Consider the following 72089-nt stretch of genomic DNA (forward strand, 5'->3'; position numbering starts at 1 on the left):
TGACCCTGACAAGTATTAATAAAAATTGGGTAAATCTCTCCCTGCCTGTGAGTAAGCTGTCCCTATATCACACACTGCAGGAACAGATCATATGCAGCACTAAGAGGATTTTTTTTTTTGCAGCAGCAGTTCTATGATTTACACAGCTGATAGCACAGTGGACACTGTCTTCAGCCCTTATAAGGACTATTTTGGATTCTGCAGCAGGAACACTATCTCATAGAATGAACAGCACTGCCCCTATACCTGTTTCTATGATTTACACAGTCCCTAACAGCTAATGCTAAATAGCTTCAGCCCTCAGAAGGACTAGTATTAGTTGGCTGGAAAAATGCTGTACCACACACAGTACAGACTCACTACACCGACAGCTCAGGAATGAATTCGTGCACACAAAATGGCGGCTGCCTTATATAGCCCCTATGACGCTGTGCGGCCAAGCCAATCACAGTAACACCACAACAAAAATGGCTGCGGCGTTACTGTGAGGGCAGGCAACGTCAGATGTGTTCATTAGCTTGAAAATGGCGCCAGGAAGTCCAGAAATGAAAATTAAAGTACCGAAGCGAATACCATATTAGCCGTCGAATAGCGAATACCTCGGATACCCTATTATCCGTCGGATACCGAATAGTGGCGAATATATTCGCTCATCCCTAAAGCTTACCTATAATCTCACCTCTTCTTTTCACATGCAGCTTACCAAACTCCTGTAAGAAGCTTTCCAAGATGGTGCTATTGACAAAGATGCTAAGGAAGGTCTATGTTACGGGTGGACTGGCAGATTAGGATGAAGGTAGCAAATATCCCAATCACCAGTCGGGGTCCACCGTGCAGTGATGGTAAACTGCTGCTGGTAAATCGAAGGTCAGACGGAAATACAGAGCTGGATGGCTCAGTAAAGAAATAACGCCTGACCCGAGTTAAAAGTCACTCGGATCAGGATAACTGTGAATGTTGTTAATCTTACAGGGCCCCCACACCGAAACCAGGACCTCTCCTGTTCACACCACAGGGAGTCCTGGGGTTAACTGTCCAGAAACACTAAAACGGTAGGTCAGAAGCGGGGTAGCTGACCCTACTGAGGTGCAGAGTTCCGGGTTGTGTGCCTCTAGACACCACCAGCTTACTGGGGTTGGCCACACAACAGTTGGTGGCCTGACCTCTAACGCCTAACTCTGCCTACTGCTTCAGATGTAATGGCGCTAACTGCAATGTGGCTCTCAAGCTCTGCTGTGGCTACAGAGCTATGAATGTGTGAAGACTACGCACCGTGGTGCACTCTCCAGGCTCTTTTAACAACTACTGTCCGCCCCCAAACCCAGTGCAAACCACAATGGCGCCTCCAGGGGCCAATAGCTGAGTGCCACATCATCAGTGATGTCACCAGCGGCCTATTCGGAAACACCACATCATTGATGACACAAGTGCAGCACCGCCTCAAACACCCTATCAGTCATCATCTGATGACCAATGATGGGGTGCCAGGTTACAGGGGCGGGCCTTCACGAGCCAGTCTGGAGTGGCCACATCATAAGGACACCTGAAGCAGACTGGCCTATCAGGTCCTGCCACCTCACGGACATGCCAGGTGAAGTCTTCATTGGACTTAGCCCCAGATGATGCACTACAGTCATATGAAAAAGTTTGGGCACCCCTATTAATGTTAACCTTTTTTCTTTATAACAATTTGGGTTTTTGCAACAGCTATTTCAGTTTCATATATCTAGTAACTGATGGACTGAGTAATATTTCTGGATTGAAATGAGGTTTATTGTACTAACAGAAAATATGCAATCTGCATTTAAACAAAATTTGACCGGTGCAAAAGTATGAGCACCCTTATCAATTTCTTGATTTGAACACTCCTAACTACTTTTTACTGACTTACTAAAGCACTAAATTGGTTTTGTAACCTCATTGAGCTTTGAACTTCATAGGCAGGTGTATCCAATCATGAGAATGGGTATTTAAGGTGGCCACTTGCAAGTTGTTCTCCTATTTGAATCTCCTATGAAGAGTGGCATCATGGGCTCCTCAAAACAACTCTCAAATGATCTGAAAACAAAGATTATTCAACATAGTTGTTCAGGGGAAGGATACATAAATTTGTCTCAGAGATTTAAACTGTCAGTTTCCACTGTGAGGAACATAGTAAGGAAATGGAAGAACACAGGTACAGTTCCTGAGCATGCTTAGTAGCCAGAACAACACACTTAGCCTCAGAAATAAGACTAAGTGACTAAGTATGTGAGCATGCTCAATAGCATAAACTGAGGATTTAGCCTCAGGAATGGAGCTATCAAACTGAGCATGCTCAGTAGGCGAAACACTGGACTTAGGCTCAGGCTGGGAAAATCGGCACACGCATGCGCACTAACCGCCTCTCCATACTAAAGGGTGCTTTACACACTGCGACATCGCTAGCGATGTAACACGCTAGATCGCACATACGACTTGCCGAGATCGCACCTGTGACCGGCGCGTCAAATAATGACCTATGTGCAATCTCGGCAAATCTTATCTGCGATCTGGCGTGTCACATCGCTAACGAGATCGCTAGCGATGTCACAGCGTGTAAAGCACCCTTTAGATGCAGAGGAATAAGCAGCCAGCTGGACGACCTGAGGCATGGCCAAAAACGGCATCCGGCGCCTGGGCATAAAAGGAAGCACAGCAAGCTGCTTGCTGCGATGGCGCTGCTGATTTGTAACAGATCTAGTTCCTAAATTTCCTTGGACAGCCTGTTTGTATTTGTTACCTAAGATACATAAGGATACACTGTCTCCCCCGGATGCCTTATAGTTTCCAGCAATGGAAGCGACTGCAAGACAATAAGTAGATATTTTGATTTTCATCTGAAACCTATTGTTGAAAGCTTACCTTCATTTCTTAAGGACATAAATAATTTTCTTAAAAAGATTGAAAACATCCAGATGGATAAAGATATGTGGCTGATTACCTGCGACATTGAGTCTTTTTATACGTCGATTCGCCATCTAGACGGTATGAAAGCAATTGAAACCTTCCTCAACATGCCCACTGTTGACTCAGGGGAAATACAATTTATTCTTTGTCTCATTGATTTTTGCCCTTACACATAATTCAAGGGCATCCTCTATCTACAGCTCCATGGCACTGCATTTGGAGAAACTTTTGCGCCTTCCTATGCAAATTTGTTCCTGGGACTGTGGGAGAGGGACATCTTTTTCTCATCTAAGTTTATAGTGTTCACTGAGAAAGTTCTATTTTGGACTCGCTATATTGATGATATTCTTATGATTTGGCAGGGTCCTGAAGAAGATTTGAAATTGTTTCTTCATGAACTCAATCAAAATTCTCTTAACATCAAGGTAACCAGCCAATATGACCAATATGTTATTGACTTTCTGGATGTGCGTGTCTCCAGAGACCAAGCTGGATTTTTTTTTTAAACACAAACTTTATTCCAGTTTTCATAATCATTACAACAGGTTAAACAATATTACATGAAATGGTTCAACTTTCCAATACGCCCACATTCAGCTGGATCTCTCCTTTCTTTAATCCCAATCTAATCCCCCCCACCAATTTAACAATTACACCGCATTTCAGATTCGAGAGAACACATAACTCCTCTACCTTTTGTCCCCATATATTCGCCACCTTTCTCTGAGACAATCATCCCACCCTACCACTGTGGCTCTGCTGTATATTCAATCGCAGCATACCCAATGTACCCTGAATATCTTCCAGTAAATACCATTCCGTGTTGATGAAGGGGGATACTATTTTTCTTATTTCTGCAACCCCACATTGGTTTACTATGAATTTCCTCCATTTGTTAAAAAATTTGCTCGTCAGCTCATCTTTATTCCTTTCTGCTTCCAGTTGCTCAATTCTGAGCAGCGCTTTAATTTGCCCCAGCACATCTTCCTCCGTAGGTACACTACCCTCAAGCCATTTGCACAGTAGGGCCTTTTTACCGATCATAGCTATGCTGTGGAACAATCTTGGTATTGTAGTCCCCTGATTATCTCCTTCTCCCCTTCCATCAGTTGTATAATGGAAAATCCATATCAATGGATCCATTTTCATGTCTACTCCCCAGGTGCGCCTTATAAGTGCCCGCATCCTTTCCCAGAATTTTTGGCTTTCCAGGCACTGCCAGATCCCGTGAAATAGATCCATTCTTAACCTTTTACATTTAGGGCAATGATCCAGATTGTTCACCTTCTGACTGTTTGGGATGTTAAAGCCATATATTGCTCTATGTATTAACCTAAATTGCGTGTCCCTCCATCCCTCATTGACCACTTCTTTCCTCATTTTCGTCCATCCCTTCAGTATCTTATCCCCTGCTTCTGTGTCCTCCAGTTGCCGTGCCCATGCCCCCCAGACTTGATCATGGTGTAATGGGACTAAAACTGCTCTCAGGTCTTTGTATAGTGAGGATATAGTGATCTCCAGCCTATCTTTCATGATGAGCTGATCTATTTCATTCATCTCCTGTTCCTTACTAACATCCCTCAGTAACCCCATTATTCCCTTCTCCACCTGCTTGTATTGTATGATTTGGAATGGAGATAACCTGTACCTTGTCACTATTTCTTGATAGAACAACCATCTATGCTCCGTTTCATGTAACAGGTCCTTCACCCCTTCAATCCCTTTATTCCTCCATTCTGAAAATAATTTATTGTCTCTCCCCGCTGGGAATTCCGGGAATTTCCAGATATTCAGGTACTTGGAAATGCGCCAAGATAAGTTAAATTTTTTCCTCACTGCTTTCCATGCCATTACCGTGTCTCTACATACCAACGAATTTTTAATAATCCTTGGAATGAAGGCGAGTGATGTATGTAGTACTGCCCCCAGATCCTATGGTTTGCAAAATTCACTTTCCAATTTTATATCTGAATAATTATTCGTCTTCCGTAGCCAGTCTATAACATGTCTCATCAAACATGCGAGATTGTAACCTCGAATATTTGGCAGCTTGATTCCCCCCTTTTTCACTGGTAACATTAATTTTTCTGCCCTAATCCTTGGTCTTTTTCCCCTCCATAGGAAGGTCGAGAACGCTTTGTTCAATCTATTTACGTCTATATGTTTCATTAATATGGGGATAGTCTGCATCGGGTACAGAAGTTTTGAGAAACTCATCATTTTTAGGAGGTGGTTTCTACCTAACAAAGATAGGGGTAACCCCTCCCACATCTTTAGTTCCCGCTCTATTTTCTTTATTAGTGGTTTATAATTTAATTCATAGATCGAGGCGGGCTGCCTCCCCAACTGTATTCCCAGATATTTAAGGTGTGATTTTGCTATTGGTATCCCACCTATATTGTCTCCTATCCCCAGAGGTTTCAAAGATGACATATGTCGCTCACTCAGAAACAATATTTCGCACTTTGCTTTATTTAATTTAAACCCTGCCATAGTCCCAAACCTTTCTATCTGGCTTAATGCCTTCAGTAAATCTTTCTGGGGTTTATTCATAAATAGTAGGACATCATCTGCAAATAGTGCTGAGTATATTCTCTCCTTTCCGATGTTGATGCCATCAAAACATTCTCCTCCATTAAACAGTCTAGATAGTGGCTCGATGGCCAAATTGAACAAAAGGGGGGACAACGGGCATCCCTGTCTGGTCCCTTTAGTCAGTGGGAAGGGCCGTGATAAAAACCCAGGTGTCGCTACCCTGGCTTGAGGGTTTGCATACAACACCCTTATAAATGATCTGAATGTTCCCTCAAAGCCCATGCTGTCCATTACCGTTTCCAGCCATGACCACTGCACATTATCAAACGCTTTTTCAGCATCCAACGTGATCATGGCTGGCAACTCCCCTTCCTGTAGATCTCTATGTCTGATGGTGTCCATTACTAACATGGCTTTCCTTACGTTTGTCACCGCTGCTCTCCCTTTTACAAAACCTGATTGGGCCGGAGAGATCAATCTTGGTAATATCTCAGCCAATCTGTTGGCCATCAGTTTGGCCACTAATTTGAGATCTTGATTAATTAGTGAGATTGGCCTGTAGTTTGTTGGGTCATCCAAATTTCTATCTCCCTTGGGTAGAAGTTTTATGTACGCAGTATTGAGATGTCTAGACATTTCTGTCCCACTGTTACGGTTGCTGCGAGCACTGGAGACTAAGTCCAGATTTCTTGCTACTGCACATGTGCGAGCGCCGGAGACTAAGTCCTATCTTGGAGCCATTGCACATGTGCGGGTGACATCATCGCTGACACGAGGTCACATGTCTCTGACACCTTCTATGCCGATTGGTCGCTGGTCATGTGCTTGTGATGCCTTGCTCGGTGATAGGCCAGCATGACGTCACTCCTGTCGTTCTGGCAGCGGATTGGCTCTGGTGTCCTCCATCTTGGATGAGGCACAGAGTCTATATAAGACCCTGACACACGCTGCATGGCGCTCAGTCCTCTTGGTTCATGCATAAGAGTAGACGCTCTGTGCGCGTTCCTCTAGGCATTCCTCTGTCTATGCTAGGTGAGCGCTACCGGCAGGGTAGCGTTCTTATACCTTACAGCTTCGGCTGCTGTCTGTATCCTTACCTCTTAGGGGATCGGACATAGGCAGGTGCCTGAGGCACATGGTCTGGCTGGGCCTTGTGGTTCGACTCGTAGGTGGACGTTGCCGCTAGGGTAACGTTCCTTATACTGCGTCTGGCAGTTGTTCGTATCCTCGCACACTAGGGGAGCGAACAGAGGTAGGAGCTTTGTGCGGCTTACGCTGCTGTTCGTCTCTTTTGCACCACTAGAAGAGCGGACCTAGGCAGGTGCCATATCTAGTGGTTCATGTCCTCGCACACTAGTGGAGCGAACGCAGGTAGGAGCTTTGTGCGGCTTACGCTGCTGTTCGTCTCTTTTGCACCACTAGAAGAGCGGACCTAGGTAGGTGCCATTTCGCACACATTGCCTTTGTCTCTGTGATTATTAACAGAGATCATTCCACACACCCTCCAAGTAAGGGAGGAATTGCTTTACTTACTTATTATATCCTTCTGTGAGTTAACAGAGGTATTGCACTCTGCCATAGTCTGCAGCAGAGTCTTTGCACGGTGGACCCTGACTGTCTGATACTCCTTTAGGTTATCAGACAGCCCCCCGTAACACCCTCCCAGTATTTTATTAAACATATGCGTCAGTGTCGGTGATATTTGTTCTTTCAGTGCTTTATAAAATTCCCCATTAAACCCGTCAGGCCCCGTTGCTTTATTTATGCTCAGTTCTCCTATTGCTGTTTGCACTTCCTCTACTGTGATGTCTGTGTTCAGTCTATTCAGTTCGTCTGTGGTGAGTTGTGTGAGTTTTAGATTCTTTAACCATTCTTTCCCTCCTCCTCCTAGTTCCTCCCCCTTGCTGTACAGTTTAGCATAATAGTCCCCCAGAATCTGATTAATCTCTTGTGGGTTTGTGGATTTACTCCCGTCTGGTCTTGTCATATTAGCTATCAATGTCATTTGCCTTCTTCCCTTTGCTAAATTAGCCAATAGTTTCCCTGCCTTGTTCCCAAAATTATGTAGATCAACCTCCTGCTGTGACCGGACTAACTCTTCTCTTTTCCCGCCCATATGTCAAATTCTTGTTTCGCTTCCTTCCAATCTTCTTTTGCTCTTTGGGTTTTGTCTTCCATGTATCTCGTGTATTTTTCTCTGAGTGTGTTACTCGCGTCTTGGTATTGCTTTTGCGTCTGTCTCTTGATTTTGGCTACATGCCCCATCAGTTTCCCCCTTAGCACAACTTTCGCAGTTTCCCAGAATAACATCACCTCTTCTTTGTGTTCATTATTTGTACTACAGTATTCTTCCCACCATTCCTTAAGAGTTTTAACAAAATCCTTATCCTTGAGTAGAAATGACGGAAATCTCCATATATAATCTGTCCCCCTTTGAATTGTGTCATTTATGTCCAGGGTCACCGGGCTATGGTCCGATATCACCATGTTCTCTATGTTCACCTCCTTAACCCTGTGTCAAAGATTTTGGTCGACCAGTATGTAGTCAATCCTTGACCATGTTTCATGAGGGTGTGAGTAGTGTGTAAACTCACGGTCGTATGGATGTTGTATTCTCCAACTATCTTGTAAACTTGTGTCCTCCAGGAGTTTAGCCATCAAACCCTTTACCATTTTATTCTGCCTATCTTGGTCCTTACTATATCTTCTATCCTCCTCCTTTGAGACTACAGCATTGAAATCCCCTCCTACTATCTTATTTGGTTCCACATCCTTCCCCAGTTTACTTGTGATTAGTTTAAAGAAAGAGTTATGTTCATTGTTAGGTGCATATATATTGTGTATGCTAAGCTCTCCCTGCGGGCTAGTTAGTTTGATGTGTATGTATCTCCCGTCTTCATCACTATCCTGGGCCATTATTTTATGATTAAAATGTTTGTTTAATAAAATCAGTACCCCTGCTTTCCTTCCCATGGAACCTGACCCGACTACCGTTCCCACCCATAATTTTTGCATCCGGAAAAAGTCCTCTTGTTGTAGGTGAGTTTCCTGCAGTAATGCGATGTCTACTTTCAGTCTTTTAAGGTGTCGCAATATCATCATACGTTTTTGTGGGGATTTTAAGCCTTTTACGTTCCAGGATACAATTTTAACCATTGTCCCAACTCCTCATGATTTCTACGTCGCTATGTGTTCTCTCATGTGTGTGTCTCTGCGTCTCATCTAGATTTTTCCCTTGCCTGTAACGGTGTTTTACCTGCGCCCAACTAATCATCCTATTCCATTTAACAACTTTAAACTGTTTAACTTGCCCCCCAACTTCAGTCATTTTCCAAAACACTTCCATTTTTTCTGTGATGCTCCCTTCTCCACAACCTTTACCCGGCCAATTGCATCATCATCATGTATTACCTCCTGGGCTCCCGACCGACCCATCAACTTATCGCCCTCTTAACAAATTACATACCAATTTTTCCCTTTACTTTTCCTTTTTCCTCCTCCTTCCCCTTTCCTCCCCCTCTCAACATTCAATCTCTCCACTCTCATTGACATGTCGTTCGCCGGAGAGAGGAGTATACATCAGTCCATCTAAAGAGAGAGCAGAAAAGGGAGGGGAGAAAACAGGGCCTCAACCTTCAGACACATGTGCCATCCATTGCCTCAACGAGTGAGAAGGAACAAGGCAGGCCTATGCAGAGAAATGACAGAAAGAGAAAGAAAGAAAAGGAAGTAAAAGGGAAGAGAGGGAGAGAAGGGGGGAGAAAGAGGGAGACTGAAAGAGAGAAAGAAAAAAAAGAGAAGAAAAAAGAAAAAAAAAAAAAAAAGGGGGGGTGGGTAAGGTGAGGGGCCGAGATAGGAGGGCAGGCGTCAGCCGGGAGTTCGTCTCCAGTTTAGGGCAATAATATTAGCCCATCCTCAGGACCCACTCCCCCCCCCTCAAAATGTCAATCTCCTCTGTAGACGGGGTCGTGTCTTCCAATCTTCCAGTCTTTCAAGTGTCCCCCTTCCTTTGCTGTCCGGACTTGTGGGTCGGTGCTCTTTGTGCTTTGGGGCTCTCAGAGTGTCCTCCTCTCCGCTCCTTCCCGTCATCAAACCATACACTCTGTCCCATCGCTCGCTCCCCCCCTCTCCCTCTCCATGCGCCTTGTTCTGCTTTTCTGTTGTACTTCCCAGGTGTTCCTTCCCTCCAGGGTCCCTCAGCCATTTCTCCGCCTCCCCCGGCTCCTTAGTGATGAACAGGGATCCATCTTGTTGCGTCACTCTCAGCACTGCCGGGTATAGCAGTTGGAATTTTATGTTTTTGCGGTACATCTCAGTGCAGACTTTGCTAAAGGCTTTCCGCTTGCGGGTAACTTCCACTGAGTAATCTCCAAAGACAAGCACTTTATGTCCATGTAAGAACAGTGGTGTTCTCCGTCCCCTAAATGCACGCAGGAGTTCCTCCTTGTCTTTGTATTCCAAGTACTTTACTATTACTTGGCGTGGTCTGGCTGATCCAGGGTCCCCTGCACCGCTTTCTTTTCCCGCTCCTTTCCGTTGGTCTGACTGGTCTCTCACCGGGCCCACCCTGTGTGCTCTTTCTACTCTGCATCTGTGTGTCAGGCCCAGCACCTTGGGAAGCTCAGATTCGCATATGCTGTCCAGCTGCTTCATATTAATAGATTCTGACAAACCTACAAGTCTTAGATTACTCCTTCTAGAGCGGTTTTCTAAGTCCTCCAGTTTGTACTTCATAATTTGGGACCCTGCTGTCACCTCCTGTAACTGCACTTTCAGCCTTGCCATCTCATCCTCTGCATCAGAGGTTCATTGTTCACAGGCAGACAGCCTGGTTCCCTGCTGGTTAATCTGCTCTTGTATGGGAGAGAGCGCTGCCCGGACCATATCTTCCAGAGCTGGTTTGATCCTGTCTGCCAGGTAAACTGCCACTTCCCCTGCAAGGCGTGTATAGTCTATCTGCAGGTTCACCACTTGGTGCGGCCCCTGTGCTGCTAGATTGTCGCTTTGAGTGTCCCCCACCTCCTCCATTGCAAAGCGCTCACCTTCTTTCAGGCTTCCATGCCCCTTGTCAGCCGCCATTTTGGGATCCCGCTCTGTGTTCTCCCCCTCCACCGCTCCGTGCCCTGTCTGCCTGCCGCTGCTTCTGAGGAGGTACCGCTCCATGTACCGGCGCCTCCTGCTTTCCAGCACTTGTTTTCCGCTGCCTTCCGTGTCTGTGGGGCCTTTGAAGTCGGTCTGAGGCCGGGCGTGGTGTGGAGCTCTGACTTCTGCGTCCTCACATCACAGCGCCGGAACCGGAAGCCAAGCTGGATTTTTACAAACTGAGGTTCACAGAAAACTTACCTCTGTGAACTCTTTTCTTCATACTTACTTGTCACATCCACAACCCCTTATTGGTGGCATTCCCACAGGACAATTCATGAGAATCCAGTGCATCTGCTCATCTGATGATACTTTTTACAGGCTAGCTGAAGAATTAAAAGACCGTTCTAAGGACTGAGGCTATTCCAAAGGGAGTATTAATAAGGGATTCCGGAAAGCAATGACTACAAAGACAGACGCATTACTGTATTCACGACGCCAGAAGACCATTTAAAATGTATTGCTACATATAACATTAAATGGCATGAAGTTAAAGCAATGTTGGAGAAATTTTGGACTATTCTTCAAGCTGATTCGGTCTTGTCCAAATGTACCAAACTCAGACCTGTGATCACATACAGAAGATCCCCCAACTTGAAGGATCTTTTTGTCCACATTTGCTATGATGGACCTGATAGAGAAAAAGGTTTTGGATCAAGGGGACAAAAATTGGGCTTTTGCCATGTAGGGATTGCATCGCCTGTTCCAAAATGAATAAATCCTCCAATTTTCTAGTGATGGCGCCTGTAATTTTTTAATCACCCAGCACATGACGTGCAATACTACTCAAGTTGTGTGTTATGCATCTTGGCCATGTAAGCTGATTTATGTGGGCTTGATCTTGAGACAGCTAAAGCATACCTCCCAACCGTTCCGGATACAGCGGGACTATCACGATTTGCTTTGTTTGTCCCGTTGCCAAGGGCGGGACGGCCGTATCCCGGGCTCCGCCCACCCACTCTCTCCCCGCCTCCCTGCTTTTCCCTCCTACCATCCTAACACGTGACGTGAGTATAACAGAGCGGAGCGCGCTACCGGAAACTAGTCTCTGTCTGCTCTGTGCTGCTGCTAAGGTATGTAAACTGAATTTCCCCAGCGCTGATTCCCCTACACCCTCCCCCCCCCACCGGCCGGAGCGTGAGATCCTCTGTTTCTCTGACTCCCTGTGTCCTTATCTATCGTGTGTCCTTATCTATTGTGTGTCCTTATCTATCGTGTGTGCCTGCCCTGCAGCATTGAGAATAAACAGTGTTTGCTTCTCAATGCTGCAGGCACACCACGGTAGATCAGGACATTGGGGAGAGGACAGTGAGTGTGTACTTACCACTGACTTGTGTCCTCTCCTGCAGGTGCACAGCACTGGCCGGTAATATGCAAAGATAGAAGCATTGTAAATGCTTCTATCAGCTACCGACCACTGATCCCCTGCCTGGCAGAGCTGCTGTCACACATCAGTGCATGATCCCCTGCCTGGCAGAGCTGCTGTCACACATCAGTGCATGATCTTCTGCCTGGCAGAGCTGCTGTCACACATCAGTGCATGATCCCCTGCTTGGCAGAGCTGCTGTCACACATCAGTGCATGATCCCCTGCTTGGCAGAGCTGCTGTCACACATCAGTGCATGATCTCCTGCCTGGCAGAGCTGCTGTCACACATCAGTGCATGATCTCCTGCCTGGCAGAGCTGCTGTCACACATCAGTGCATGATCCCCTGCTTGGCAGAGCTGCTGTCACACATCAGTGCATGATCCCCTGCTTGGCAGAGCTGCTGTCACACATCAGTGCATGATCCCCTGCTTGGCAGAGCTGCTGTCACACATCAGTGCATGATCCCCTGCTTGGCAGAGCTGCTGTCACACATCAGTGCATGATCTCCTGCCTGGCAGAGCTGCTGTCACACATCAGTGCATGATCTCCTGCCTGGCAAAGCTGCTGTCACACATCAGTGCATGATCCCCTGCTTGGCAGAGCTGCTGTCACACATCAGTGCATGATCTCCTGCCTGGCAGAGCTGCTGTCACACATCAGTGCATGAAAACCCTGCCTGGCAGAGCTGCTGTCACACATCAGTGCATGATCTCCTGCCTGGCAAAGCTGCTGTCACACATCAGTGCATGATCCCCTGCTTGGCAGAGCTGCTGTCACTCCTGCCTGGCAGAGTTGCTGTCACACATCAGTGCATGATCTCCTGCCTGGCAGAGCTGCTGTCACACATCAGTGCATGATCCCCTGCCTGGCAGAGCTGCTGTCACACATCAGTGCATGATCTCCTGCCTGGCAGAGCTGCTGTTTTTTCCCAATCAGACACAATCTGCTTTGTGCATAATGCAACGAATCCGTCTCAGATTGTGAAAAAACTGATGCGACGGATCCGTTTTTTTTTTTTATGCTGAGAGAGACCCCACACGCACACACGCAGGCACTACCTCGCACGCATCATCACCACACACACAGGCACTACCCAGCACGCATCATCACCGCACACGCAGGCACTACCTCGCGCGCATCATCACGGCACACGCCAGCACTACCCAGCACGCATCATCACCACACACGCCAGCACTACCCAGCACGCATCATCACCGCACACGCCGGCACTACCCAGAACGCATCATCACCGCACACGCAGGCACTACCCAGCACGCATCATCACCGCACACGCAGGCACTACCCAGCACACATCATCACCGCACACGCAGGCACTACCCAGCACGCATCATCACCGCACACGCAGGCACTACCCAGCATGCATCATCACCGCACACGCAAGCATTACCCAGCACGCATCATCACCGCACATGCAGGCACTACCCAGCACGCATCATCACTGCACACCCCTGCACTACCGCACGCATTATTACCGCACACACCGGCACTACCCTGCACGCATCATCACCGCACACAACCCGACATTACCTCAGTGACGTCACCGCTGACAGCGCGACTCTCTTCAGTTGCTGTGTGGAGCTGATAGAGAGAGGCGGCATTCTACTGCCTTTGCTGTCAGCTTCATGTAGCAGAGCTGAAATCGTCGTGGGACCTCTGTGGATTACGTCGGACCTGGAGGGGTATTTGGGGATTTTAATAAAATGGTGAAAGAGGGTGTTTTTTTGCCTTTTATTCCAAATAAAGGATTTTTTTGGGTGTATGTGTTTATTTACTTTTACTTACAGGTTAATCAATGGGGGTGTCTCATAGACGCCTGCCATGATTAACCCCTTATTACCCCGATTGCCACCGCACCAGGGCAATTCGGGATGAGCCGGGTAGAGTCCCGGGACTTTCGCATCTAATGGATGTGGCAATTCCGGGCGGCTGCTGGCTGATATTTTTAGGCTGGGGGGCTCCCCATGACGTGGAAGTCCCCATCCTGAGAATACCAGCCTTCAGCCGTGTGGCTTTATCTTGGCTTGTATCAAAATTGGGGGGGACCGCACGTCGTTTTTTTATTTAATTATTTATTTTACTGCACAATATAGATGTTTCAGTTGCTGTGGCTTTGGAGACTATGTCCAGATTTCTTGCTACTGCACATGTGCAAGCGCTGGAGACTAAGTCCTATCTTGGAGCCATTGCACATGTGCGGGTGACATCATCGCTGACATGCGGTCACATGTCTCTGACACCTTCTAAGCTGATTGGCCACTGGTCATGTGCTTGTGACACGTGGTCACATGTCTCTGACACCGTCTTTGCCGATTGGTCGCTGGTCATGTGCTTGTGACGCTTTGCTCGGTGATAGGCCAGCGTGACGTCATTGCTGTCATTCTGGCAGCGGATTGGCTCTGGTGTCCTCCATCTTGGATGAGGCACAGAGTCTATATAAGACCCTGACGCACGCCGCCCAGCGCTCAGTCCTCTTGGTTCATGCATGAGGGTAGACGCCCTGTGCACGTCCCTCTAGGCATCTCTCTGTCTATGTTAGGTGAGCGCTACCGGCAGGGTAGCGTTCTTATACCTTACAGCTTTGGCTGCAGTCCGTATCCTTACCTCTTAGTGGAGCGGACATAGGCAGGTGCCTGAGGCACATGTTCCAGCTGGGCCTTGTGATTCTACTCGTAGGTGGACGTTGCCGCTAGGGTAACGTTCCTTATACTGCGTCTGGCAGTTGTTCATAACCTCGCACACTAGGGGAGCGAACAGAGGTAGGAGCTTTGTGCGGCTTATGCTGCTGTCCATCTCTTTTGCACCACTAGAAGAGCGGACCTAGGCAGGTGCCATATCTAGTGGTTCGTGTCCTCGCACACTAGTGGAGCGAACGCAGGTAGGAGCTTTGTGCACACACCCTCCAAGTAAGGGAGGAATTGCTTTATTTTCTAATTATATTCCTCTGTGAGTTTAACAGAGGTATTGCACTCTGCACTTGTGCTATTATTTTTTACAGTGGCACACTTATATACCCCTTATCCTCTGCCATAGTCTGCAGCAGAGTCTTTGCACGGTGGACCCTGACTGTCTGACATTCCTTTAGGTTTATTATCAGACAGCCCCCAGTAACATTAGGACTGAGCCAAGGGTCTGGCAGTTATGGCAGAATATCAGCAGTTACACTGTTACATACAAGTACTTGAGTCGCGGCTCAAGAGTATAGAGGATAAACCTCAGACCATGGTGACATCTGCACATGATCCTCGACTTGCTCTGCCAAACAGATATTCTGGCGATGCCAGATCATGTCGTGGTTTCATTAGTCAGTGTCAGATACACCTAGAGGTCAACTCTTCTCGCTTCTCTACGGAGAGGTCCAGAGTAGGCTTTATCATCTCCTTACTTCAGGACAAAGCCTTAGAATGGGCGACTCCCTTATGGGAGCGCTCTGATGTGGTTACTCTGAGACATCAAGACTTTCTTGATGCTCTTAAAGCGGTATTCATGGGTCCGCAGGTTACCCATGATGCGGCTCTGAGACTCTTAGATCTATCTCAGGGTTCGTTATCCACTAGTTCTTATGCCATTGCTTTTAGAACTCTGGTGGCAGAACTAGATTGGCCAGAGAAGGTGTTGATTCCTATCTTCTGGAGAGGGTTGGCAGGCTATGTAAAGGATGCCCTTGCTACTCGTGAGGTCCCTGCTTCTCTGGAGGACTTGATCACAGTAGCAACGAGGATCGACGTACGCCATAGGGAACGCAGACTCGAGGTCTCTTCCTCACGCCCTAAGCATTGGGCTATTGCAGTTGTTGAGGATCCACTACCATCTTCCTCAGCATCTGAAACATCTCCCATTCCTATGGAGTTAGGTCATACGTCCTCCAGACTACGCAAGTCTGGTCCTCCTATATGTTACGTATGTCGTCAGGCTGGGCACTATGCCAACAAGTGTTCTAGTCGTCAGGGAAACTCCCAGGCCTAGTAACCATTAGAGGGGGGTTACTAGAGACGTCTTCTGCACCCTCTAAGTGTAGTATCCCAGGTCAGCTCTCATTCTCTGAGAATACATGGCCTATTATGGCTTTTGTGGATTCCGGAGCTGACGGGACTTTTGTGTCCTCAGGATTTGTAAAAAGACACAATATTCCCTCTATCATGTTAGAGGCGCCTATTCCTGTCCGTGTTGTTAATGGGACTATGTTGTCTGACTCCATTACATTGAGGACAGTTCCCTTGCGCCTTTCCCTGCCTCAGGGTCACATAGAGGAGATTTCTTTTCTTGTTTTGCCTGAGGGTATGGACGACGTCCTTCTGGGTCTCCCATGGCTTCGGACTCATGCTCCTCACATTGACTGGGAGTCCGACAGCATTATTAGTTGGGGTTCGAAATGTCACTCCCGATGTCTTCCCTTACCACCTAAGGTCGTTGCGGTTGCATCAACTGATCTCTCTCCCATACCTACACCCTATTTGGATTTCGCTGACGTGTTCTCCAAACAGGGTGCTGAGGTTCTTCCACCCCATAGGCCGTATGACTGTGCCATAGACCTTATCCCAGGTTCGGTTCCACCTAAGGGCAGGGTTTACCCCCTGTCGATACCTGAGTCGGAGGCCACGTCGACCTATATAAGAGAGAGTTTAGAGAAGGGGTTAATTCGTAAGCCTGTCTCTCCCGCGGGAGCTGGGTTTTTCTTTGTTCAGAAGAAAGAGGGTGATTTGCATCCCTGCATAGATTACAGGGGTCTCAACGCAATCACTATAAAGAACAAATACCCATTACCTTTAATTTCGGAGCTCTTTGACAGACTGAGGGGAGCTCAGGTTTTTACGAAGTTGGATCTGCGGGGTGCGTATAACTTGGTACGAATTCGAGAGGGTGACGAATGGAAGACCGCTTTTAACACCCGAGACGGTCACTATGAATACCTCGTCATGCCTTTTGGTTTATGTAATGCACCCGCAGTATTTCAGGACTTCGTAAACGATGTGTTCAGGGATTTACTGTTATCCTCCGTCGTGGTGTATCTGGACGACATCCTGATTTTTTCTCCTGATCTGGAGACTCATCGTCAGGATGTCGTTCGTGTCCTTTCCCGTTTAAGGGAGCACTCTTTGTTTGCTAAACTCGAAAAATGTGTATTCGAGCAGTCATCCTTGCCTTTTTTGGGCTACATTATCTCACAAGAGGGTCTGGCTATGGATCCTGCGAAGCTCTCTGCTGTCCTGGAATGGTCCGAACCTCATTCCTTGAAGGCGGTGCAACGCTTCTTAGGATTCATAAATTATTACAGGCAGTTCATACCCCATTTCTCTACTTTGGTGGCCCCTTTGGTGGCCTTGACTAAGAAAGGTGCTAATCCAAAAGTCTGGTCTACTGAGACATCCCAGGCTTTTGAGGCAGTAAAAAGACACTTTTCAACTGCTCCAGTTCTTCAAAGACCCGATGAAAGTAAGCCCTTCCTCTTGGAGGTTGATGCCTCTTCAGTGGGTGCTGGTGCGGTCTTGTATCAAAAGAACGGTGCAGGTAGAAAAAGGCCGTGCTTCTTCTTTGCTAAAACCTTTTCACCGGCAGAGAGAAACTATACCATTGGGGATAGGGAACTGCTCGCCCTGAGATTAGCCTTGGAGGAGTGGCGTCACTTGCTGGAAGGAGCGAAACATCCTTTCCAGGTCTATACAGACCATAAGAATCTGACGTACTTACAAACCGCTCAGCGTCTGAATCCTCGCCAAGCCCGCTGGTCCTTGTTTTTCTCCCGCTTTCACTTCTCCATCAACTATCTGTCTGGGAATAAGAATAACAAGGCAGACGCCCTGTCTCGCTCTATGGTTTCTACCCAGGAAGAGATTGACGAACCTCGTCTTATCCTTCCCTCCAGGGTTTTTGAAACGCTCTCCCCTGTGACGTTAGACCAAATCCCACCGGGCAAGACCTTTGTGCCGCCTGATCGACAGAATGATATACTGTCGTGGGCCCACACCTCAAAGGTGGGTGGGCATTTTGGTATTAGGCGGACACGAGAGTTACTGGAGAGGTGGTATTGGTGGCCACACTTAGCCAGCCACATCAAGAGATATGTCGGTTCCTGCTACTCGTGTTCTCGCAACCGTCCATTACGGCAGAGACCGGCTGGGCTCTTGCATCCTTTACCAGTGCCAGATAGACCATGGGAGGTGGTAGGCATGGACTTTGTGGGTGATCTTCCGTGTTCACAGGGACATAGATTTGTGTGGGTCATTACGGACCATTTCTCCCGGATGGTTCATCTCGTACCGTTATCGAGAATCCCGTCTTCCAGGGTACTAGCTAAACTATTCCTCAAGCATGTCTTTAGGCTTCACGGGATGCCAGATCGTATCATTTGTGATAGAGGCCCGCAATTTGCTTCCCGTTTCTGGCGAGATCTTTGTAGCCTTCTGCAAATTGAGTTGAATCTCTCTTCGGCATACCATCCGGAGACCAATGGTTTGGTTGAGCGTACCAATCAATCCATGATTATATAGCTTCGACACTTTGTTGCTGAGAACCATGATAACTGGTCCTCCCTCCTACCCTGGGCAGAATTTGCCCTTAACAATTCGCTGGCTGAGGCCACTGGGCAGACACCATTCGTACTCAATAATGGGCAACACCCTAGGGTACCGGTACCGTTTCCCGCTGCTGCACCTCCTCCTCTTGTGGCCGACTGGGCAACTAATGCCAGAGAGGTTTGGGATCGGACTCAAGAGTCGATCCAAGCAGCTAAGGACCGTATGAAGACGGTGTCCGATCGGTTTCGTCGCCCGGCTCCTGTCTTTTCTCCAGGGGATTTTGTGTGGCTCTCTGCAAAACACGTGAAACTTAGAGTGAGCTCTGTCAAATTTGCTCCTCGCTTCCTGGGTCCTCATGAGGTTCTTCGACAGGTAAATCCTGTAGTCTACCAATTGAAGTTACCCGTCCAGCTTAGGATCCATGACAAATTCCATGTTTCACTGCTAAAGCCGGCTATTTTACCTCACGCTCGTTAAGTGCACTCTCCTGCCTCTGATTCCTCTCGCTCTAGCTATGAGGTACGAGCCATAGTTGGTTCTAAGATGGTTAGAGGGCGCAGGTTCTTCTTGATAGATTGGGAGGGCTATGGCCCGGAACAACGCTCTTGGGAGCCTGAGGAGGCTGTCCATGCTCCCGACTTAGTTGCCGATTACCTGCGTCGCCGGGAGGGGGGCCCTTGAGGGGGAGGTACTGTTACAGTTGCTGTGGCTTTGGAGACTATGTCCAGATTTCTTGCTACTGCACATGTGCAAGCGCTGGAGACTAAGTCCTATCTTGGAGCCATTGCACATGTGCGGGTGACATCATCGCTGACACGAGGTCACATGTCTCTGACACCTTCTAAGCTGATTGGCCACTGGTCATGTGCTTGTGACACGTGGTCACATGTCTCTGACACCGTCTATGCCGATTGGTCGCTGGTCATGTGCTTGTGACGCTTTGCTCGGTGATAGGCCAGCGTGACGTCATTGCTGTCATTCTGGCAGCGGATTGGCTCTGGTGTCCTCCATCTTGGATGAGGCACAGAGTCTATATAAGACCCTGACGCACGCCGCCCGGCGCTCAGTCCTCTTGGTTCATGCATGAGGGTAGACGCCCTGTGCACGTCCCTCTAGGCATCTCTCTGTCTATGTTAGGTGAGCGCTACCGGCAGGGTAGCGTTCTTATACCTTACAGCTTTGGCTGCAGTCCGTATCCTTACCTCTTAGTGGAGCGGATATAGGCAGGTGCCTGAGGCACATGGTCCGGCTGGGCCTTGTGATTCTACTCGTAGGTGAACGTTGCCGCTAGGGTAACGTTCCTTATACTGCGTCTGGCAGTTGTTTATATCCTCACACACTAGGGGAGCGAGCAGAGGTAGGAGCTTTGTGCGGCTTATGCTGCTTTCCGTCTCTTTTGCACCACTAGAAGAATGGACCTTGGCAGGTGCCATATCTAGTGGTTCGTGTCCTCGCACACTAGTGGAGCGAACGCAGGTAGGAGCTTTGTGCGGCTTACGCTGCTGTCCGTCTCTTTTGCACCACTAGAAGAGCGGACCTAGGCAGGTGCCATATCTAGTGGTTCGTGTCCTCGCACACTAGTGGAGCGAACGCAGGTAGGAGCTTTGTGCGGCTTACGCTGCTGTCCGTCTCCTGGCACCACTAGAGGAACGGACCTAGGTAGGTGCCATTTCCCACTCACTGCTTTTGTCTCTGTGATCTTTAACAGAGGCCATTCCACACACCCTCCAAGTAAGGGAGGAATTGCTTTATTTTCTAATTACAGTTAGGTAAAGAAATATTTGGACAGTGACACAATTTTCGCGAGTTGGGCTCTGCATGCCACCACATTGGATTTGAAATGAAATCTCTACAACAGAATTCAAGTGCAGATTGTAACGTTTAATTTGAAGGTTTGAACAAAAATATCTGATAGAAATTGTAGGAATTGTACACATTTCCTTACAAACACTCCACATTTTAGGAGGTCAAAAGTAATTGGACAAATAAACCAAACCCAAATAAAATATTTTTATTTTCAATATTTTGTTGCGAATCCTTTGGAAGCAATCACTGCCTTAAGTCTGGAACCCATGGACATCACCAAACGCTGGGTTTCCTCCTTCTTAATGCTTTGCCAGGCCTTTACAACCGCAGCCTTCAGGTCTTGCTTGTTTGTAGGTCTTTCCGTCTTAAGTCTGGATTTGAGCAAGTGAAATGCATGCTCAATTGGATTAAGATCTGGTGATTGACTTGGCCATTGCAGAATGTTCCACTTTTTTGCACTCATGAACTCCTGGGTAGCTTTAGCTGTATGCTTGGGGTCATTGTCCATCTGTACTATGAAGCGCCGTCCGTTCAACTTTGCGGCATTTGGCTGAATCTGGGCTGAAAGTATATCCCGGTACACTTCAGAATTCATCCGGCTACTCTTGTCTGCTGTTATGTCATCAATAAACACAAGTGACCCAGTGCCATTGAAAGCCATGCATGCCCATGCCATCACGTTGCCTCCACCATGTTTTACAGAGGATGTGGTGTGCCTTGGATCATGTGCCGTTCCCTTTCTTCTCCAAACTTTTTTCTTCCCATCAATCTGGTACAGGTTGATCTTTGTCTCATCTGTCCATAGAATACTTTTCCAGAACTGAGCTGGCTTCATGAGGTGTTTTTCAGCAAATTTAACTCTGGCCTGTCTATTTTTGGAATTGATGAATGGTTTGCATCTAGATGTGAACCCTTTGTATTTACTTTCATGGAGTCTTCTCTTTACTGTTGACTTAGAGACAGATACACCTACTTCACTGAGAGTGTTCTGGACTTCAGTTGATGTTGTGAACGGGTTCTTCTTCACCAAAGAAAGTATGCGGCGATCATCCACCACTGTTGTCATCCGTGGACGCCCAGGCCTTTTTGAGTTCCCAAGCTCACCAGTCAATTACTTTTTTCTCAGAATGTACCCGACTGTTGATTTTGCTACTCCAAGCATGTCTGCTATCTCTCTGATTGGATTTTTTCTTTTTTTTCAGCCTCAGGATGTTCTGCTTCACCTCAATTGAGAGTTCCTTAGACCGCATGTTGTCTGGTCACAGCAACAGCTTCCAAATGCAAAACCACACACCTGTAATCAACCCCAGACCTTTTAACTACTTCATTGATTACAGGTTAACGAGGGAGACGCCTTCAGAGTTAATTGCAGCCCTTAGAGTCCCTTGTCCAATTACTTTTGGTCCCTTGAAAAAGAGGAGGCTATGCATTACAGAGCTATGATTCCTAAACCCTTTCTCCGATTTGGATGTGAAAACTCTCATATTGCAGCTGGGAGTGTGCACTTTCAGCCCATATTATATATATAATTGTATTTCTGAACATGTTTTTGTAAACAGCTAAAATAACAAAACTTGTGTCACTGTCCAAATATTTCTGGACCTAACTGTATATTCCTCTGTGAGTTTAACAGAGGTATTGCACTCTGCACTTGTGCTATTATTTTTTACAGTGGCACACTTATATACCCCTTATCCTCTGCCATAGTCTGCAGCAGAGTCTTTGCACGGTGGAGCCTGACTGTCTGACATTCCTTTAGGTTTATTATCAGACAGCCCCCCGTAACAATAGACCCGCCCACCGGCGGCTGTGATTGGTTGCAATGAGACAGCTGTCACTCAGTGTGGCGGCGTGTCTGACTGCAACCAATCATGGGCGCCGGTGGGCGGGGAAAGCAGTGAATACGAGATTGAATAATGGGCGGCCGGCATTTTCAAATCAGGAGAAGCCACTGGAGCAGTGTGACAGCCGTGCAGCCCCGCGCCGGTGATCGGTGAGTGGGTGCAGTCAGTGAGTGAGAGAGTTTGAGAGAGTGAGTGATTGATTTTCTGACAAGCAATGAATTTATATCACTTCTGGGCATGCTCATAAGTAAAAACCGGATACGGTACATGCTTCCGGCATTTGAAGCATGCCACCGTATCCGTCTCGCATAGACTTTCATTATGCGCCATGCCGCACAGCGCCGCACCCGGCGCTATGCACTTTTTTGCCACTAGCAAAAACGTTCCTCTCTGCGTCCTGTGCGGCCGCCGGAGTGACGATTTTTTCCGCATCCGGCAAAAAACGGATCAAACGCAAGTACATGTGGCACAATCCGGCGCTAATAAAAGTCTATGAGGAAAAAACGCACCCTGCGGCAAAAAAAACGAATGCGTTTTTCCCGCAAAGCGTCGGATTGTGCCGCACAGCAAAAACCTGATGTGTGAACATACTCTTAGCTGCACACCCTGTTCAGCTCTCCTCCTGAGTCCTAGATTCCTGCACACCCTGTTCAGCTCTCTTCCTGGGTCTTAGCCACCCAACCAGTTCCCCTCTGCTGCGTCCTAGCCGCCCAACCAGTTCCCCTCTGCTGCATCCTAGCCGCCCAACCTGTTCCCCTCTGCTGCGTTCTAGCCGCCCAACCTGTTCCCCTCTGCTGCATCCTAGCCGCCCAACCTGTTCCCCTCTGCTGCGTCCTAGCCGCCCAACCTGTTCCCCTCTGCTGCGTCCTAGCCGCCCAACCTGTTCCCCTCTGCTGCATCCTAGCCGCCCAACCTGTTCCCCTCTGCTGCATCCTAGCCGCCCAACCTGTTCCCCTCTGCTGCGTCCTAGCCGCCCAACCTGTTCCCCTCTGCTGCGTCCTAGCCGCCCAATCAGTTCCCCTCTGCTGCGTCCTAGCCGCCCAACCAAGTCCCCTCTGCTGCGTCCTAGCTGCCCAACCAGTTCCCCTGTAAACAGTAGTGATCACAGCATTCAGAAGGCAGTCAGAGGATTGCGCTCCTCTCTCATGCGATCAGGTCTCTGTAACCTTGCTACGGAAAGCCTCACACACTATATCAGATGAATGAGAGGTGAAGTAGGTTGCACTGACATACAATCCACTGCAGTGAACGTTCATTGCAGTGGATTATATCAGTGATCAGGCTGATGAAAAAGTAATGCCCCAAAAAGGGACTAAACTAAGAAAAAAAAAAAAGAAAACTGTAAAAATATTCAAAATAAAGAACAAAAAAATTCCAATAAATATTTATGTAAAAAAATAAACAAAAGGAATACATATTTGTTATCACCATATCTATAACAACTAAATCTATAATACTGTCACACTAGTTAACCCCTTGTTTTCATCATATAGCTGACAAAAAATTGGATTAAATTTAATAAAAGTCATATACTGTATTAATAAAAATTATGCCTTTGAGAACGTCATTTTGTCCCGTAAAACATAAGCCGCCATACATCTTCATTAGCCAAAAAATAATACAAAGTTCTAGCTCTAAGAATACAGCAATGCAAAAACAATTTTTCTTTTCCATAAAATTATTTTTATAGTGTCAAGGAGAAAAAACGAGCACAGCGGCACGTGAAGCACGCGTCGGGGCATTTCTGGAGCTACCCTCTGCATGACCAATATTTAACTACAGCAACCACAGGTAATCCAGTGTATTCAGGTATACCCTGGAAGTGAAACACTAGACCCTTTACTCTTACAAGTTATTTTCTATATGATTAGTGATGAGTGGACTCACAGATAAACAGAATGAGCATGTCCCTGTTATCTGGTTTTTAAAATCCAGTTTCGGGACGGATTCTGGTCCACATATAAAGTCTATGGGAACTAGAATCCTGTGGTTAAAAATGTTGGTAGAAGGTATAGGGTGATAGGAGCAGGTGCGCTATACTTACTGAGGCTCTACCACGGCTGTACGCTGCTTCCAGGCCGCGCATTAGGCTCATTGCATATGCACTGCTTTCTCCACGCACCGGTGTCTGTGATTGGCTGCAGTCAGACGTGCTCCCACAGTGTGCATGTATCGTGGTATAAAAATAAATAAATAAAACAATTGCCGAAGGGTCCCCTATATTATGATACCGAGCACAGATAAAGCATATGGTTACAGGCTGCTGCGCCCAGCCTTGAGCTTATCTTGGCTGTGTATCAAAATAAGAGGGACCCCATGCAGCTTTTTTTTCTTTCAATTATTTAAATAAATAATTTAAAAAACGACATACGGTCCACCCCAATTTTGATAACCAGCCATGATAAAGCCGACAGCTGAGGGCTGGTATTTTCAGGCTGAGAAGGTTCGTAGTTATTTGGCCCTTCCGAGACTAAAAATGTCAGCCTGCAGTTGCCCCACAATTGGCACATCCATTAGATGCTCCATTCCTGGCTCTTTGCCAGGTTCTTCCTGATTGTCATGGTGCGGTGGCAGTCGGGGTAACAGTTTATGGGTTGATTTCAGCTAGGTAGTGCCATCTGGCATCAAGCCCTGGTGGTAGTAAAAAGTCAGAGGAAAAAAGTCATGGAGTGTTTTTTTTTTCTGCAAATAAAATATTCTTTTTCTTTTTACTTACTGGGTTAGTAAAGTGGGTGTCTGATAGACGTCTCTCCATTACGAACACCAAGGATTAATGCCAGCTGTGTTTTGAAACAATTCACAGCTGACATCAACCCCAAAAACCATTAATCTGATTGCCACTGCACCAGGCCAATCGGAAAGAGCTGGGATGAAACACCAGTATTGGGGCATCTAATGGATGCACCACCTATGGGGCGGCTGCTACTTTTAAGCTGGTAAAAGTCTGATAACCAGGGCCTTCCCACCCTAATAATATCAGCCCCCAGTGGTCTGCTTTAACCTGTGCTGGTTATAAAACATGGGGGGAACCCCACATAGTTTTCTCATTTATTTATTTGGTAAATGTGCACATCTTTAACACCTAAAAACCATTCTATTCAGTGTCATTCATTCCAGTACGTGTCACAAGGATGACACATACATACAAGTGGATGGCCACACGGATGGACAAAATGTCACTGCACAGAACACACTGACACATTGTATTTTGCCAACTAATCCTTGGCAGTAATAGCCCATACGCATGCCTACTTGCCATGTCTTAATAGCTTTATCATATTAGCTTGGATTTACATAGTAATTGTGTATTTATTGTTTTTCTTTTTACTAGGCCATCCTTGATGTTAAGATTATACTGAGACAAGACAACAGTTATGTTACTACAGGACCAGGTAATAATACGGAATTCTCCTGACACATCTGTTTCCAGAAAATACTCAAAATCCCCGCTAAAAATCATTTTGTAGGATTTTTTTTTTTTTTACAATCCTATTGCTCTTTCGCATATTGTATGTTTTGTATAGAACTGCAGTATTTTCCATAAAAGTACTTTAGGCATCTACTGTAACTATATACCATATTTTTCGTTTTATAAGACGCACTGGATTATAAGACGCACTCCAAATTTAGAGATAAAAAATAAAAATGGGTTCCGCCTTATACTCCATTGTTGTCTTACTGGAGGGGGTCAGCAGTGGTGGTGAAGCGGGTCACAGAAGGCAAAGGTTGTGGCGGCGGCGGTCAGCGGTGGCAGCAGCAGTGATCAACGGTGGCAGCAGCGGCAGTCAGTGGTGTCAGTGGCCACAGCAGCAGCGGCGGCAGTCCGTGGTTTCAGTAGTGGAGCAGGCCAGTGCGGTGAGTGTCTCAGACTGTCCGCGGTCCCGGTTTAAATGATGGCACCTGGAGCGGCAGATGCGCAGATGGAGCTCTCATCCAAGGGCTCCATCTGCGCACGCGCTGACTCCCGGCGCCATCATTTTAACCGGGACTGCGGACACAGTGGGACACTCACCGCACACCCGCCCGCACAGAGTGGCAGCCAGCAGGCCTCCCGCCCACCCGCACAGAGAGGCAGCCGGTCGCCAGGACAGAGAGGTAGCCGCCCGCCCACACCGACAGGTACTCTGCCGACCGCCCGCACGCACCGACAGGCACCTGGCCCTGCACAGAGTGGCAGCCAGTAGGCCGCCCCCCCACCCACACAGAGAGGCAGCCTCCAGGACAGAAAGGGAGCCGGCCGCCCGCAAGCAGGCACCCGAACGCACCTATTCGCCGCACAGAGTCCCCCCTTCCCCCGGTAAGCTATATTCGAATTTTAAGATGCACCCCTCATTTAACTCCCAAATTTTTGGGCGGAAAAGTGTGTCTTATAATCCGAAAAATACGGTACCTTTTGATTTTATACAGAATTTACTTTTTGGTGTTTTATGATCATCAGTCCATCAGTCTACTTGCATTTCTTTCCTAATATACTGTACCATTCCATTTGTGTTGTAATATAGACTTTCTGCTTTGATACTGCTCTTCATGTGCCCTCATTGGTTCTTTTCTTTGCTCCTACACTCATTGGGGCGCTTTTCTAGTGACTCATACAAGTGAAGATGACTATCTGAATTAAATAATTGTAAACTTTTTTAAAGGGGTTAATTGCATTGTTTGCCATTGTTGGTGAATTTGTTAAGGATATTGATTGGTGAGTGGCAACAAAGTTTGTTATGGTAGTTTGGTTCACTCTGTTAAATAAAGTTGGTTTTAAAAAGTTTCTATGTTGTCTGTTTTTGTTTTATTCAACGTTCCAACATATAAACAGCATTTTCTTTTTATCAATTTTTTTGCCTGTTTGTATTTTGGCAGTCAAAAACAGGAAATATTGCTGGAAAGGGAATTGTTGTTTATAATTTTGATTACATATATAACCCCAATATGATGCCTTTAATATGGGTACATGTTAGCATTTTTATTAGACCTACAACTTCATGATAATCAACAGTTCAACTAATCTGGACTAGGTTACTATTCTGATCTAAATTCATTTTGATGGCTATTGTGCCCATTACAGGTTTATCACTTTGAACAGTCCACATGAAATGTTAAACTCTACTGTGACCTGCTTATTCAACATGTGAGTACAGGCTCTGCCAGTCAGATCCCAACTCATCATTTGCTGATGGCACATCCTAATGTAGTATCCAAAAAATGTTTTCTTCATATTGTGTTAAAACATGTAAGGCTATGTGCGCACGTTGCATATTTACATGCAGTTACGCTGCGATCTGCACCGCAGCGTAACTGCATGCGTCCTGCGTCCCCAGCATAATTTATGGAGATTGTGCAGGAGACGTGCGCACGTGGCGTATTAGAGCGCAGCAATTCGGCTGCTGCCCGAAGCGCGCGTTCTAAGAAGTGACATGTCACTTCTTTCCTGCGCTCTGCCCGCTCTGTCTTTGGGAGGAGCTGCAGGCAGAGCGCATGGAATCGGCTTTTTTTTTTTTCATTACGGACTGTTTCTGCAGCGACCGTACGCAACGTGCGCACATAGCCTAAGACTGGATTTGGCATGCAGTTTTTTAGTTTTTTTGTTTGTTTATTTTAGCTAAACAGAACATCATTCAGGGGATTTTCTTTAAGGGGTCAGAATTTAAGGGAAACCTCTGTTGCTCTAAACATTGAGTTTTATGCTTATGCACAGAAAATTACTGGAAATGTCCTCTCATTCAGTAACTTGCTAAGTCGGTTCACCTCTGTAGCCATTGATCGGCTGAGAAGACATTTCTAGCCATATGCTGGGTTATCATGATGAAGACTAAGAAGTATAAAGCAGCAATAACTTTGACGTAATCCGGAATCAGTGAAATATGTGGGGTTTTTTCCTGGCCCAGGTGCCTGAAGGGGCTTTAAAGGGAACCTGTCACCAGATTTAGCCCCTATAAGCTGCGGTCACCACCAGTGAGCTCTTATATACAGCATTCCAGAATACTGTGTTTAAGAGCCCAGGCTGCGCTGTATAACCTAAAAAACACCTTTATAATACTCACCTAGGAGGCAGTGTGGTCCGATAGGTGTCGCTGCTTTCCGATCTGGTGCCCACTCTCTGCGACGATTACAGTCCTCATTCTTCTGAGGCCTGTGTGCATGACGTGTCCTACGTCATCCACACTGGCCGGCTTTGCATGGCAGATCAATTTGCGGTTACACAGGACCACAAAACCCGCCTTTGTGGATGATGTAGGACACATGATCCACACTAGGCTGAGTAGGAAGATGGCGATTGCCGTAGAGAAGAGGCGCTGGACCGGAGAGCAGCTACACCCATTGGACTGGACCACCTTGCAGGTGAGTATAACAAAGATGTTTTTTACGTTATACAGAGTTATACAGAGTGGCCTGGGCTCTTATATACAGTATTCTATAATGCTGTATATAAGAGCTCAGTGGTGGTGGCCACAGCTTATAGGCCCCAAATCTGGTGACAGGTTCCCTTTAAGTCTTCTTTGCATATAAACAGGTCACCATTATAATAAATTGCACTTAGTAGGTTTGATTTTGATTTGATCTTTTTGTTACACTTTTAGTCTATTTTCACATGAACATATTAAGGGTGCTTATGTGAGGCTATTATAGGAATGTCCTGGCTTTGGCCCATAAATTCATGGTTAGTCTAGAAGACTTGCCTTTATTATATGTGCACATAATAATACTTTGTGAAACTAGCCATTTGACTAATGATTTCTTGTTTATTTTTGGCTCCAGTGGTAGTTAAAAAAAAACAAACAAACTAAAATTTCAGCAAAAACTGCACGTGTAAATCCAGACTTCCCGTACATGTGTTGGGGTTATAGTTTTCTTGTTACAGTAGTTCCTTACTTTTAATAAGTTACATCTGCCTTAAGTGTAATGCAGTCTCTATGTTTCTCTTTCCATAACAAAAAGGTTTTAATTTATCAAAGGAGTTCCAGAAATCATCATGTCTGAGAAATACTGTGAATCACCTAAGAAAAAGGCAAAGAGGCTCTGCCAATTTAAGGATGTCTGGTTGAAAAATTTCCCATTTATAAAGAGATCATGGCGAGGTGTTTTATATGCTTTTTGTGAAGTTTGTTCATCAGACTTTTTAGTGAGCCATGGTGGCTATAATGATGTAACCAGGCATATTAACACTGAGAAGCATATTGGATTAGCCAAGGCTGTTGCACAGTCAAAACCAGTATCTACCTTCTTCCCTGCTTCTAATTCCAAATTTGCAGAAAATGTCATCAAAGCAGAAGTTTTATTTACTGGTTTTTTGGTTGAGCATATCTCATTAACCACAAGTGATCATGCACGGCCATTAGTGAAGAGGATGTTTCCAGACTCACAGATTGCTGATAGATATGCATGCGCAGCAACTAAGACAACCCATATTATTCAGGGTGCTATAGCTCCAGAGGCACTCCATAATGTTAGAGCTGTTATCCAAGGCCAGAAAAAATATTTTGGCATCTCACTGCATGCAAGTTCTGATGAATTTGAAAAGTACTTTCCTGTTCTTATCACTTATGGACATCCAGAAACTGGGCTAATTGTGACGGAATTTTTAGACATGGTGTCATGCCCATCTGGTAAAGCCCAAGACCTTTTTAATGCTGTGGATATCATGTTAAAAAAACATCATGTAAACTGGAATATGTGTGCAACATATTCAGCTGATAATGCAGCTAACATGCAGGGAAAACACAATAGTGTGTTGTCAAGAATCAGAAGCGCCCAGAGTGCAGAACAAAAAATTTATGCTGTTGGCTGTCCCTGCCGCTTGGTCCATCTAATGGCTGAACATGCAGCAAAACCTTTGTCCATAAGTGTAGAAGACCTTATTGTTGACATTTACTTTCATTTTCAAAAAAGTTCAAAAAGGGTAAATGCCTTACAGGAATACATGGTATTTTGTAACACTGGAGTTAGAAAACTACTAAAACATGTGAAGACTCGTTGGCTGTCACTTGAGAAGTCTGTTGAAAGGACCTTACTTAATTGGGATGCTCTCAAGTCATATTTTTTGAGTACATTTGAGGAAGACATTGGTTCACTTGGTGCTAGGGAAAAGCGCATTCTTGCCAGCATGCAAAATCCTATAACAAAAGTGTACCTTTTATTTTTGCACTCAGTTCTTCCTGTATTCAATTCCTTTAATGTGCTTCTACAGACAGAAGCTCCAATGGTACATCACTTGTACCCAGCAATGTTACATTTGTACCGAGATCTTCTTGTCAGATTTGTCCAGCCAAATGTCATTGCCAGTGCTGAAGACATTTTGGATATTGTGTATCCTCCAAAGGGGATATTCTCATTGGATTTGAAACACAAAATTATTCCAGGAAAGAGAACCTGATAGATACCCCAAAGTTCCTGCAATTCATCAAGGAGACTGTTGACTTTTATTGTAAAGCGCTGGACTATATGAAAAAGGCTATGCCTCTTCAGGACCCAGTTCTTAAAAGTCTTTCTTTTATAAATCCAGATGTGCGGTTGTCAACAAGTATTGAAGACATCCAGACTGTAGTCAACAGGTTCCCAAATGTAATTGGTGCCCAAGAAATGGATAAACTGCTAAGTGAGTTCAGGGACTATCAAAGCAGTGATGTTGTAATGAAAGGAAGCATCAGAATTGATGAGTTTTGGCATCAATTATCACAAATCAAGGATCCAATAACTGGACAATTTCAATACAGTGTGTTATGCAGGCTGGTAAACTTTCTACTTCTTATTCCCCACAGCAATGCTTCATGTGAGAGATTGTTTAATATTGTTCGCAAAGTCCTCACAGATCAGCGGAGCACCTTGGGAAAAAATCCAATGACACAACAGCCGGGCTCAAATGTGTATGAGCCCGTAACTACAGTCAGAAACACCCTCTGTGCAATACTGGCTATCAAAATTAATATTTTTTCCAGCACACCATGTCACAAATTGGCAACCTTCTCCACAACTGCTCAAAAAAGCAAAATCTGCAACAGCTGTGGCTTTATCCAGCAGAAGACAATCTAGTATAGAAGAACGCGCTAGTAGTAGTACAGCTGGGCCTTGTACAGAAGAAAGTCACAGTGTTACCGAATCTGTGTCTGAAGCTACTAGAAGGGAAGCTCCAGGTAGACAGAAAGCCATGGAACCCATAGGGTGTAGGGGCGACATGACAGCCCGGAGGGTAGGGAGTTGATGGGGTTAAACAGTGTTGGTTCGTTTAGGAATGAGGAAAAGAAGGTGATTGGTTAGGGGGTGGAGTGTGGTGGAAGGAAAAAAGGGAGCTTCATGGTGTATATAATAGGAGGTGGCAGTCAATTACCTCCTCTTGCACTTCCGGGATGACAGCTTGGACGGGCTGGGGAACCTCCATCATGACATCCAGCCTGATGGATCCGGACATCGCAGATCTGCAGCTTGGACGGGCTGGGGAACCTCCATCATGATGTCCTGAGGAATCCTCGGATCTGGTCAGCATGGCGGAGCAGGGCGCCCAGGCAGTGCAGTCCTACACCCAGGCTGCCTGGGTGTCTCCTCGGCACCTTCCCCTCCCCCCCCCTCTTTGCTGCAGTGCTGGCAGTTTCAGGACTCGCCGGGGTCTTTTGGGGAAGGTGGGGGTGAGGAGGACAACGTGAGAGCCTCCACTCCCGTGGGGACCCTCCGCAGCTGGGCGGGCGGCGGTAGCTTGCTGCGCCCGGTCTGGCTGTCGGGAGGAATCTCCTGCAGGGCCGCGACGGCCGAAAAGGGGGCGTGTCCAGCCTGGGGGCCTACTTCCGGTGTGAGGCCTCAGGCTGGATTTTTTGAGCGATGCGGCCGCTCCCGGCCGGGAGCGCGCCCAGCGGCGGTGGATGGACAACACCCCCCCTCCCTCCGTGGGGGGGCCGGAGGACGGCTGCCTGCAGGGTCACCTCACCTGTGTGGCTGGATAATCGGGACCGGAGGACTGGGCGCAGCAGGCGGCGGCGAGGAGGAGACAGGAGGCGCCTGCATGGTCACCTCACCGGTGTGGCTGGATTATCGGGACCGGAGGACTGGGCGCAGTAGGCGGCGGCGAGGAGGAGACAGGAGGCGCCTGCAGGGTCACCTCACCTGTGTGGCTGGATCATCGGGACTGGAGGACTGGGCGCAGCAGGTGGCGACGAGGAGGAGACAGGAGGCCTGCTGTCAATCCTGGAGCAGGCATTGGGACAAGGGTGCAGCTATCATCAGTAGCGGCTTCCCCCAGGAGGGGAGCGCCCAGCATTGTGGAGGCGACAATCGGCCCAAACAGGGCATGTGGACACGGTGCTCCTGGCGTCAGGGGGCGAACCCGGCGGGCATTCGGTGCCTGCAGCTTGAGGGACTGTCCCGGGATCAGCGACAGACGGCTGGCGAAAAGGACGGTGACGGCTGATCTGAGGGCGTCCTCTGGAGGCAACCTGGCGCGGTAATCAATTTAAGTTTCAGCCTTTTTGTAGTGGTGGGGGGACAGTCGCTGTAGTGGAGTAGTGTCTGGAGATATGGGTAGCAGCTGGGTGGGTTTGGAGCATGTGGTTAGTTCATAGGTCGGTTGGTGCCGTGGTCCCCAGGGGGTGTGGGTTCATGTTCTGGAGGCCAGGGGCAGAGTTACAGACGGGGTGGTATCATGGCAGCGGGGCCGTGAGGGTGCAGGTGGCGTCAGGTCCGGTGGTTACAGTTGCAGGTTGGGGATGGCGAGGTTCGGCGTTTACCGCAGTTTAGGTCTTGTGAGACTTGGTTAAGGGGGCTGATGATTGCGGCACATGTGAGCGGGTGAGACGGCGCAGTTATTGAAGGTTTGCTGGGGTGTTTCATTATTAATCTTCTGATGCATGGTGGTTCTTATTGGATGAATTATGGTGGGTAAGGTAAAGGGGCGAGGGGTCCCGCGGTACGGTGTGTGCGAGGAGTTTTCAGGGGGTTTTTGTGAGTGATGTGTAAGTGCGGGGCCCCGGTATGGCGCGAGGGTTGCTGTGGATAAGTGAATAAAGGAGAGCGGAAATGTAGGAGAAGGTGAAGTGTTGGTTGCTGTAATGGGTTTGTAGGTTTGCAACCGCATCAATGGTAACATGGGGTTAATTTGTGGCTAGTCAGCATGTTATCCCATTGTGGAGGTTGGTGCTGGGAGGAATGTTGAGTCCAGCATGACTGAATTGGTGTCAATGTAGGTGCTGGGCAGCTTCGGGCTGCTGTGGGTGAACTCGGTTAATCAGCAATGGTGGGCTGCGGACAGAATAATGGAGTTCTTCCGACAGCCGTGATTACGGGTGGGAACTATGCGAGTTATGGTTTGGACTAGAGGATTGGGTACTTGTGGTGCATAGAGTGTAAGTCGGATAGCTTAGGGCCATCTGGTATTATTGGGTGTTTTGCATGGGTGGACTCCTGGCATCTGTCGGCTGGTGGAGTCTATTTTATATTCATATACAATTTAAAAAAAAAAAAAAAAGGAATGCTTGGCCCGGTGGTAGGTATGGGCATCTGGGTAAGGGTTTGCTTAGGGAGTCGTGGTGCTCCGGTCTCACGGCACAAAGGTATTTGGTTTGAAGGTGCAGTGGTGCATTACGGGAAAATAGTGGTACGCCCCTCGGTGGTCGGCTTTGAGCGGATACTATGGTGTGGCCAAGGTTTTAATTTATCTTGGGGTGTAATATGAGAGCTCAAAGGGGGTTGCGTGTCACAAGGTTTTTCCTTGAGATCGAAAGGCCCGGACATGGTGTTTGGTAAAGTTGTGTCTCCTGATGCCCATAGTTGCATATGGAGTCAATCGGGCCAGTGGTGTGGCTGCAATTTTCCGGTGGGCATTGTAGTACAGGGAACTTGTCGTGGTCCGGTTTGCGGAGGCAAGCGGACTATGCAATATGGTTGGAGGTGTTGTTGGGGACCTTGGGATCGAAGGTAATGCTTCAATATCTTCGCCTCAGTAAGGGGTACAGGGCGATGGTTGCGGTTGTTTTGTTTTTTGAGGCCGTGTTAATTTTGGGGTGGAGCATGGTTCCGTTAGGCCGTGTGGGCCTCGTTGAAATTAAGTGGGCCTGATTTCGGATGAAGAAGGTCCATTAGTGTGGTAGTTGAGTATGTGGGAAGATTTTGGGATTTTCTGGGGAAGACAGCTCGAGCCTCTGTTGTTGTCAGAGGGTGTGATGGCAGAATAAATCGGTCAGGGGAGACCAGTAGTGATATTTGGCTCTGGGGAAGCTGCAAGGTCAGCTGTAGGGGAAATTTCAAGGCTATGGATTGCAGTCGTTTTACAGCGGGTTTTCACTTTAGCGGTTTCCTGGGAGAACTAGGTTTGGGGTGCGAAGTGACCGAGTAGCATAAGCAGTGTGAGTGTCATCCTGTTGTTGTATCTCAACCCCAGTGGTGGTTTAATTCAGCTGGAGACAGGAGGAGGACTGACTGTACAGGGTGACTGTACAGTGGTACTTTGGTCGGTACTGGGGAGGACGATGGTACAGTCGGTACTGCATTTAATTGGTTATAATAAGGCCAGCGGGGCATGGTGTGGATTCCGGTATAGTTTGGGAGCTTGTGGCATGGTGGGCCTGAGTGGCCGTCAGAGGCACCCGGTGGCTCCTGCCACCAAGGATCAGGGGAGTGTGGTGCAGTAAGATGGACTGGGTACACTGGCTGGTGCATATATTGGATGCTCAGAGTTTAAGTGATGGATGGAAAGGTTTTAATGGTTAGTTTGGCTTGCAAGTTGGGGGAGCAAGCGTTGGGTGTGTGGGGGTCCAGGCCACGCAAGGTGTCACGTGGCCTGTTCTGTGGCGGGGGTAGGTCTGGTCCAGAGGCGGTTTAACGGATAATGTTATTTGATTGGAGAGTCACTTGTAGGATATAGTGGCTCCGGTTACAAGGATCTTGCAGGCATGGGTCCTGCAAGGTGGGGGGTATTGATCCGTAGGTGATTCATTCATACCTCATCTCCGGCCCAGTGTGTGTTGCGGCCAGGGATCATGTTTTGGTGGTGGAAGGTGGTTTCTGGACCGGGCCTACCCAGGGTTACGTATTGTATTACGTACTGTATTATTATTATTATGGTATTACCTATTGTTAAATGTTGGGGACGCCCGTTGGACGGCGCCCCCTTGTGTTAATGTGTAAACAATAGGCAATAAAGGGCTGCTGTGGCCATTTTTTACCAAGTCGCAAGCAGTGTCCGTGTATTATTGATACCGGGTAAGGGTAATTGGGAATAATATAGGAATCAACGACCGGAAAATCCCTCCTGGAAATGTCAAGCAAATTGAAGACACTAATTTTTCCACCAAGAACCAAGCATCACTGTTTGAAGTCTCTGATACCTTGTCAAGTAAGAGTACTGCAGCAGCAAAGAAAAAGTACACAACAGTACCACAGAAGGAACAAAAATCTTCTGCAACTAAAAAACTATCATTGGTGCCTAGTAGTGCACAGGCTGCTGCTGATGATATTGTTATCCTGGATTAGAAAATGAAGGTTTTGAACACTTTAATTTTGTTCATGTTTTGCACATTGTACATGTGTGTACAGTTTAGAATTTGGAGTTATTTATTTCAGTTCTTGCATTTAAAGCCTTTGTAATGTAAAAAAAAAAAATGTGTATAAGGCTATGTTCACATTTCATTTTTGCCACATGTCAGTGGCTCTGATGGAGCTTCTGTATGAACCTCTGAAAATGTTTAGGGCTGTTGCCTTTAATAAGGCAGAAAGAGACAATTTCTACTCTGTCTGGCCTCATTTTTGGCAGTATCAACATTTCTGAGGCGAGTGCAAAAGTACAATCGACCATGCTTTTGTGCATGCCTGAGAAAGATGGACAATAACAAAAATGAGGCTGGACAAAGCACAAAGTGACTCTGTCTGCCTTATTAAAGTCAATAGCTGCTTCATGGGTTGTGTTAAAATCCTATTGTTTTTAGAGCTTCAGACAAAAGACCCTGATGGAGCGACTGACATTTGGCGAAAACACAATGTGAACATAGCCTTAAAGTGACAGGTATTATCTCCCCAATAATAGTAAAAATAATAAAGTGTTGTTGGTTAATTGGGTTATCCCTCCACGACTTTTGTATTTTTTTTCTTAACGGGCTAAAAATTCACAGTCAAGTAGTTGTTAACTCCCTGCCTGTTCTGCACATTGCTGATCTGTGGTGGCTCAGAGCGATCACGGACAGCTTCTGCAGTTTCAGTTTGCTGAATGGGTGTGGATGGGGAGTGGATATGGGCGTGACTGTGAAATGGGTGTGGTTAGGGGGCGTGGCCTACAAATTTGCCGCGGCGCGTGTAGCGCGCCGCAAACTTTATCCCTCTTTTCCTTCTTTAAAAGTTGGGAGGTATGGCTAAAGACCCGCATCAGAGAGCATGTAGAGCATGTATGTGATATTGGGAAGGCAGTATACAGTTAGGTCCAGAAATATTTGGACAGTGACACAATTTTCGCGAGTTGGGCTCTGCATGCCACCACATTGGATTTTAAATGAAACCTCTACAACAATATTCAAGTGCAGATTGTAATGCTTGGGGTCATTGTCCATCTGTACTATGAAGAGCCGTCCGATCAACTTTGCGGCATTTGGCTGAATCTGGGCTGAAAGTATATCCCGGTACACTTCAGAATTCATCCGGCTACTCTTGTCTGCTGTTATGTCATCAATAAACACAAGTGACCCAGTGCCATTGAAAGCCATGCATGCCCATGCCATCACGTTGCCTCCACCATGTTTTACAGAGGATGTGGTGTGCCTTGGATCATGTGCCGTTCCCTTTCTTCTCCAAACTTTTTTCTTCCCATCATTCTGGTACAGGTTGATCTTGGTCTCATCTGTCCATAGAATACTTTTCCAGAACTGAGCTGGCTTCATGAGGTGTTTTTCAGCAAATTTAACTTTGGCCTGTCTATTTTTGGAATTGATGAATGGTTTGCATCTAGATGTGAACCCTTTGTATTTACTTTCATGGAGTCTTCTCTTTACTGTTGACTTAGAGACAGATACACCTACTTCACTGAGAGTGTTCTAGACTTCAGTTGATGTTGTGAACGGGTTCTTCTTCACCAAAGAAAGTATGCGGCAATCATCCACCACTGTTGTCATCCGTGGACGCCCAGGCCTTTTTGAGTTCCCAAGATCACCAGTCAATTCCCTTTTTCTCAGAATGTACCCGACTGTTGATTTTGCTACTCCAAGCATGTCTGCTATTTCTCTGATGGATTTTTTCTTTTTTTTCAGCCTCAGGATGTTCTGCTTCACCTCAATTGAGAGTTCCTTAGACCGCATGTTGTCTGGTCACAGCAACAGCTTCCAAATGCAAAACCACACACCTGTAATCAACCCCAGACCTTTTAACTACTTCATTGATTACAGGTTAACGAGGGAGATGCCTTCAGAGTTAATTGCAGCCCTTAGAGTCCCTTGTCCAATTACTTTTGGTCCCTTGAAAAAGAGGAGGCTATGCATTACAGAGCTATGATTCCTAAACCCTTTCTCCGATTTGGATGTGAAAACTCTCATATTGCAGCTGGGAGTGTGCACTTTCAGCCCATATAATATATATAATTGTATTTCTGAACATGTTTTTGTAAACAGCTAAAATAACAAAACTTGTGTCACTGTCCAAATATTTCTGGACCTAACTGTAAGTTGAGGATATTTCCACTTTGAAGCTAATACCAAAGCATTTCAAGCTGCAACATGGTTGTGATGTCAGTGGTCTGAAAGCCTTTGAGATTGATAGGGTTAATCTTCACAAAAGATGTGGTGATTTTAAAAAAAAGATTAGCCCAGATGGAGATCCGATGGATATCAAAGATTGGTAGCATTCGCCCACATGGTCTTAACGACATTATTAGCTTTGTTTCATTCCTGTAATAATTCTTATACCTACAGGTGTAATTTTAATAAAATGATTTTAAATGCAGATTTTAACTTTGCATTTTTTGGTCTTTTTTAGATTTTGCCTTTACACTTCAAATCCTGGCATTTCTCTTGCAGCATCATCTATAGTTCTGGCGGAGAGACACCTTCATAATTTTTGTGACAGTCAATTTTTGCACACTGCATTTTTTTGCACTTCATTATAATTCTACCTCCTTCTTCTGTTTCTTTGTATGTCAGTTATTTCATACATTGCACATATTTCTGCTTTCCCTTGGCACCTTTTCCCCCCAAAAAATTATTTTACATACATTTCTTATTATGGCGCTTTTTGTACTATGTGTGTGTATGCATGCATGTGTGTGTATATATACAGTGTATCGACCCATATCCTGTTCACCGCCATTAACTTGAGAACAGTGGCAGCTATAGGCATAGACGTGGTGTCTAGGTATAGTAAAGTACCATGCGCTATACAATGAAACCAGCTATAGCGCCACCTGGTGGAAAACAACGGATTTAGCATTTTTATCTCGAAAACGGAACGAGATAGAGAAAAAAAGTGAATTAAAATATTGAAGGGCATCATCAATTCAATACGAATCGACACACTGCATACAAAAATGCTATGATATGAAACCCATGACCACCCAAAACATTGAATGCTGGTCACGCATATGGCACTCATTTAACTTTGATGCCCAAAGTGGCCACCGTCAGAGCTACAATGCACATCTGGACTCTGAACAGCATACTGTATCTTGCTGCACGTACCGGGAGCGGACTCCTGTGTTTCAAACCGGGAAGTCCTATCTACAAAACACTGAGTGCAGAGGAGAGAGACTTTGACTACCAGCCCGGATGTGGGATCAGATACACCCGTCTGCGGCAGCCGGCCACCATCACCTTGGTTTACCACAGGACTTGTCTGCTTTACTTGACCATGAGAAACATCCCCGGCCTGGCCGGGTGCGCCGGCCGCTGCAATCACTCTCCTCAGCATAGAGACACTGGGCCCCGGGGCATCTATCCCTACCCACGGAGGGGTTAACATCCAGCTGCTAGACCATCACCCCGGGAGTTCCACAAACTGCAGTGGTGGTGCTATATATCACCACACACCGTGGGTGGCGTCACAGACATTTTACAAACAACCCCGTATAAATACGTCCCCTTTTATTCGGAGTGTCCGCACGACCCCCGGGTCCGGAGAACCCCTCGAGCCGCACCGTAGATCCGGATCCGAGCAGCACCGGCTGCTGGCACAGGGGTGGCACATATATAATAATATAAGAATGTATATAATAATATTCCAAAAAAAGGCAGTTTATTTTTTAGAGCACTGCCTCCAGTTGTGAAATATATACACGTCTCGTATGAATATTAAAATTTATTATTAGGACCCGTGCAAACGATTATATGTGGGGTGAGTTAGAACAGGTCACACTTGTCACCATGTAATTCTATGGAGCTGTGCACACTTCCAATTAAAATGCCTCAGAGACAGCTTGTCTAATGAAAAAACTGCAGCATGGCCAATTTGCCTCTGATGGAGCTGGGCAGACTCGCAGATAACTGGGACCGGCGGGTCCCTACTAAATTTTTAAGAAAAATCCAGTTCTGGTCTGGAATCCGGTACCCATATAAGTCTATGGCCCATATAAGTCTATGGGAACCAGAATCCAGTGATTAGAAATGATGGTGGAACGGATAGGGGGATAGTAGCGCAATCGGTGTAGTCCCTGAAGCTTCGTGTCATGGCAGCAAGCTGCTTCCTGGTCACGCATTCACTTCCGGAGCTGTATGCGTCTAGATCATGTAGTAAAAATAAAGGTAGATGGTAGAATGTACGGGCTCCTTCCAGGCATGACGTAATTTGTCACGTGATGGGGGCGTGTTCAAAATGAAGCCCAATATTTCCAAACAGAATTAATTATTTTTCTAAGTCCACGTGGGCATGGAGTTGTTGATAATAGAAGCGTGGGTAAGATGCCTAGATGAGGGGGTGAGCAGATCTATGCGCCTGTGATGTTTCCTCCTCTGCTCCTCCTGAGTCTCCTAGTTCATCCTGAGCCTCCTTTCTCATGATTCATGAACCAGGAGGCTCAGGATGAACCAGGAGGCTCAGGAGGAAAAGAAAGGAAACATCGCATGAACAGCTCATCCTGAGCCACCTGGTTCATGAATAGATGTGCAGCACTTTAACAGTCACAATGCCGGGCTAGGGGGTGCGGGCTGCACTCTTTGACCCCCGGCTGGCACTGTCAGTGTTAAAGGGCTAGCGGGGTGTGTGGTATGGCCCTGTACTTTAAGCCAGAGTGCTTCACATCACCAGAGGTCATACTGTGGGAACTCGGCTATGACCTCCGGTGAGCTGAGTGACATCACTGCTGCCAGCCGGGTCCTTCTTGTCAGTGATTCCCGGAGCCGGGAGAGATCGGACATGTTTTTGGTCTCTCCAGGCTTAGATGTTGCAGAGCCCGGACCCTCATGGGATTTTGTGTGGATTACTTCGGACCTGCAGGCGAGTTTTTTGGGGTTAATAAAGTGGTTAAAGAGGGTGTTATTTATATTTTATTACAAATAAAGGATTTTTCTCGGTGTTTGTGTATGTCTTACTTACGAGATTAGTGATGTGGTGTCTCATAGACCCCTTCCCATCACAAATTGTGGTCTTAATGACAATTATGCGCTGTTATTAATCCCTTATTACTCCGATTGCCACCATATCAGGGCAATCTGGAAGACCCGGATAAAGCGTCGATTTTGTCGCATCTAATGGATGCGACAATCTCGGTCAGCTACAGGTTGCTATTTTTAAGCTGAGTGGCCTAATGACCATAGGCCTCACCAGGCTCAGAATAAGAGCCCCCAGCTGTTGGGCTTTATCATGACTAGATATCAAAATTGGGGAGGGATTGCAAAATGTTTTTTTAACTTATGTATTTTTAAATTATGTATTTATATAGTTAAAAAAAGCCACATGTGGTTCTGTGACGCCCTGGACTAGTCAGGTAGTCGCAAGTATTCCCTTACACCCCCCCTTCCCCCTAATAAGATGACAGCAGCCAAACTACAAAAACCCTTGTCACCTCCCTCTGGGTTTGATGTCCACACCAGGAGGGGCGGAGCCAGGCGGTTGGCTCTGCCCACCGAGGAGTTCACAGGCCCGGAGGCGGTAAAAAAAGAGTAGTCTATTGAGTCGAGAGAAGGAAGTTGGAGTTGAACTTGGGAGTGGAGTGAAGTTGAAGGGCAGACCTGTGCCCAGGCCTGCCATAGTCTACACCAGGTGTCTGGGTTGGAGCCCAGTCACCTCTGGCAAGGAGGCAAATGGTGGTGGCCGCCTGCAGGAGCTGGGATTACAGCCGGTGGAACCGTAGGGACAGTTCCCCGGTTCGGTTCCCCGCTGGTCCCGAACCAGGGAACCGATTGGAAACCGGAGCACCAGGAGGGGTACTCAGACCCAGTACGAGGCCCAGAAACAACCGGGCTGAGTCAAATCAACTGATTAAGGACTGGACGTTAAGACCTTTCCCACCTAAGACCCGACTGAAGACAACAGCCCAACCATTAGGGTAACGCCACCGCCCAGGCATAGAGACCCAAGGGGCCAGCGTCTGCAGGCAAAAAGGGCTCTCCCAGCACATACCAAGCCGGGGAGCGGACTACCGTTGCTCAGGCATAGGAGTTGACAGTTTCTACAAAAGTGAGGTGCAGGAGAAAGACGGAAACCACCAACCTGTTAAGGGGAAAAACTGCAGCCGGCTGCGGGCGCCGTTCACCATCTTGTTTGGTTTACCAGAGACTCCAGCGTGTTTGTAAAAGTGAGTACAACAGTGCCTTCGGGCCACACACCGCACCGATACCCCAGCACGCACCCAATCCCCCAACCTCCCTCGGGCCCCCGGGACCATTATCCCCCTACCCACGGAGGGGTCAACACCAAGCTGCGCAACACCGTCCCCGGGAGCCTAGTCAACAGCAGCGGTGGTGTCCATCCATTAGGCGCTGCGGAATATGTTGGCGCTATAGAAATAAAACTTATTATTATTATTATTATTCACCACAACCCATGGGTGGCGTCACGAACTTAAATCCCCCTACAAACAACCGCGGCTCTGGCTGTGGACCTCCCCACCGAAGTCTCTACGTGTAGCCCCAACTCCATTTCAGAGCGATGTGACCCCTGGGTCCGTGAGGAGCACGAGCCACCCACCGACGAGCCCTTATCCGAGCGGCTCGGCAGCCGGCCGAGCCCCGGGGCGGTACACATCCTCTTATTTTGCTACACTGCCAGATAAGCGCAGGGCTGGGGGCTGCAGCCTGTAGCCATGGGCTTTATCTTTGCTGGGTATCATAATATGGGGGGACCCTATGCCAATTATTTTATTTATTTATTTTTATACCACGATAATGACTCACAGACAGCGCCTGTGAGTGGTTGCAAGCAGACGCTGTCACACAGGCAATGCTCCCACTAGCCAGATTCCTACTCCACACTGATGAATGGCAAATACCCCGAAACGGCTGTCTGTGGATGGATACCATGTTTGGCATAGGTGGTCTCCTTGACTGGAGACTGCCTTTCCCGTGGTTGTTCCTTCCCGGTGAAAGACCTGGCTAGTTTCCTGCCAGCGTTGAGAAACGTGATGGTGTCTCCGCAGGCCTTATTGCTTTGAATATTTCCCAGGGGGCATTGCTCTAGAATAACTGCGTTGAGAAACACGTGATGGTGTCTCCGCAGTGGTGGATGTTGATCTCCCTAAGGTCAACCATCCTTGCTCACATAGTCTTTTACTAGGCAATGCTCCCACTAGCCAGATTCCTACTCCACACTGATGAGGGGCAAATACCCCGAAACGGCTGTTTGTGGATGGATACCATGTTTGGCATAGGTGGTCTCCTTGACTGGAGACTTCCCTTCCCGTGGTTGTTCCTTCCCGGTGAAAGACCTGGCTAGTTTCCTGTCAGCGTTGAGAAACATGATGGTGTCTCCGCAGGCCTTCTTGCTTTGAATATTTCCCAGGGGGCATTGCTCTAGAATCACTGCCCTGAGAAACACGTGATGGTGTCTCCGCAGTGGTGGATGTTGATCTGCCTAAGGTCAACCATCCTTGCTCACACAGGCAGGGGACAAGTCTGACTGCAACCAATCACATACGCCAGAACGCCTGGTGGGCGGGGAAAGCAGTGCATATGGATGAGCAATGATGAGCGGCCCAGGGAGGCCGCAGCGTACAGCCATGGAGGAGCAGTTTACAACCGCAATGGAGCCTCAGTGACTATGAAGTGCTTGCTTCATTCTTATTTTCTTTATTTTTCCTTTATTAATTTTTTTTTATTTATTTCACGAGTGGCTGATCCGGATCAAACGTCCGGAATCCAGGGCCCGATTCCACCCATCACTAGCCTTTGATATTCAGATTGCATAACGCAAAGTTTCATGACCCTATATTATCACCAACCCACAAAGTACAGTTTCACCAACACAGTATGATAGCCCCCACACAACCACCACTTTTTATAATGGCTCACACACAGTATAATGCCCTTCATATAGACCATGGCCGGCTTTAGGCATGTGCGACTTGTGCGGTCGCACAGGGCGCCGACGGCCATACTTCAGGGGGGGTGCCGCAGAGAGGTAAGAAGTTAATTTCCTGCCTCTCTGTGCGGGCGGCCGGCCGCCTCTCTGTGCGGGCGGACGGCCGCCTGTCTCTGCGGGCGGACGGCCGCCTGTCTGTGCGGGCGGACCGCCGCCTCACTGTGCGGGCGGCTGGCTGCCTCTCCCTGCGGCGGCCAGCCGCCTCTCTGTGCAGGCGGCCCTCCGCCTCTCTGTGCCGGCGGATGGCCGCCTCTCTGTGCCGGCGGATGACCGCCTCTCTGTGCGAGCGGCCCGCCGCCTGTCTGTAGGGGCGGCCTGCCGCCTCACTGTGCGGGCGGCCGGCCGCCTCTGTGCGGGCGGACGGCCGCCTCTCTGTTCGGGCGGATGGCCGCCTCTCTGTGCGGGCGGCCCGCCGCCTCTCTGTGTGGCCCGCCGCCTCTCTGTGCGGTTGGCCGGCCGCCTCACTGTGCGAGCGGCCGGCCGCCTGTCTGTGCGGGCAGCCGGCCGCCTGTCTGTGCGGGCGGCCGGTCGCCTCACTGTGCGGGCGGCCCGCCGCCTCTCCGTGCGGGCGGCCCGCCGCCTGTCTGTGCGGGCGGCCGGCCGCCTGTCTGTGCGGGCGGCCCGCCACCTTTCTGTGCGGGCAGCCCGCCACCTGTCTGTGCGGGCGGCCCGCCGCCTGTCTGTGCGGGCGGACGGCCGCCTCACTGTGCGGGCAGCCGGCCGCCTCACTGTGGCTGCCTGCGTCTCCGTGCTGGAGGCCCCCAGGCTGCCTGCCTCTCCGTGCTGGAGGCCCGCCGGCTGCCTGCCTCTCCGTGCTGGAGGCCCCCAGGCAGCCTGCCTCTCCGTGCTGGAGGCCCCCAGGCTGCCTGCCTCTCCGTGCTGGACGCCCCCAGGCTGCCTGCCTCTCCGTGCTGGAGGCCCGCCGGCTGGATATCTGTCTGTGTGGGGGCTCCTGCTGCATGTAGGAGGCTGTGTGGGGGCTCCTGCTGCGTGTAGGAGGCTGTGTGGGGGCTCCTGCTGCGTGTAGGAGGCTGTGTGGGGGCTCCTGCTGCGTGTAGGAGGCTGTGTGGGGGCTCCTGCTGCGTGTAGGAGGCTGTGTGGGGGCTCCTGCTGCGTGTAGGAGGCTGTGTGTGGGATCCTGCTGCGTGTAGGAGGCTGTGTGGGAGCTCCTGCTGCGTGTAGGATGCTGTGTGGGGGTTCCTGCTGCGTGTAGGAGGCTGTGTGGGAGCTCCTGCTGCGTGTAGGAGGCTGTGTGGGGGCTCCTGCTGCTTGTAGGAGGCTGTGTGGGGGCTCCTGCTGCATGTAGGAGGCTGTGTGGGGGCTTCTGCTGCGTGTAGGAGGCTGTGTGGGGGCTCCTGCTGCATGTAGGAGGCTGTGTGGGGGCTCCTGCTGCATGTAGGAGGCTGTGTGGGGGCTCCTGCTGCGTGTAGGAGGCTGTGTGGGGGCTCGTGCTGCGTGTAGGAGGCTGTGTGGGGGCTCCTGCTGCGTGTAGGAGGCTGTGTGGGGGCTCCTGCTGCGTGTAGGAGGCTGTGTGGGGGATCCTGCTGCGTGTAGGAGGCTGTGTGGGGGCTCCTGCTGTGTGTAGGAGGCTGTGTGGGGGCTCCTGCTGCGTGTAGGAGGCTGTGTGAGAGCTCCTGCTGCGTGTAGGAGGCTGTGTGGGGGATCCTGCTGCGTGTAGTGTCGTGGGTGGGGAGGGGGGCGCTGCGCTCACCACGCTCGGGTCCGGCACTGCTGCCTGCTGCTTGCTGCTCGGTGGCTCAAGCGGTGGGCCGGATCCGGGGACTCGAGCGGCACTCCTCACCCGTGAGTGAAAGGGGATAGTTTTTGGGGTTTGGGAAGTCGGTCCGTGACGCCACCCACTGTTTGTGGTGAGGTTGGGACATCACCGCTGCTCTGGGGATCCCGGGAGCAATGACAGGGAGCAGCCGAGATGTTTTCTCTCCCCTTCGTGGGTAGGGGGTTTTGGTGGTCCCGGGGCCCGGTGAGGTGACTGGAATGTGGATGGCAGGGTTTGGTAGGGTGCAGGGTCACAGGGGCAGCGCGGTGCCAGACGGCATGGTGGTACTCACTCAGCCAATAATGTATACAGAGTCTCTGGTAAAACAAACGGCTGGATGGACGGGTCCAGCAGCCGGCCGCAGTGGTCACTCCCGGTAGGTTGGTGGTGGCTGCCTTTCCCTGCACCTGTAGTGTGTTTTCGGCCCCGATGGCTTCCCACCGGTAACCCGCTCCCCAGCTTGGATAGGCGCCAGAGGAGCTCCTTTTGCCCGCAGGCTCTGGCCCTGGGAATTGTAGCCTTGGCGGTGACTGTATTTCCCTTCACGGTTTGGACGGTTGCCTTCAATCGGGTCTTTGCTGTTGGGAAACCCCGGAGGTTCCCATCGCTAACGGATTTGACCGGTTTAACGGCGACTCCAAGCCTGGTCGGGGTCCGTAGGCCCTGCCGAATGGTGCTGGCTTCTCTTCGCTCCCAGGTTCGGTACCGGCGGGCCACCGCCCGACCCCCGGTCCTACGGTTCCGTGTCGATCGGCCTCTCCTGCAGACGGCCACCACCGTCTGCCAACCTTGCTGTATGTGCCCGGGCCACGTACCTGGACACGGTCAGACTGCTCCTCACTTGCCACTTACTCCTTCACTCTCCCTAACTGCACTCTTTCCTTTTTCCGTCTCCAGGACTGTGAACTCCTCAGTGGGTGGGGCCAACCGCCTGGCTCCACCCCACCTGGTGTGGACATCAGCCCCTGGAGGGAGGCAACAAGGATTTGTGTGTGACTGATGTGCCTAACCGGGGTGTGGGGTGTGTTGTTGCAGTACCTGTGACGACCTGGCTTGTCCAGGGCGCCACAGTAGGAGGCTGTGTGGGGGCTCCTGCAGGTATTTGCATATAGTTGTAGTGTGGCCTCTAGATATAACTCCTGTGGACCCCAGTCAACCCCTGCATTCACCAATCTTTTATATAGTATCTACTGTATGTGTGCCATGTATATGGTGTAATTTATGCAGTGGCAAAATGACAAGGCCTGTGGGTGATGGGGGCCATTGCTATTTCCTTGGATGCATGGTTGAACACCATTGAGGAGGAGATGGCCACTGGCTCCCTGTTTCGCCCTTGCTCTGCAGCTGTGGGTCCCAGATAGGTGTAATGACATCAGGGGGAACCTGTGATGTGATGCCAGTGGGCCCTGCAGCTGCGGCCAGAGTGGGTGCAGAGCAAATGTAGGGGATAATACATTATATATATATATTTATTTATTATACACCCTACATATGCCCTATACCTGTCACGTGTAATGTAATTCTGAATGTTAGGATTTCACTTGCTGATTCGAGTGGTCATGTGATTTGCAATGTGTGGTCATCTGCCAAATGACGTCTCCTCCTGTTTTTCTCAAATTGAAAATGATAACAATGAGAGAAGCAGGAGGAGACGTCATTCAGCAGATGACCCAGAGTCTGCCAATCACTGGTGAGCGATCACATGACCTCTCAGATTTGGCTAATCTGCAGAATGTCACACAGGGGAGACACTGGTCAGTCCAGGGCAGCAGAGCAGGGTGAAGCCGCCGGGGACCGGCCTCCCGGGCTCCTCATCCTAGTTGCATCATTCCTGGACAGATATTATATGTGTTTTATTTGAAACGCGGCAGCATCAGAGTAAAATATACACGACTGCAATAATGGAGCCTGATGTCTGATTCCTTACACCCGGAGGTTGTGCAGGAGGATTCAGCTGTCAGAGAACTTATGCTGTAACAAAATAACATTGGAGTCTCATACGTGACATGGCGTCACTGCCGTCTGCACATCACATGTAATGGTTTAGTGTAGGTATGAAGGTCTGTCAATGTAATGCATCGCTAGCAGCTCAGATGTGTATTATGGGGTTCTGCAGCAGCTGAGGTGTATTATGAGGAGCTGCAGCAGCTGAGATGTGTATTATCGGGTTCTGCAGCAGCTGAGGTGTATTATGAGGAGCTGCAGCAGCTGAGATGTGTATTAGGCTATGTGCGCACGTAGCATTCTGCCCTGCAGAAATTTCTGCAGCGATTTGAACAGCACACGTGCGCTTCTAATCGCTGCAGAAAATGTCCGTAATGAAAAAAAAAAAAGCCGATTCCATGCGCTCTGAGTGCAGCCCCTCCCATAGACAGAGCGGGCGCTGCATGCAGAGCGCAGGAAAGAAGTGGCATGTCAATTCTTAGAACGCGCGCTTCGGGCAGCAGCCGAAGCGCTGCGTTCTAATACGTCACGTGCACACGTCTCCTGCATAATCTTCATAGATTATGCTGGGGACGCAGGACGCATGCAGTTACGCTGCGGTGCAGATCGCAGCGTAACTGCATGCAAATACGCAACGTTCGCACATAGCCTTATGGGGTTCTGCAACAGCTGAGGTGTATTATGAGATTCTGCAGCAGCTGAAATGTGTATAATGAGGTTCTGCAGCATAGAAGGTGTGTATGATGAGGTTCTGCAGCAATTGAGATGTGTATGATGATGTTCTGCAGCAGCTGAGGTGTGTATTATGAAAGTCTGCAGAATATCACAATTCAGCGCGGATTTATCTTACAAATTTTCCAACAAAATTATCTGCAGCATTGCCAGCAGGTGTGAGCCCAAACTGGTTAATAAATGGATTACAGTATACTGTATATGCCATAGTTCTTCCATACACAGGGCCCCTCCCTCATGGTGTGTATGTGGTACTGCAGCTTAGTCTATTCAGGTCAGTAGAGCTGAGAGGCAGTGACACATACACAGCACTCCTCGTCCTCAAGGTGTGTATCTGGTGCTGCAGCTCAGTCTGTTCAGGTCAGTGGAGCTGAGAGGCAGTGACACATATAACCTGAGGACTCTTTATTACATAGAAAGCAGAGATTTTTTTTCTAATTTCGTACATTCTCCTTTAACATTTGTATTTTGGACTTTTTGGTCCAGAGTACACGCAGCATCGGCCGCCGGCTCCATCGTGCATTATCTGGCATCATCCTGTACTTTTATCCTCAGGATTTGTATAGTAGATGCTGATCCCACCAATGGGGCCACGACCTGCGCTGCTCTAAGTGTATAGAAATATATATCATCTCTCTATGAAGAGCGGCAGCGCCTCATTCTCCAGATACATGTGCGCCCCATTGGGGTGATCCGCATGTACCATCCATGATGTAATATCCAGGAATATGGCATAAATGGTTGAAATCGGAAGACCTCTAAAAGAACGAGATCAAACGTGGTGGATTTGAGGTGCAGATTCTCCAGCAAAAATTTGGAGTATTTTGTACATTTGAAGAGCTGAATTTTATTAGGATATAAGAAAAATTGGCTCCTGTCGTCATTTGTTTCCTGGGAAACTGGGTAAAAAATCAGTAGGGGGGGGCACCAAAGGGCAGTTTTGCACAGGGCGCCATCCAGGCTAAGGCCGGCCCTGCTATAGACATCCAAATAGTATAATGGTCCCCTCATATAGCCAAGCAAACTGTATTTGGGCCCCCACACAGATCAAAAACAGTATAATGGCCCCACCTATTGATTAAAAAAATTACTCATCTCTCCCCATTCCCCCGCTGCTCCAATCTTCGCAGCAGGTGTCCTGAATGTTCGGCACTGGTCTGCAGAGGGTGCGTTGAAGTGAGATTATTGTGCCCTCTGCACTGAGACATCAGAGCTCATAAGCGCAGGGAGAATAATGGAGGAGAGAGCCGTCAGATCATTGCTTTCAATTGTATTGCCATTTATCGTTCAGTTGAACGTGCAATACCGGGCGGGGGAGGGTACATTGCAGGCCCTGGAACTGGGCCTCCTGACTCACAGGTCCCTTAGTAGCAACGTGGTCTGCCGCTATGAGCGGTACACAACTGTATATATCTCTTTCAATTTGAATATATATATATATATATATATATATATATATATATGTCTAATGTATATATGCTATCTCTGGTCAAAAAGTATCTGCTCCAATATATGTTCGTAAAATATATACAGTATTTACATAATACTGGTCAGAATGCTTATTCATTTTATTTGCTCCATTTAATTGCTCCTTTTATTTTTTTCATAATGGAACGTACAAAAAGAAAAGATAAGCGATCATGTGGACCTAGTGGTTCAGCTCAAGAGGGGGTACATCTGAGCAGGCCCCTAACAAGGTAATTATGATTACCACCATGGTGGCACAGTATAAACGTAGGTATAGAAGAAGATCAACAGATGACCGGCCGCGCTGTTACTGGAAATAAACCTCTACACAAAGACCAACACTGATATTACCGCCATATGGTGAACTATAGTTGTAGATACCAATTTCAGTTACTGAGATGTCTGCAACCAAATGTTCAAAGACGGAATTGACTATAAAGCAAACGACTTTATCGAAATTAAAAAAAAAATTATAAATGTATTATGCCTTGTTGGATACTTGTAAGCAATCTTTTATATCTTAGTTTGTAATTTAAATTTTCATATTTTTTATTGAAGCTTTTAATGTTGCTATTTGTTGCTAATTAAACTCTTATTGTTTTAGAAGGCCATCTTGCATTGTAAAAGGCTGCACATCCGGTGTTAGGAAACGTGATCCCTCCATCAGTCTCCATGCAGCCAGAGAGAATTCGTCAGTGCATCATGAAAATTGGGCAACACCAGTGCAATGTTGACCAAATGGCCTAAAACATTTTGGATGGCAAGGTTTCAGACAAATACCGTATTTGCTCATTACATTTTCCAACTGATGGTTACACCCACAATTGGACTGGCTACCGGAGGAACCACCACACCAGGAATACCAGTTCTGGCTGCGGGTACCTGCATTGAACTCCGGAGCTCTCACCTGAACTCCGGAGTGTAGCCTGGACTGAACTCGGGTTTGCAGGACTGAACCGCGAGCACCGTCTGCCCGGTGATTGCGATTCAGTTCATGTCACAGCTGCGGACAGGCCGGGCTGAACTCCGGAGCTCAGGTGAGAGTTCAGCCTGGCCTGTCCGCAGCTGTCATGAACTGAACCACAATCGCCGGGGAATCAATCAGCGCTCGCGGTCCAGTCCTGCAAACCCGAGCTCAGTCCAGGCTGCACTCTGGAGCTCAGGTGAGAGCTCTGGAGCTCAATCCAGGTAACTGCAGCCAAGACTGGTATTACAGGCAGTTCCTCCGGTAGCCAGTCTGACACTGCTTACACCTATACTGAAGATCAATGCATTCTCAGAACAGACGCAGTTCTCACAATCTTCCCAATAGAAAGAACATTGCCACTTCAGAGTTCCCGTGAACAATCAGCTCATCTACCTGTCATACAACTCTCAACATCTACTGGGCAAATCGTGGCAATTGTGACAACAAACACTGCTACTACTAATACTATTTCCTTTACAGATACATCAACTGTCACAAGTACAAGTGCTGTAAGCAGTTATTTTTTGATGGTTGAAGAACAGCAAACAAAAGCAATAGTGGACAGGGATTTTTCTCCAGAAGTCTTAAAGAAGCAACGCTCCTTTGCCAGTAACACAGAATCTGAAAAATTTCAAGTATCTCAGCAGACTCAGACACACTTTAAACGAAAACACAGACGCACGATGGACAAACCTAACAGTATGCATCCAGAATAAGAGGATCCAGATGTTACAATTTGCCTTTTAGATCCAGCTCAATTGCTTTGTAAGTCAAGTTCTGACTCAGAGGTGGATGTGAAATATTCACCAAAAAAACGGTCTGCTAAAAGATCTTGGCCAGGTGTTGGATGGGGCAACGAGTTGCATCATATATTTATGTGCAGAGAGGATGATCAGGGCACTGTTCAACACCATGTATCAGCATATAGACAGTCCTATTTCAGGCTGAAAAAACTCATACTCTGGTGGTGCCACTGATGTAGCAGAATTTGTGAACATAAAGGTAGTAGAGAAAAAAATCATCAGGCACTCAGCAGAGTTTGCTTGTGCAGGTTTCCGATTTATTCGTGTAGGTTACATATGCATGAGGGTTGGTGGGGAGGGAGAGGATGCTAAACACGTCCAACGACGACGGCCGTTTCGCACCTGTCTGGTGCTTCAGCTGGTCTGGATTGATCTGACATCACGTCCGTTATAACCACTGTTAAATTAGTAGCCCATGAAGGGTTAATTTCAAGGGAACTCTACAGAAAACCAACTACTGTAAACACATTATTGCATTATAAAAGTGCCCATCCTGAACATGTGTTGAAATCTGTTCCTTTCAGTCAGTTTTTAAGATTAAATAGGATTACCAATAATCCAGACACATTACAGGTTCAGACAGTAGATCTTAAACAGCGTTTCATAGAATGAGGGTATCCTTTAAATCTGATTAATTCCATGCAGAAGCGGAGGAAAAAATTCAACTTGAAAAAAGATCCCATGTTAAAAACTCTAAAGAATCCCAGTCTAAAAAACAATTAAATCGCTTTGTATTTAATTTTAAATATGACCCTATGGACCAAATGATAAAATCGATTATAAATAAAAACTGGCACAAAATCGAAGGGATTGATGAACTTAGAGATATGACCTTAAATAAACCTCTAGTGACGCACAGACGGTGTAAAAATATTGGGGACGTTTTGATTAAGAAGCGCTATATGCCGCCTATGACTTGGTTACACCACGCTGGCCCTGCGGGTAATTTCAGATGCGGCAACTGCTCATTCTGCCGTTTCCATATAACAGGCAGAGCATTTGAAATAGGTGGTCATTCACATATAGTTGAGCATCTGATTACCTGCAGGACCAAAATGGTAGTATATGTATTATTCTGTCCGTCTCAATATTTTTACATCGGGAAAACCATACGGCAATTATTTGTGAGGTTTAGAGAGCACAGAAACTCCATCCTTAGTGGAGTAGGTGCAACAAGATTAATTAATCATATAAAAGAAGCCCACAATGCTGATTCAAATGTGCTGTCATTTGCAGGTATTGATTTGATCAAACCCCCAGCCAGAGGAGGAGACACACATAAAATTTTGCTCAGAAAAGAGGCAGAGTACATTATGAAATTTAATGCTTTAGGTCCATTAGGACTAAATGATAAAAATGAATTAAGTGTGTTCTTAGGATAGTGTTCCACATTGTATATGAAACGTTACAATATGTCCTTATATTTTGTAAATGTTTACTAACACTCCATTTAGTAACAATACTATAGTTTGATTTTAAACTGTTTTAATCACTTTGACATCAGCCACATGTTTAATGTGGTTATAACGGACGTGATGTCAGATCAATCCAGACCAGCTGAAGCATCAGACAGGTGCGAAACGTCCGTCGTCGTTGGACGTGTTTAGTGTCCTCTCCCTCTACACCAACCCTCATGCATATGTAACCTACATGAATAAATCGGAAACCTGCACAAGCAAACTCTGGTGAGTGCCTGATGATTTTTTTCTCTACTACCTTTTAGTTGCATCATACATATCCTTCCTCAGGCGTGGAATCAACAATCAAAAAATGTATTTCCACCTGTACTTACAAACCCTCATGAAAGGTCACCTACAAAAACTGCAACAAGTGTTCCTTAGAAAACATAATTATGCACTAATCATTATTTGACTGAACTGTCATTAGTCATGGAAGGTGTTTTTCCATTGTCCCCCATACAGGAATGTACAAGACCCTCAAAAACTGTTGACTTAGAATTACAAACTCCCATTGAGGCTAGTGAAGAAACCTTCTCTACTGCAGTGGAAACAGGGGATAAAACATTTAATCTATCTGATTGTGAGGATGGTTTTATAGACAGCAGCGTAGAGGAATGTGAGATGGATGGTCATTTTGAGGACTTGTGTCATGTATGTGAAAACCATGCACTAGAACCAAAATACATAATATTTGATTGCTCACTGAGATCCTTTCTAGCATTAGTTCCCTGTCAATCTAGCCAGAGATGTACCGGCCAACTAGTTGGTCTTAAAAAAATATGTTGGAAGTATGGTCAGTATTGAAGTAAAATGCATCAATGGTCATGTCATGAAACTTTGGGAGAGTCAACAGAAACATGGTCGTCGGCCTATTGGCAATGTCATGTTGTCTGCTGCAGTGCTGTTTAGTGGATCAAGTTTTTTGAAAATGCTGGAGTTTTTCAAAGTTTTGAAAATGAAGGCTATTGGTAAATCAACACATTACCACAACTACACTACCTCTTGCAATATGCCTGCAATATATCATCAGTGGCAAAAGGAACAGCAGCAAGTTCTAAGTGAAATTAGACAAAGTTCGGTCTTCTTAGGATATGGACAGCGCGACAGTCCAGGATATTCAGCCAAATACTGCATATACTCTCTCATAGATTTAGTATCGTGAAAAATATGCGCTTTCTCTGTGGAGCAAGTAGTTCCCAATGTCTCCTCTGTTGCACTTGAAAAAAAAGGATTTGAGCGCACTGTTGATAAACTTTTAGAAGAGAGCATTAACATTCATGTCGTTGCTACTGACCGCCATATGTCAATTCTAAGTTAATGAGAGAAAAATATTAGCATATTGACTATCAGTTTGATATCTGGCACCTTGCTAAATCTATTGGAACAAACTTCTTATGGCATAAAAAAAGCGGGAATGTGCTATCCTTGGTGATTGGGTGCAATCCATTAAAAACCATATCTGGTGGTGGATGGTGAGGAGTTAGTTAGCCGATGGAAATCAGCCATTCAGCATGTTCAGAATGTCCATGAATGGGTGGGGTCAAAAACATATACAAGATGCTCACATCCACCACTTTCTGGGGAGGCCTGTCAGACAACCAAGTGGCTGATGGACAAATCCCAAGCAATGGAACGTCTGAAAGACGTTGTGCTGAACAAGAGACTTCTGCGAGATCCCCATCAAATTACATATTTTTGTTATACAGTGACCTTGAAATATATCATAGCCTATGCCTAAAGTAGAGGACCAAAAGGATACACTATTTCATTGATGGCATGGTAGCTCGAACACAGCTTGCTGCTATTGACCACAATCACAATGTCGATCGTGTACCAGCATTTGTGAAAAAGGCAACCTTGTGTGGGGATCCTGTTGGCACAGTTCAATATCGCGTGGAGTTCTCAAAGGTTAGAAGAGCATGGGTTCTGAAAGCCTTGTATGAGCCAACATCCCAATAATTTATGGATGACATACTAGAAGATGTTATACACATACTAAAATAGGAACTGCAATCATGGCAATCAAAACGTCAGGAGTTTCCCATGAACATTGCTCCAGTTGAAAAACCAGACAGGCATGAACTAATTCATCAACATGAAACACGATACTGAAACAATAAAATGAGTGTCTAAATTGATCTGCAATGTATCCTAATTTTTGTTGTTTGTAATGAGACTATTTGTTGATCATTTTTATAATGTTTGTATATAAGTGGTTATTCGTTCCTTTTTTTTCACTTTTCACTATGGACATAGAAAAATAGCAGGCAGGTAGTTGCTAACAGAGGCAACTAACTGCCTGTTCTGCTCGTCCCAGGGAAGTCATGGACTACAAGAACCCATATAAATCACTTTAAAGACCATTTCAGAAAAATATACAAAATCTTTATTAATATGATTAAAAACACATGAACACAATTAAAAATTAATAGGGTATAAAATGGAGGGTCTTTCCCAATCAATAGTTAACATGATTATAACATAGATTGAATTTTGTGCAATAATATATTTCTATGTCTGTGAAAAGGTTAATAAGGCACAGGCAAAGAAAAGGGTATATATAGTCTCTTGAGATTGAAATGCTACTATGATAGCCCCACTAAATAAGATAAATACAGTGCCTACAAGTAGTATTCAACCCCCTGCAGATTTAGCAGGTTTACACATTCGGAATTAACTTGGCATTGTGACATTTGGACTGTAGATCAGCCTGGAAGTGTGAAATGCACTGCAGCAAAAAAGAATGTTATTTCTTTTTTTTTTTTAAATTGTGAAAAGTTTATTCAGAGGGTCATTTATTATTCAACCCCTCAATCCACCAGAATTCTGTTTGGTTCCCCTAAAGTATTAAGAAGTATTTCAGGCACAAAGAACAATGAGCTTCACATGTTTGGATTAATTATCTCTTTTTCCAGCCTTTTCTGACTAATTAAGACCCTCCCCAAACTTGTGAACAGCACTAATACTTGGTCAACATGGGAAATACAAAGGAGCACTCCAAGGCCATCAAAAACAAAATCGTGGAGGGTCAGAAGGCTGGCAAGGGGTACAAAACCCTTTCCAAGGAGTTGGGCCTACCTGTCTCCACTGTTGGGAGCATCATTTGGAAGTGGAAGGCTTATGGAACTACTGTTAGCCTTCCACGGTCTGGACAGCCTTTGAAAGTTTCTACCCGTGCCGAGGCCAGGCTTGTCCGAAGAGTCAAGGCTAACCCAAGGGCAACAAGGAAGGAGCTCCGGGAAGATCTCATGGCAGTGGGGACATTGGTTTCAGTCAATACCATAAGTAACGTACTCCACCGCAATGGTCTCCGTTCCAGACGAGCCCGTAAGGTACCTTTACTTTCAAAGCGTCATGTCAAGGCTCGTCTACAGTTTGCTCATGATCACTTGGAGGACTCTGAGACAGACTGGTTCAAGGTTCTCTGGTCTGATGAGACCAAGATCGAGATCTTTGGTGCCAACCACACACGTGATGTTTGGAGACTGGATGGCACTGCATACGACCCCAAGAATACCATCCCTACAGTCAAGCATGGTGGTGGCAGCATCATGCTGTGGGGCTGTTTCTCAGCCAAGGGCCCTGGCCATCTGGTCCGCATCCATGGGAAGATGGATAGCACGGCCTACCTGGAGATTTTGGCCAAGAACCTCCGCTCCTCCATCAAGGATCTTAAGATGGGTCGTCATTTCATCTTCCAACAAGACAACGACCCAAAGCACACAGCCAAGAAAACCAAGGCCTGGTTCAAGAGGGAAAAAATCAAGGTGTTGCAGTGGCCTAGTCAGTCTCCTGACCTTAACCCAATTGAAAACTTGTGGAAGGAGCTCAAGATTAAAGTCCACATGAGACACCCAAAGAACCTAGATAACTTGGAGAAGATCTGCATGGAGGAGTGGGCCAAGATAACTCCAGAGACCTGTTCCGGCCTGATCAGGTCTTATAAAAGACGATTATTAGCTGTAATTGCAAACAAGGGTTATTCCACAAAATATTAAACCTAGGGGTTGAATAATAATTGACCCACACTTTTATGTTGAAAATGTATTAAAATTTAACTGAGCAACATAACTTGTTGGTTTGTAAGATTTATGCATCTGTTAAAAAATCCTGCTCTTGTTTGAAGTTTGCAGGCTCTAACTTATTTGCATCTTATCAAACCTGCTAAATCTGCAGGGGGTTGAATACTACTTGTAGGCACTGCATATGGATGCATTCACAAGATTATGCATTAGGGGCACCATTCATATACCCAAGGACAAGGTCCATATTGTGAGGAAAGAGTTAACCTTTTTCACTGCCTTAGAAAAATAATGGAAATTCATTATCCCTGGCAATATCAAACCAGACTTACTTACGTAATAAACTGTGAGACCAACCTCAAGGACACAGAATGTTTTGACTTAGAAACGACTGACAAACATCTTCTTATGGGAATAAGAACGCAACAGTTTGTTATGGGAGTATAAGTCATTATGTTAATTTCTCTTGCTGGGAATATGCAATTCACGCCTTTAATGAATATGTATGCTGCATAGTTACGCCCTAATCAAATCTGTATAACCTTGTAATGTAAACAAAATAATACAGTTTTCTTTTTGGGAGCCGCACGTCTCCTAGCCTTTACGTGTATAACGGTGTCTGCCTGTTTTCATTGAAGGCTAAAGGGAGGGCAGAGGGGGGTCACCGGTACCCTCTCTGCATTCGGACATCGCTGGCAATAGCTGTGACCGTTAGGTCAACCTAACATTATCTGGCGCCCGAAAAGCAGGGACCCGTGTTTGTAATCCCAGGACGCAGTGGACTGTCTTGCCAAGCAGAGGAGGAGGTGACCAGACGTGGGGACCAGAAACACCTGGCCAGGTAAGAGTTGAACCTTATTCTTCTCTTTATGCTCCTCACGTCTGATCTCCCCTCTCCTCAACGCGCAAAATGGTACACTGTGAGTAGATACTCGGTTATTGGCGGGTTTCTACTGAACTCTGAGAGAGCCTTGCCAGCTGATGTTTTCTGTGCCTTGTTTGGTTGTTTGTTTGTTTCTCTGTGTTTCTCTGCCTCTCCGTGTGTCGCGTGTCTGCTCTCCTGCGCTTTACTTCTGTGCTGTTGTCCTTGTTGGTTGTCATAGATCTCATACGTCAGTGAGTGTTGAAAGGGAATAGTGTACCTGCCCTGTCCAATGGATGTGATATTCACTGCCCTAGTGTTAGTGGGAATAGCCCTGTTTGCCATTGCCATCGGATATAGAGTGTACCTGTGGTACAAGAAAGGTAACCCAGCGCCATTCAACATTCTCAGCCCCCTCTGAACAGTTAGGACACCACCTTTCAGTAGGAATACAAATAAGGAGTTAGTCTCTAGGTATCTCCAGGAAAGGTGGTTTTAGACCTCACCTTAGGTAGGAATACAAAAGGAGTTAGTCTCTGAGTATCTCCAGGATAGGTAGGTTTAGTCCAAAGGACGTTCAAGGGTCTAAAAGCTGAAGAAGATAGAAGAAGAAGAATGGGGCAAGGAATATCAAAAGACAGAAGAGCTGGATGCACCCTGCAACATCTCATTACGTGTTATCATGGCAAAAGAACAGCCAGTCAGTCCAAGGAAGTTTTCAAGACATTTGGATTGAAGGGGAAGGATCAATTGGACCCCAACAAATGGGACACAATAACAGCTACTAGAGCAGAAGTGATAGCAGATAAATCATGGACTAAACTGATCAGAACTCTTTCTGACATGGCAAAAACAGCCCACGATCAAGGTTGGATATACCATGAAGAATCAGACACATGGGAAGAAGCTGGGAAGCAAGCTAATAAGGATCCGCAGCCTCCTCCGTACCTGTCAGCTACTCCTGGAACAGCTTCAAAAATAGCAGGATCCCTGGAATGGACCTGCACAAACTGTGGCCAACAAAATCCGGACTGGAGTGAAACATGCCTAGCCTGTGGAGCCCCACAGCACAAGCTACAAGCCACAGCACCAGTGCCTCTCTATCCCGTAGTGGAAAGAAGAGTCTTGATAAGACCACCTGTTAATCCACAAAACCCAGATGCTCCCAGAGATGCAGTTCCTCGTACGTATGATGACTACGTACCCTAGACTCCAGCCGAGCAGATGGCTTTCCTGCAAAATGCTCCAGACCCGACTAGAAACCCAGTCAGTTTTTCACGTTACCTGAACCAAATACAGGTCTCCTACAGAAGCACTTGGTTGGACATGGAAGGTTTGTGTAGAGTTAAAATGTCTCCCGAACTGTATGCCAAACTCACTGCCCACCTGACAGGACATGTTCCGGACAATACCCGTAATGTGGAATCGGGCCAAGATTTCATGATAAGACTCAATCTCTTCTGCGCCCAGGAGCAAAGAACTAGGGGCACAATGGGACCAGTGCATCAAGGTCCTGTGGAGAATGTCAGCTCATTTTACTACAGATTGATGCAGTCATTCGCAGATGAAGGGCTGGACTTACAAGCGGGTGCAATACGTCGCCTGATGGTAAGATCCTTCATGGATGGAATACATGCACCTCTGGCAGAAAGATTGAAAGCGTGCTGCCCAGAATGGAGGAACATGGAAGACATAGGTCTTCTAGTCAACAAAGCAAGTGGCTTAGAAACCGACGCAGAGGATAAAAGGAGCAACAAGAAAGTTGTCATAGCAGCAGTGGACGGCCAGCCAGAAGGTACAAGAAAGAAGGCACCGACCTGCTACTATTGTGGAGTCAGAGGACATGTGATCAGAGACTGTAGAAAGAAGAAGAGGGACACTCAAAACCGACCCGAGAGTCAGGAGGAGAAGACTGCCTGACTTGCGGCAGCACGGGATAGGGATGCCAGAGGTCCATTTATACATGTCCCCCTTCACATTGGCAACAAGGAAATAAGAGCTTTGGTGGACTCAGGAGCCTCACGCTCCTGAACCCCAGGAACCTAGTGCCAGAAGGATCCATCTCATCTGAAGCTACTGTAGTCACTACTCATGCAACCGCTGTATGATTGCACAAAGAATGTTCCTTTTTCCCTTACAGAAGAAGCTCGACAAAACTTTCAAAAGCTCAAGGAACTAGTGATTGATGCACCTGCTAAGGCACTACCAAACTATGATCTCACCTTCAATCTGTTCGTAGCAGAGCTTCAAGGATTTGCCGTAGGAGTACTCACCCAGAAGACGGACAAACATCACATAATCGGGTACTACTCCTCTCAACTCGACAACGTCACCAGAGCAGCACCAACCTGTGTCCGTGCTGTTACAGCAGTTTCAAATATACTGCAGAAAGCATCTGAAATCTCACTCGATTTCCCGACTACCATCCTTACCAGCCATGACATCTATGCTGTTCTCAATCAAGTGCAGTTGAAACATCTCTCCATGCACGCTGTTGCTACCCCGAAACATCTCATTTGCTCGAGTTACAAGTCTAAACCTTGCTGATCTGCTGATCTTCACAAGTTTAGAAGGGGGGACAGAAGAGAGGACAGAAGAGAGTGACAAACGTACCAGCCCACCATTTGATCATGATTGTCAGGAACTCATTGAACATGAGGCAAAGCCCCTGCACAATATTCAAGCAACACCGCTTACAAATCCAGACTTTGAACTTTTTGTGGATGGTAGCAGATACGCTGATGAAGCAGGCAAGTTCCACACCGGATTTGCAGTAGTGACTCTATATGCAGTCCTAGCCAAACAACCGCTACCTCCACGCATATCTGCTCAAGAAGCAGAACTTCTTGCTCTCATCTGGGCAATTGAGTTTCTGGAAGAACGAACAGCGAACATCTACACGGACTCAGCCTATGCACACGGCATTGTGCACGATTTTGGCACTATCTGGCAGACTAGAGGATTCCTCACAGCAACAGGAAATCCCATCAGGCATGGAGCCTCAGTGAAGAAATTAATGGAAGTAGCCTTGATACCAAAACAGCTAGCAATCATAAAGGTTGCTGCCCACACCAAGGCTCAAACACCCGAGGCAAGGGGAAATCGCTTGGCCGATCAAACAGCAAAACAAGCCGCCTTACTCCCTTTGAAGGAGACTGAAACAGTGTCAACGACGGAGGAAGAAATGCAGAACCTCTTTGAGACACAAGAAAACGCCTCTGAGGAAGAAAAGGCCGGATGGCTGGCCAAGGGGGCAGAAAAGGTGGAGGGGATTTGGCGCCTAAACGGACTTCCCGTCCTGCCACGCAGTTGGTTCCCTGCCATTTTCCAAGTACTCCACTACCCCACACATGGAAGCACAAACTCAATCATGAACCAGATGCAACCTTATTGGGTAGCCCCCGGCTTCAGACAATACGCCTCCCAGAGAATAAAGGATTGTCACATCTGTCAACAACACAATCCAGGCCAGCTAACTAAAACCCCGCAAAGACACATGCCAAAGACGTTTGCCCCATTTCAAAGACTACAAATAGACTATATACAGTTGCCAAAACATGGCATCTACGAGTTTGTACTTGTCTGTGTAGACCTCTTCTCAGGATGGCCAGAGGCCTACCCTGTCAGCTCAGCCACGGCCCGAATTACAGCAAAGAAATTGGCCTGTGAGCTGGTGCCTCGGTTTGGACTCCCTGAAGTCATAGAGTCAGACTGAGGTACTCATTTCACTGGACAAGTTTTCCAGAACACCTGTGCCCTGTTAGGCATTCAGTCAGCCTTACACATGCCTTACCACCCACAGTCATCAGGGAAAGTGGAAAGGTTAAATGGAACTCTAAAGCTCAAACTAGCCAAGGCAGTGGAGGAGACTGGTAGACCATGGACAGAATGTCTCCCCATAGCTCTTTACTCTATAAGGACTACCCCGCAGGGAAGGCACAGGCTCTCACCCTTTGAAATACTCTTTGGTAGTGCACCCAGATTAGGATGCTACTTCCCGCAGGAGTTACACCTGCAATGTGATAGCCTAACGTCTTATGTTGTTTCTCTGCAGAAGAGACTAACTGAAACCCAGCAAAGGGTCTACTCTTCTCTACCTGATGCTGATGCTGTTCCAGGAACCCACTCCCTAAAGCCTGGTGACCGGGTCTACCTAAAGAAGCACGTGAGAAAGACCCTTGAGCCACGATTCGAAGGGCCTTTGACTGTCCAGCTGACCACTCCAACCTCCGTCAAACTTGAGGGGAGATCGACATGGGTCCATGCCAGCCACTGCAAGAAGGCCTAATACTGCTGATAAGTATTTCTATGTGTACTCCCTTTTTGGGGCCTTCTACACCACGGCAGAATTCATTTGAGACCCATCATGAAGTGTTAGCTGAAAAACTTGAGATCACAGACTGCTGGATATGTACACACGCACCTGTGACAGCCTCTTCCATGCCATACTTAGCCATACCAGTCCCAATAAACGAAGTGTTTCAATGCGGAGGCTGTTACAATAGATTATCAGTCAATGACACCAAGTATCAAAAACTGTGGAACACTAGCGTGCCCATACCAATAGTAGGGTGGGTAGATTTCCCCTGGTGGCAAGGCAATCTTACTACTGGCCTTCCCGGAACCCAGCAATATTTAGCCTTTGAAGGAAGCAGCTGGGTACCCCGTAATTACACAAAAACACCTACTATGGGCAAGATTCCAACAGAAGGAATCAAAATAAGTTTTGGGCGAACCTCTGACAGTACAGATGCATTTAAACCCTTGCTGTTAGAGAGACATCTGCATGACCATGGGTGGGTATACAATTCATTGTTTCCAGAAGGCACAAATGATACTTGTTACTCCCAACCCGGAAATTTATGGTGCAATGATTCTGATCCATATGTGCCTGGCCGAGAAACCTGTGGTGAACCGTCCGCAGGGTATTGTAGTCCCCTAGGCCAACTTTCCGGATGGTGTATACTCAGAAACATATCGGCCTTTATAGATATAGTACATCGCCTCATATTACAACATTCTGCCATCTGGGATCTCCCACCGCAAACCTATTGGGTTTGTGGTTACAATGCCTACAAATGGCTACCAGTAGGAGTAAATGGCACCTGCACCTTGGCCCGTTTGACCCCTGCCACCTTCATTATCAATACCACTGATATACCGGCAGGGAAAATGCCTCTCCACCTACTGGTAAAGAGAGTGGCAGACAACAAAGACAGGCCTAGTGGCCGACCCCATGTGGTTCAAATGAGCCATGTCAACAAATTTTTCAGTTCTCTTTTTATCTATCCCATGATAATGCAGATGTATGATAAGTTGGTGGACAGCACTGACTATCTTGATGATCAAATTTTTGAGGTTCTCCAAGCAGTAAATAGTACCATTGCCATACAGAGACAATTAATCATTGTAACGAACCAACATACTTTGGTACTGGATTACCTCACTGCAGCCCAAGGGGGGGATGTGCCAAGTAGTAGGCCCCAGCTGTTGTCACTACATAGATCCAAGAGGAACCTTAAGAGCCCAAGCCAGTTTAACTGAGATACAAAAGCTGAGGAAAAAACATGATGAGGAGGTACTCAGAAGCTCAGATGCTTGGTGGAGCAATACCTTTTCAATGTTCAACCCTGCAAACTGGTTTAAGGGAATAGGAGGATGGTTCATGGGGATACTGCAATCAGTATTCCAAGTGTTACTCTGTTTAGTAGTTGCTTATGTAGTGTTCAAGTTGCTAATGGCTTTGTTTTCCCGCTGCTTAAAGCAATGTAGATACAATGATTATTCAGCACCCGTATGAAATCACTAATATGCCTTTTTCTCTTCTCTACTCTTTCCTCTAGAAATCACCTTGGCGTATCATGATAAGACTCCTATCGAGAGGCATGCAGGCAGTCCTGGGTGACGGATGTGAGACGACACTCCCTGAGCAACCCGCGGCTCAGAAAGTATCTGGAGACTAGCCTGCTCGCTCTATAGTCCACAGCTTCTCGATGGCCCCCTGTCCATCAATCACGCCAATAGGGGGGATTGTGAGGAAAGAGTTAACCTTTTTCACTGCCTTAGAAAAATAATGGAAATTCATTCTCCCTGGCAATATCAAACCAGACTTACTTACGTAATAAACTGTGAGACCAACCTCAAGGACACAGAATGTTTTGACTTAGAAACGACTGACAAACATCTTGTTATGGGAATAAGAACGCAACAGTTTGTTATGGGAGTATAAGTCATTATGTTAATTTCTTTTGCTGGGAATATGTAATTCACGCCTTTAATGAATATGTATGCTGCATAGTTACGCCCTAATCAAATCTGTATAACCTTGTAATGTAAACAAAATCATACAGTTTTCTTTTTGGGAGCCGCACGTCTCCTAGCCTTTACGTGTATAACGGTGTCTGCCTGTTTTCATTGAAGGCTAAAGGGAGGGCAGAGGGGGGTCACCGGTACCCTCTCTGCATTCGGACATCGCTGGCAATAGCTGTGACCGTTAGGTCAACCTAACAATATGAAAAGCAATATGCAGACAAATTAAAGGTATAATGCATTCACCAGGTTATGCATAAGAGGCATCATTCATATAGCCAAGGACAAAGTCCATATGAGAAGCGGTATGCAGACAATTTAAAGATACATTACCTATATGTGGAAAGACCCTCACACCACTCCAACGATCGTTTCACGTAGCTTCATCAGGGAGTGATGTGAGGGAATGTCAGGACACCTTATGTAGCTCCCACACAGCTGTGACTAATGAAATATCAAGCGCTGTCTTACCGGACCCTGCTGTCACGAATGCGAGGCATCCCTCCCCCCACCACGAGGCACAGCCACGCTAGCAGGGGCGACGGCGTCGCCCGTGATGACGCAGCCACAGCACGAGGTAGGGAGGACGGAAGCCACGCACGCGCACAGCAGCGTCAATGCTCGTCATGCTGTGCATGATGGGAACCGGCGCCATCTTTCTATAGACCAAGGATTAATAATACCCTCAAAAATGGCGACCATTATTATACTAATACAAGTCCTCACCAGGGAGAATGTGTATTGAAATATTCACTTCAATTGGCGAGATACACTGATAGTTATCACAGATATAATGCATGTATATATATACCAGAAAAGATCTTTACAAGAAAACAAGTATTTAACCCATTAACCGATGCATGAAAATATATATGTCAGCACTAGAAATCATATGTTTCCATAAAAATATACTCATATAAATACATCACAGGGCCAGTGTATCTAGCCAATATATAATTGTGAATAAAAGGAGATTTTTTTATTATTATTTTTTATTGAAAATAAGGTATCCTGAATTCCCTCAGTTAAAAGCAAAGGATGGCAACAGGAGAGCAATTTAAATCAAGAAAATATATTTAGTGCAACAGACATGTAAACCATTACATCATAAGTGAATGTGGAATCTTATCCCAGAACCACTGCTGAATATAAGATAACATGATCGTAATGACATCAATTCTATTTTTTGAAAACGAAAAGACATTAACTATCAAAATTACTTAGAAAGTTATACAAAGACCCACCTATAGCGATGCTACAGAGAGGGGCGGCACAGCCCAGTGCCGCTCCCCTCTGCGCATAGCATAGGCAATATAGATTGTAATGAGACATAACACAATTGTCAGGGAAGATGATGTTATCAACCGGAGGATCATTAATATCAACACTACTTAAAAGGTCATGCAAAGACCCATGAATAAATAAGTCATGGACTACTCCTGCCAGTAATTCAGTTGCTCAACATCAATAGAGCATCTCTTCCTCTTCTGAGTTGCTATGTCAACGTCATGCTGCTTTATGGCCAGCTACTCACAGGTAGGCCGATGTCACACTTGTGATTGACTTGCACGAGTGCAATGTGAGAAAATCTCACATTACACTCGGACCATTGTTAATCAATGAGGCAGCTCCTATTTGCTTCTTTTTTTTTTCAGTCCAAATCGGACTGAGAAAAAAATCGCAGCATGCTGCGATTTCTAGAGTTTCTTGTGCAAGTCTCTCCAATGCATGTCTATGGGTGCGAGAAAAAAACGGATGTCACAAGGATCAAACCATACACATCCGTATGCTGTGAGTGAACATCGCATTATCCTTAAAAAAAAACCAGGAAATTACATCACAATCCAAAGGCAAATTTCCTTTCATTTGTGTGTGCTGCCATTGCACAAACACAAGTCCACACCTCCATGGATTGCAGGCTCAACATGTCACGCTACAAGAATGTAGAAATGCTTATCCTGTTAGTCCATGACAGGCCCGAATTGTGGGACAAAAGCGATCAAGCATACTCTGACAGGGCAGGTCGAGAGGCCTCTTGGGTATGGATCTGCCAGAAAATGTTCCCAAACTACAATGAGAGTCCTGTTTAGAATGAGTATTTTTTTATTTAATCCAAATGTCAGCAGATATTTTACTATTTTCATAATGAAGTGTTGCTGTTGGATGCAATTCCTGTTTTTTATTTATTTTGTATTTTATGTTTGCAAATAGTAATTTTTGTGAGTATTGTCGCGGGCGGGGAGGACGCGTTCGCTGCTGCGCTCTCGCTAGCGCTCCGGTCCGGCGCTGCTGCGGCTGCTCGGTGGCTCGAGTGGTGGGCCGGATCCGGGGACTCGAGCGGCGCCCCTCGCCCGTGAGTGAAAGGGGTGGTTGGTTTGGGGTATTTAGTCTGTGACGCCACCCACGGGTTGTGGTGAAGATGGGCACCACCGCTGCTGGTGACGGGGATCCCGGGAGCGATGGTAGGGAGCAGCTGGGATGTTGTTTTTCCCCCTCTGTGGGTAGGGGTTGGTGGTCCCGGGGCCCGGTGAGGTGATGGTGGAAGGATGCTGGGTTGGTGAGGTGCAGGGTTGCAGGGACAGTGCGGCGCGGTGCCGGATGGCACAGGTGTACTCACTTAGCAAGAAAGGTACAAAGTCCTTGGTAAAACAAACGGCTGGATGGACGGGTCCCGCAGCCGGCTGCAGTGTCTTTCTCCCCAGACAGGTGATGGCGGCTGTCTTTCCCTGCACCTGGATGTACTTGTTGACTATAATGGATTCCCAACGGTAGTCCGCTCCCCGGTGTATGGGTACCGGAAGAGTCCGTTTGCCCGCAAGCGCTGGCCCTTGGGTCTCTAGCCTTAGGCCGTAGCTGTATACCCTCACGGTGTGGACTGTTGACTTCAATCGGGACTTTAACTGCTAGGAAACCCCTGGGGTTCCAGTCACATTCGGATTTGACTATTGTCGGCGGCTCCAAGCCTGGTCGGGGTCCGATGGCCCTGCCTGTGTGTGCTGGCTTCACTTCGCTCCCCGGTCGGTACCGGCGGGCCAACGCCCGACCCCGGTCCTACGGTTCCACGTTGCTTCACCACTCCTGCAGACGGCCACCACTGTCTGCCAACCTTGCTGTGAGTGCCTGGGCCACTACCCAGACACCCAAGTGTTTACTCCTTGACCTTCAAAACTCATCTGTCACTTTTCCCGCCTCCAGGCCTGTGAACTCCTTGGTGGGTGGGGCCAACCGCTTGGCTCCGCCCTCACCTGGTGTGGACATCAGACCCTGGAGGGAGGCAACAAGGGTTTGTGTTTGGCTGTTGTCCCTGTCTAATGGGGGTGGGGGTGTGTGTGTGTTATCTGTGACGACCTGGCTAGTCCAGGGCGCCACATTCCCCCTTGGTAAAATGCAGACCGTCCGCGGGCTGCCCGTCCATCACCGGTTTTATTTTTCTTTTTAAAACTGAAAAATATAAATTAACATGTGAACATTTTGAAACATAAGCATTTCTTGTAAGGACACTTCAACGTTGCACACATAAACATTTTTAATAACAGACGGACGGACGGATGTCTTCTGCTCTCCCACCCAAGCAACCTAGCCCTGATGCTGCCCTTAAGAAGTGGGCAGCACCCCTTGACCCCAGTCCAGGTTCCAGGCTGCCCGAGCGGGAACGGGTACGGTGACTCGCACCCGGATGTCACTTCAGGGGACCCCACGTCCTTGGGGGACCCCTGACCCCCGGAGGATGGTGGCCGGGCCCCAGCCTGCTCTGCTGCGGGCCCTTCCTCCAATCTGCCTCTCCAGGGGCGGCACCGACAGAAAATCACCCCAACCTATTTACAAGCCCACAAGTTCGTGGGTGGCCTGCCAGTTCTCGGCCTTGTCCATGAGTAGTCTCTCATGCAGGTGGTAAAACAAAGGGTCCCTCCGGGGACAACTTGCCGGCAACGACCGGAATAATCAAATGGACAATCAGGAGACGATCACGGTTCATTAGAATCATTCAATCACATTGCTGAGGGTCCCGACGGGGGACAACTGCTCTTTTCCGCATCTTTAAACAGCAATCCCGCGGCACAGCTGCCGTTGCTGCCGCTCCCGGTGTGGAGCACCTTCTGCTTGCTCCAGTTCAGGCGGTGTGGGGGATGGGCCCAGACAGAGTCCCTCCGTGCTGGCTACGACCGGTACCTTCGATAATGAGGGACCCCGCTGTGACGTGGCCTGCTCTGCCTCCTGGCAGCTGCATCCCCGCCGTGCCTCAGCCGAGGCCCGGGGTCTGGGAGTGGTTGACGGGACTTGCGGTGCTGGCCTCTGGTCGAGGATCGCCTCCGTTGCAGCCGGGCGGACTGCCGGGGCCGTCATCATCTCTGTCCCAGTCGGGATGGAAGCCGGGACGGGTGCCAGGGCGGTGACAAAGGTAAGGCCCAGGGGTCGCAGGTCTGGGCCCTCTCCCTCAGACGCTGCGGGCTCCGCTACCGGTGACAGGGGTAATGGGTCGGTCGGGGCGTTGGCCGCGGGCCTGGGCAGTGAGGGAGGTAGCGTGGTGGACGGCAGCAGGCTGGGCCCCTCAGCTGTATCGACCGATCCCTCGTGGACATAGGGGCGTGGGTTGCTTACCCGCTCCTCTGAGACTACCTCCACTTCGGATGCCCAAAGGGTTGCGGCCAGGCCCTTCATCTCCGACGTCCACTTCGCCAGCATGAAGTGGACTTGGGCCTGGAGCTCCTGGCACATCTTGCGGCTGGATCCAGGAACGTGTTTCAGCAGAGTCCTGGCGTCCCTGCACGCTGCAGCGCTAGTTACATGCCGCCGCTGCGACCGCCGCTCCTCCAACAGCTCCGTCGGGCACAGACATCTCTTTCCCGTCCCCCCTTGGTACTCTTCAGCACTTCCGTTTGTTGGGGGCGGGGCTTCGCTTTCGCGATTTCCCTGCTCGGAGAAGATGCTCGAGCGGGAGCTTTTCGCGCCAAGATGGCGGCGCTTCAAATTTTTCGTCTGGACACCGCCGGCGGAAATCACAAGGCGCACTTCTACTGGTAAGTAGATGGGCTCGATTCTGTTCGTGACGCCAAGTTGTCGCGGACGGGGAGGACGCGGTCGCTGCTGCGTTCTCGCTAGCGCTCCGGTCCGGCGCTGCTGCGGCTGCTCGGTGGCTCAAGCGGTGGGCCGGATCCGGGGACTCGAGCGGCGCCCCTCGCCCGTGAGTGAAAAGGGTGGTTGGTTTGGGGGATTTAGTCCGTGACGCCACCCACGGGTTGTGGTGAAGATGCGCACCACCGCTGCTGGTGACGGGGATCCCGGGAGCGATGGTAGGGAGCAACTGGGATGTTGTTTTTCCCCCTCCGTGGGTAGGGGTTGGTGGTCCCGGGGCCCGGTGAGGTGATGGTGGAAGGATGCTGGGTTGGTGAGGTGCAGGGTTGCAGGGACAGCGCGGCGCGGTGCCGGAAATTTCAAGAAAATTTTGTAATTTTCAAACTTTTAATTTTTATGCTCTAAAACCAACGAGACATATGACATAAAATAATTAATAAATAACATTTCCCACATGTCTACTTTACATTAGAACAATTTGGGGGAAAAAAATTTTTTTTTAAGGAAGTTATAGGGGTTCAAAGTTTATGAGCAATTTCTCATTTTTACAACAAAATTTACAAAGCCACATTTTTTAGGGACCACATCACATGACACAGAACACGCAAAAGTGACACCATTCCAAAAACGGCACCCCTCAGGCTACTCAAAACCACTTTCAAGAAGGTTATTAACCCTTCAGGTGCTTCACAGTAACTAAAGCAATGTGGAAGGAAAAAATTAACATTTTACTTTTTGCAACAAAAATGTTAATTTAGCCTCAAATATTGCATATTCGCAAGGGTAGCAGGATTAAATGAACCCCCAAAATTTGTTGGGCAATTTCTTCTGAGCACGCAGATACCTCATATGTGGCGAAAAAACACTGTTTGGGCGCACGGCAGGACTCGGAAGGGAAGGAACGTCATTTGACTTTTTGAACAGAAAATTAGCTAGAATCGTTAGCCGCACCATGTTGCGTTTGGAGAGCCCCTGAGGTGCCGAAACAGTGGAGCTCCCCCACGTGACCCCATTTTGGAAACTAGACACCTCATGGAATTTATCTAGATGTTTATTGAGCACTTTGAACCTCTGAGGGCTTCACAAAAGTTAATAGAGTTGAGCCGTGCAAATAAAAGTTTTTTTTTTTACCACAAAATTGTTACTTCAACCAGGTAGCTTTTTTTTTCACAAGGGTATCAGGAAAAATTTCACCATAAAATGTATTGTGCAATTTCTCCTGAGTACACAGACATCTCATATGTGGTGGAAATCAAATGTTTGGGCGCACAGCAGGGCTCAGAATGCAAGGAGCGTCATTTGACGTTTCAAACGCAAAATTGTCTGGGATAATTAGCATATTCCATGTTGTGTTTGGAGACTCCCTGAGGTGCCGAAACAGTAGAGCTCCCCCACATGTGACCCCATTTTGGAAACTAGACCCCTCATGGATTTATCTAGATGTTTATTGAGCACTTTGAACCTCTGGGGGCTTCACAAAAGTTAATAGAGTTGAGCCGTGAAAATAAATAAAATTGTTTTTACCACAAAATTGTTACTTCAACCAGGTAGCTTTTTTTTCACAAGGGTATCAGGAAAAATTGCACCATAAAATGTATTGTGCAATTTCTCCTGAGTACACAGACACCTCATATGTGGTGGAAATCAAATGTTTGGGTGCACAGCAGGGCTCAGAATGCAAGGAGCGTCATTTGACTTTTCAAACGCAAAATTGTCTGGGATAATTAGCGTATTCCATGTTGTGTTTGGAGACCCCCTGAGGTGTCAAAACAGTGGAGCTCCCCCACATGTGACCCCATTTTGGAAACTAGACCCCCATGGCATAGAAAAAAAAATAGGGCGCACGCACAAATGTTCTGCAAAAAAAGGGGGGGGGACTAGGTGGGATGGAAAAAAGAAGTCATGTCCAAAGTCGAGTACGACTGCAGAACGATTGCTGATCAGGTACCTAATTGTACATGTTTTGTTTTGTTTTTTTTATTTGGGGTGCACAAAAAAAAGCAAAAACTAGAGCAACAATTACGTACCTGATCAGCCAATCACGTAGCTGATCAGCACTTGGCGGCAGGCAGGTGGGGGAGGAGGGGGGAAGACGGAGTGAGAGATGCGATTGGGGATAGTTAGAAAACAGCCACGAACAATACTTACAGGATGGATCAGAACAGCGGCAGATTGGGGGGCGGCAGATGGGGCGGCGGCAGATGGGGGGGCAGCGGCATATAAAGGGAGCATCTGTGAATGTGAGACGGCGGCGGCTGGGATAAGGTGGGGGCGGATGGGAGAGGGTGCAGTGGATGCAGGAGCGGCAGAGGATGGGGGGAAGGGGGGATGGGAGGGAAGGGGAGTGGGAAGTGAGATTGGAGATAGTTACACTACAGGATGGATCTAGGCAGCAGGATCACAGGAAATGAAGGAGGCAGCAGATCGGGGAGGGTGAGAGGTGGGAGAGGCAGCGCAGCGCAAATCACGGGGGAGACAGGTGAGTAGAGCAGAGATCACGGGGTGAGAGGTGAGGGAGCGCAGATCACAGGGGAGACAGGTGAGCAGAGCGCAGATCACGGGGGTGAGAGGTGGAGGGAGAGCGGATAGCAGATCACGGGGGTGACAGGTGAGGGAGCACAGATCACGGGGGTGACAGGTGAGGGAGCATAGATCACGGCGGTGACAGGTGAGGGAGCACAGATCACGGCGGTGACAGGTGAGGGAGCACAGATCACGGGGGTTACAGGTGAGGGAGGACAGATCACGGGGGTGACAGGGGAGGGAGCACAGATCACGGGGGTGACAGGGGAGGGAAAACAGATCACGGGGATGACAGGGGAGGGAGCACAGATCACAGGGGTTACAGGTGAGGGAGCACAGATCACAGGGGGTGACAGGGGAGGGGGCGGGTAGCCGACCACGGGGGTGAGAGGTGGGGGGAGCGTGCAGCACATCACGTAGGACAGGGAGCGCGCAGCACATCACGGAGGTGAGGGGGCAGGCACCGATCACGAGGGGGAGGGGCCGGGCAGCAGATCGTGGGGAGCGGTGGCACTATGGCAGATGGAGGGTGGCGGCGGA

The sequence above is a fragment of the Anomaloglossus baeobatrachus genome, chromosome 5 (genome assembly GCF_048569485.1).
Source record: "Anomaloglossus baeobatrachus isolate aAnoBae1 chromosome 5, aAnoBae1.hap1, whole genome shotgun sequence".
NCBI classification, from domain to species: domain Eukaryota; kingdom Metazoa; phylum Chordata; class Amphibia; order Anura; family Aromobatidae; genus Anomaloglossus; species Anomaloglossus baeobatrachus.